This window comes from Nelumbo lutea, chromosome 1, assembly GCF_056320005.1.
Source record: "Nelumbo lutea isolate HS-2025 chromosome 1, American lotus-T2T, whole genome shotgun sequence".
Classification (NCBI taxonomy): domain Eukaryota; kingdom Viridiplantae; phylum Streptophyta; class Magnoliopsida; order Proteales; family Nelumbonaceae; genus Nelumbo; species Nelumbo lutea.
Window position 1 is genome coordinate 148,241,382 of NC_142684.1, and position 72,089 is coordinate 148,313,470.

The 72,089-nt window shown below is 39.8% G+C and overlaps 1 protein-coding gene, 1 long non-coding RNA gene and 1 pseudogene across 5 annotated transcripts; 2 read left to right on the plus strand and 1 right to left on the minus strand.

Annotated features, from left to right (window-relative positions):
• Positions 1-28,326: 28,326 nt before the first annotated feature.
• Positions 28,327-34,896, plus strand: LOC148878270 (autophagy-related protein 8C-like). Of its 3 annotated transcripts, XM_088951772.1 has the most exons (7): positions 28,327-28,528; positions 28,652-28,745; positions 28,878-28,940; positions 31,792-31,847; positions 31,947-31,999; positions 34,389-34,507; positions 34,619-34,896. In XM_088951772.1, exons 3-7 carry the CDS (start codon positions 28,904-28,906, stop codon positions 34,708-34,710), a joined length of 357 nt encoding a protein of 118 aa, XP_088807898.1. In that variant the 5' UTR covers positions 28,327-28,528; positions 28,652-28,745; positions 28,878-28,903; the 3' UTR covers positions 34,711-34,896. The 3 variants fall into 3 exon arrangements, with proteins under 3 accessions (XP_088807898.1, XP_088807904.1, XP_088807889.1); XM_088951778.1 differs by lacking the exon at positions 28,652-28,745; XM_088951763.1 differs by lacking the exons at positions 28,327-28,528; positions 28,652-28,745 and having other exon boundaries at positions 28,835-28,940.
• LOC148878271 (uncharacterized) lies at positions 32,226-33,389 on the plus strand. The gene is made up of 2 exons (XR_016101202.1): positions 32,226-32,277; positions 32,706-33,389. It is a non-coding gene; the product is annotated as an uncharacterized LOC148878271 (long non-coding RNA).
• A 16,407-nt stretch (positions 34,897-51,303) lies between the features above and the next one.
• On the minus strand, positions 51,304-53,151 carry LOC148878272 (tryptamine hydroxycinnamoyltransferase 1 pseudogene; annotated as a pseudogene). Its single transcript, XR_016101212.1, has one exon. The product of XR_016101212.1 is annotated as a tryptamine hydroxycinnamoyltransferase 1 pseudogene (transcript).
• Between the last annotated feature and the right edge of the window lie 18,938 nt (positions 53,152-72,089).

Consider the following 72,089-nt stretch of genomic DNA (forward strand, 5'->3'; position numbering starts at 1 on the left):
AATAATATAATATATAATATAAATATTATAGTATTATATATTATATTATATATATTTATCAGGGCTGGGTTAGGGCAGGAATTGCATTCCCCATCCCCATCCTCGCCCCCGATCGGGGATTCAAGGATAGCCCCATCCCCGACCCCAACCCCGCCAAATACCCCCCCCCCCCCCTAATACACGACCCTGTTAGGTCAGGAAGCCCGAATACCCACAGAGAAAATTGCCACCCCTATGAGTGGCTGCAATTCAAGGCGGATAGAGAGTGGATAGGATAAGTGAATTGGAAATGTGGGCTCATGTATAAGATGGTTTGAGAAGAGAGAGCAAAGATAACTAATAGGTTTGTTGTCAAAATACCAAGCTAAAGGCTTGTCAAGTATATATATATAAACATATATAATTGGGTCTTTACCAAAAGAAAGTATATATAATTAGGATCAATACTAGGTTGGTTCTGGGTCTAATACCATAGACCCTAACCTGGGTTTGCATGCTTTCCTATTATCAGGTCAAGTCTGGATCTACCTTGACCTAGCCCAGAGATGAACCATTGACATGCAGCCCTGGTTGATCAGTTAGGTCAAGAATGCTATTCAATTCCTTCTAAAACAAGAAGTGATGGATTGGACATTAGTTTCCAACTGTATTACCTCTGAGAATGGTAGAAATTAAAATGAAATCTTCTTCGAATGGCTATAATGTATAACACTCAATCATCAGATCTGTTCATTTTGAAAAAAAAAAATCATCATCAGATTTCTTCGCCTGTATGGCTTTAAATGGGTAATTACCAGTTATTTGATATGTAAATAAGAACTCAGCTCACATTATAGTCAATTCTCCAAACAGGCCACATTTGATTAAATTTTGGGTCTAATCAGAGGTTAGAACAGCATCCGAATTTTGTGATTCTAGTGACTTGAAAGTAATGCATCTGCTATTCTTTTTTTCTCTTTGGGTATGAGTTACTGAAATTGCAGACACGCATGATCGAACAACTGTAACAGTTATAAGGTTGGACAGATGCAACCACGTAGAAGTTTCACGTTAAATTTGAGCTTAGAGAGATCGATCGAGAGAGAGAGAGAAAGAGAAATCCATGTGAAAACAAAGACCAAGGAGAGTTTTCTTTGAAGGAAAGTAATAGTAAGATATGGATCTCGATGAGTTGGTCTTGTCAACTCATAATTGGAACAGAAAATAAATCACACCATGAATTCAAGTGGAGTATCACCCGTGCAACCACATTCAAGTCATGATCAGTCCTTCGAAAACAAGGAAAAAGACCCATTTAGCTGGTTAGCCATCTCCATCAAAATAATTGAACGCGCGCGGTATGACTCAACTCCTCACTCAGACGGTCAGACCCTAACCCTTTTCTTCTTGCTTCCATAGACAAAGAAATTTAAACTATAGCTTTTTTTTCTTATTCTCCCCAGTCCCCAGCAGTCCAAAGCTTTACAAAAATACAATAATATAATACATTAAAAAAAAAGAAATAAAACCTAAACCCTTCTCTCCAGACGAGCTAGAGCTAGAGCAGAGCAAGGTCTCCTCTCCCTCTCCCCATCTGGATCTCCTAGCCATCATCAACAGTACCAACCCTCAGCTAGCTAGCACTGTTCTCACGTAAAAACCCTGCCACACAGACCGATCGAGCAAACCAAAATAAAAGCTATGAACAATTAACTACTTATTCCATCACTTTTCGTGACACTTGGGTGACTTGACGTTGACGATATGCAAACTCCTCCTCATATATATATTATATATCTTCATTTCATTGTTGCTGACTTGCTTTGATTCCTTTGCAGATGGAGTCATGTAGCTAGTGCTGACGAGGGTGGTCATCTGGGGTCTGATGTTGAAGCAATTGGAGGTTGTCCTCAACATGGGATAATGAAGAACCGGCCGCTACCTTTCATTAATGCTTCCCGTACTTGTGCCAACACAGTAACATCACCACGCATCTCCTCAGTATGTAGAACCTTGACCTCTGCTCCTTTACCCTGGCCAGACATCTCTTCTTCAAGCTCGAATGCTTCTCCCAGTGGTGCTCTTGCATAGATGGAGCAGAGTAGCACTGACCCATGTTCTGCTGATCCCCGTTGCTTCTATCCTGCACCATTTGTAGGCGACATTCAATTCAGAGAGAAATTAGAAGAGAAGGTCGATCTAGAGAGTGATCAGCTAGGGTATAGGAGGAGTATGCATGTGACTGTGAGCTGATGAAGAGAATCAGGAGATGGCTTTGGGTGAAGCCATGGGAGAAGATTAATACATCTCGAGGGTCGGTCGGAAGGCTCCCCTTAAGCTTGCTTGCGCTAGAACGAGCCACAACGGGCCCACTAAGTCACGCTTAGATTAGTGACCTAACCTGAACCAACCTACCACATTGCGGATGGAGACTGGCTTTGTTATGAAACATCTTTTAACCTGCAGAGGTTGGGCCGGCGGGGAGGGGCTGGTGAGGCGATGACTGGTGAGGAGTCTCTCAACTCTCAACTCTCAATGGAATGGAACCCCGGCCCGAACCCCACATCACCCCAACCGTCCATCCACACTCTTATCTCTCTTTGTTGAATTATTTTGGACAATACTCAGCAAAATATGTCTCTGTTCCTAGCTTTCTATTATTATTTTTTTACTCCCAGAAAAACAGAAAACAACATTCAAAAGTGTTCTTGATCCATGCAAGGAGACAAATATGGATGGGGACCCATATATTTGACACGTACCGCAAGAGAAAATATGAAACCAAACAATGATGGACTGCTGCAGCTGCTAGTGCTAGCTTGATATGCATAGTCGTAAGCTCTACTGCAAATGCAGTAATTGTCTTGATGGTATATATGATATTTACATTCTCGACTAGCTATCAGGTTTGGCTTCTTGGTTGTCATCCCTGTACCACACATATTTCCAAACTGTAATGTTTCCCAGAAGAAAAGAATTACAGAGATGTGATCAGATTTACAACAAAGAAAGAAGAAAGCAAGGTAATCAGGGTGGATATATAGTCTCGCTCTCTCGATCATGTCGAAGAACAGGGATATCTATCTAGCTCTACTATACAGTGGATGCATCTATACTTTAATGGGGGGAGGCAGGCTCCTAGTAAACAGCACAGAGAACTTATTCACTGGGCCAAAATGTCTAATCAACTGAGGAGTAGCGACAAGGCTGAAGGCTGGGTGAAGTGACAACACAGTCTCTCAGTCTCAACTACATCTCTCATCATCTCCAGTATCTAACCCAAAGCCTTCATGCATGCACACAGTCGCAAGCACATGGTTCATGGAATGGCCTTGAATGGTTACATTTGTCGCATGCCAGAATATGGTTTTAACAGCGGATGAAAACATGTTTCCTTTCTCATGGGTTTTGGGTTTTCTTTTTCCTTGGGTTATTCAAATCATTTACCAGCTGCAGAGCTGCTTCACTATCCTGCACACAGCCGTCTGTCAGTTGTTGCCTGCGAATTATGATCAGTGTCTCAATGTCTCACTTACCCGGTTTGAGTTGTTTTTCTAATGGAGTCAAATAGAGAGTTTGATGAGTTTCTCTATTTCTGTCACCTAAACGGGCTGTGCTCAATCCACACCATCCATTGGGTAAGGCATCTTCTAGATTTTTCGATCAATTCTTCATCAGAGGCCATGCACATCAGCTCTATACCCCACTTTGTTTAATTTGCCAACAAAACCAGTCCGGATTTCCTGCTCACTGGACTCTATACACACTCTACCCACAATATACTGCAGCTGCACAACTCACCTAGCTACGATCTCGTCAACGACAACATGCAACACACTGCAGCCATACTCTACCCATAATATAATGCACTGCATTCCTCATGTTTCAGCTAGCTTTACATATCAAAAAAGCTTCAGCTAGTTTTAAGTTCAGCAATCCGGCCCATTTGAATTGTGACCATGTGTGTACTGGCCTTCTAAGGCTGTGTTTGGCTCTTCAAAAATGGAGCCATTTTCTCATTCTCCAACAGAACAAGGAGAGAAGACTGATTATGGCCCCTCAGCAAACTATGGTTCTTACCCATATAGGTGCATGGGTAAAAGTTGGTGTGTTTAGAAAAAATGAGAGATTTTTTGTTTTTTTAATCTCATTATAATCATTAAAAAGAGAGCTGGGGCAAATTCAAAATTTGATGGAATTTATTAGAAAATACCCATATACCCCAAATACCCTTCCACCATTTTTAATGACTGAAATACCCTCTTGCCGTTTTAAAAGAATTCATTAATTTTACCAGTTATTATTACCTGCCCAACGCAAATTATCGATGACTATTTACTTGTCTTTGTCAAAAGATAAGCGATATTGTCATCCACAATTAAAAATGGCATATTTGCTGCGTTTTCTCTCTCTTCTATATATGTTCTTTCTTTTCGTTCTTTTCGTTGGCTTTTGAGGAATGGGGGATTAAAGTTGGGTTAGCCTTCTTAAGATTTTCATACCGGATGAGGAGTGGTCATGACAGAAAAGGTAATGTAATTTGAGATGATATGCATTGATTGACACTTCACATTAATGAAGGGCTCCACCATCTTGAAAAGTTCAAAGAAGGAAACGCGTGATTAATTTATAAGTGAAAAGATAAATTAAAATTAACAAAAATTAAATTACAAGGGAGCATATCTACAAAAAGTTGATTGTGTCAATGATATATAGCTAAGGGGAGATGTATATATCCAATATGGGTTTCCTTTATATTAATACATTAATTTATATATTATCAGACAGCATGATCATCGATCTCATAAGGGCAATATTCTTTGAAATTGGGAACAATCTGATTTCTCTGCTATAAGATAGTTAAGAAAAAATAAATGACACGATGGATCTCTTTAGATATGGGGATGCATTATGCCTCACTATTCTATATATATAGAGATCCTGAATTGCTGATGAAACCCACATCAGGTACTCAATTGTTGGTTTGGTTGAATAAACCAAAATGAAAATTACCCTCAAAGTAGGATAAGGGAAGGAATTCAAATTCAAAATCAACCAAACAAGTGGAGTTAGAAGATAGGCAATGTCTTAGTTGGGATGCATTGATGGTGGGTCTCATCATCATTTCGAGACTAAGGGCCCATTTGGGAGTGCTTCAGTGTTGATGGTTGAGCTGCTTCTAAAAAGTTACCAAAAATAACTTAACTGGAAAGTCAGTTGTTGGGCTCAATTACTTTCCAGATTTTAATATTTTACCAAGCACAGTTTCTTGGCTTTCCATATGGGGCCATCTTCCAATCTTGCAATGCTAGAAGCCGCTGTGTAAACCTGCTTTGCTTTGATTGAGCTACTTTTGAGAAGCTACCTGATGTAGCTTATTTACAGAATTTTTTGCTCTGGATTCTATTCTTCAGCTCATGAAATGAAAGAATGAAGGCACTGCGCGCATCAAAACCCTAGCTAGCCCAAATGGGCACAAAGTACAACATGACAGGTAATGGAGGACCCAGGCCACTATATATTAATCTTATAGTAACACCCTTAGATCTGAGACATTAATAAATGACTAGACGATGGATGATCAGTAACATCATTGTCTCTAACTCCAACCACTCGTAATGAGCTAATAATTATAATATATATTTGAATTTGAAGTTGCCCCAAAATATTTGTCCTCCTCTTAAACAACCAACCTTACTGAGAAAAGAAAATTATAACTGCCCCGGCCAAGTCCGAAAACTCTCATCAGTTGGGTCGGCCGGACTGGACACTTTATCATCGTGATCAGTCAGTCAGGTTCTTATATGTTGATCTCAACCCATATCAGATCCTTTGTCTAATTTTGCCTCCATGTAAGAAAGAAAGAAAGATTTTGGTGCAAAGAAAACATTCAATTCGAAGTCATTTCAGGAGTCTGACATGGGGAATGTCAAGATATTTGTATATGGAAGAAGCTTAGGTTAGGGTATTACTCAAGTATTTATCTCATATCAAAGACAAAAACGTACCGATCCGGTGAATGATCTGACCTTTCGGACTCGTATAAAGGGCTCAAGATTTTATTTAATTTTCTTATACCTGTGATCATATAAGAAATTGTACGTATTCTCACTTTCTGTCTGGTTAGTTAAACTGTAGATTCAGCAATAGTTGTTGAAATTATCTTAGGGTCTTGATGATCAGGAGACACCATCAGACATTCTACAGATGAATGATTCAACCACCAAATAAGAAATGCTTGGAAGCGTGAAGGTTCTGGTGGTGATTATGAAAACATTAATTCCAAGATATCTGATCTTTCGTTTTCTGGATGCATGGATGGAAATGTGTCTAGGAGGGTGGTATGTCACATTTGTTGGAGGGTTTACAATGGACAGTTGAGAGAGTTTGATGATGACTTGGTGGGGTTGGCTGTGTTATGTAGCCTATGAATATAAGGAAAAAGCTTTAAATATAATTAATGGTTTCTTGTGTTAATGCCTGCCTAATGGGACGTTGAGGCAACTCTGGATCTCATGCTCATGAGAATTTTGTCCATCTCTATCCAAAATATACTATCCCCATTAATTGGGAACATCTCCCCCTATATAATCTTATGCAGAGGATGAGATATTCTTCTCCATATGTGATTGCGAGAAATGTGGACAGAAGATCCAAACTCCCTTGAGGCGCCCAAACAGGCAAACATAGTAATTTGCAAAAATAAAATTCCTAATAAACAGTAGATAAATGCTGATGCGTTGCTTCTAAAAGCTGGTGACGTGGCTCCAGTGTTGATCTTGCGTGTCCATGCATGTACCATTGTTCTTGTTAGGTTCTTTCTATTCCTTTTCTACTCTCTCTCTCTCTCAACCATTTTTTTTGTTTAACTTGAAACTATATTTAACATATAACTTTTTAATGAAGACACAATAGGTGACAAATATTTACAGTGAAATATTTGTGAAACTTGAATTGTAGATGACACAGTGACATTGAAGTATTTGTAAATATAACATTTACTAAGATCCAAGGGTGAATTCGCATTTGAGAGTTGGGACCCAATAAAGATGGTGAGGGTTTAGTAATTCAATTTCAGGGGTTATTTGAAAAGAGTGGCTGAACTGAATGACTTACACTGTTTCACTTTTTTTAGGAAAATAATCAAGTAATAAAGTATTGGAGGACATTGTTTTCAATCCAACTTCAGCAGCAATTTACAACATCTTAATTTATTCCCTAGTAAGTTATTCACAAAGGAATAGGGTATTCTGATTTCAACTGTTTGATTGGGTGAAATTGAAATCTCATTCTCATTTCTATTAGAATAGTATTTCCCCATTTGAGGGAATAGCCGTTCCCTACCTTTCTCTTAGAAATAATCTTATTCTTGCAGATTATAACTCTCATCATTCAAATTCCTATCTGAGCTAAACAGACCATGAGAATGGACACTCCGTACCCTAAGCTATATAACCCAGCCATTTCAACTGTTATCAAATGGCCCAAAGTAGGGTTTCTAACAGATCTGCCTTAGGGTAGGATATGGGTTAAAGCAAATTGATATCAAACTGGATTCTTTGACATTCCTATCGAAGGCAAACGTTAAGCTGCCAAAATCTATTACAAAACATCATTTTCTGTTTTTTACTAGCGGGGACCCATGTGATGCATAGGGCTTCTTAAGAAAAGTTAAACAATAAAACACATAAGAGTATACAATTGTTTTATGTTTCTAATTTTTTAAATAATGATTAATTATTTACATTTTATAATACTTTTAATAACTTTTTACAATACAAAAATAATATTAATTAATTTCAACTAAGCTTGTTCATAGAACTGACAAAACCAACCAATTGGACCAATTCGACCTGAATTGCTCAGTTTCTAATATTTCCAGTTGAAATTGGGATCAGTTTCGTTGTGGCCATTTGTAAATTGACCAAAATTAAATGACCCAATATAGATATATATTAATATTTTTATATTTTAAATATAATTTTTAATATGGGAAATTGGGGAAATTCTCATATTTCTTAGTCTCAAATATTTTATATTATAAATTTATTTTTTAATAGTGTTAATGTAATTTTTAAAATTTAAAATTAAGTTTTCAATGTAATTTTTTAAACCAATTGAGAAAACTGAAAATCAACACAAATCAATACAACACGATTTAGTTGGTTTTTACTAATGGCCAGTAGATTTCAAGTAACCAACTCCCCAACCTAACTATGTCAATTTAATTGGCCAAATATCCTATAACCGAACTAAACCAAACTGTGATCAACACTCCTAATTTCATCAAAATTAATATTTTAATCTCTAATAAATAAAATTATATTAATCTCCAATAATTATTAAAAATTTATAGCAAAAATGCACAATAATTGAGAATATATTGAATGAAAATATAAAACTAACTAATAAAAATAAAATAATTATAATAGTTTCAAAAATACTAAAAAATATGTTAAGTTAGTCAATAAATATTGTAATCTCAAATAGTATTATAATCTCTAATAAATATCAATGAATAAAGTACAAAAAAATACAAAAAATACAATAAGTATAATAAATTAAATTCAAAAAGTTAAATAACAGTAGTTTAATATCCAATAAATATTAAAAATTTTCTACTAAATAACACAAGAAATATAGATTTATACATAATTATTGAAAATATATATTTAAAAAACTATAAATAATTGCTGAAAATAAAATAAATATTAATTTCAGTATATTATATATATAATAAATATAGATTAAGATTTTAAAATCATTATTAATGAATATTATTTTTTTCAAAGTTATTTTTCGAGAATTATTAATTGATATAAGTGAAATTGGTTATTTAAAATATTATTTAGTTATTTAAACATTATTCTTATTTAAATTTCATAATTTTAATTATTAATTGAACTTAATAACCTATAAAATTATAATTTATTCTGTTATTACATAATTTCATTATTAATTTTGTAAAAATTTTAAATTATTATTAATTTTAATATTATGTTATGATTTTTTATTTAAAATTTTTTAATGTATTTCATAATTTCGTTATTTTAACTATTTAAAATATAATTTGTTAAATATCTCATTATTTAAAATATTTAGTTATTTAAACATTTAAATAATATATATAATATTGAAAAATATCATTATTTGAATTTAAGAGATTTAGTTACTGAAATATTTAAATAATATTTTACTTTTTTAATGTTAAATTTCTATTAGTTGTATAACATTTAATTTGAATAGTATGAAAAATCATAATTGATATTGTTAGTTCATAATTTCGTGATGAATTTTGTAAAAATATAAAACTGTTAATAATATGAATATTATTAAATCTATTATAATTATTTTTTGTATTCTTAATAAATATTTTGAAGTTTATACTATTATTACTTAATTTCTTTATTAATTTTGTAAAAATATTAAATTATTATTAATTCGAATAATATGTTATGATTTTTATTTTATTTTATTGCATAATTTCATTATTTTAACAATTTAGAATATAGTTATGTTAAATACTTAGTTATTTAAAATACTTTGTTATTTAAGTATTTAAGTAATATATAATATATTCAAATAAACTCATTATTTGAATTCGAGATATTTAGTTATTGAAATATTTAAATAATTAAACCTTTTTCTATGTAATTATTTAGATATTTTTATTATTTATTATTGAAGATATTTAGATATTGAAATATTGAAATATTATTTTATTTTTTTAATGCTAAAATTCTATTATTTGAATAACACTTAATTTGGATAATATGGAAAATCATAATTTATATTCTTAGTACATAATTTCGTGATGAATTTCGTAAAAATATAAAACCATTAATAATATGAATATTATTAAATCTATTATAATTATTTTTTGTGTTTTTAATAATTATTATAAAGTTTATACTATTATTACATAATTTGATTATTAATTTTGTAAAAATACTAAATTATTATTAATTTGAATATTGTGTTATGATTTTTTTATTTTATTTCTTAATTTCATTATTTTAACTATTTAAAATATACTTATGTTATATAGTTTTTTATTTAAAATACTTAATTACTGAAGTATTTAAATAATATATAAAATATTTAAAAATACTCATTATTTAAATTTAAGATATTAGTTATTGAAATATTTAAATAATTAAATATTTTTCTATGTAATTTTAGCTATTTTTAGTATTTTATTATTTAAGATATTTAGTTATTGAAATATTGAAATGATATTTTATTTTTTTAATGTTAAATTTCTATTATTTGAATAACATTTAGTCTCAATAATCTGGAAATGATATTTTAGTATTTTGTTAGTAGATAATTTCCTGATGAATTTTGTAGAAATATAAAACTATTAGTAATATGAATATAATTAAATCTATTATAATTATTTTTTGTATTTTTACTAAATATTTTAAAGTTGTTATATAATTTGTTAAAATATTTAAATAATTTTTAAATTTTTAATTTAAACTTTCTTTAGATAGATATAGATAAAAAGTGGCAAAGAGGATAAATAGGAATTAGAGATAATTTGGAGAGAAATTCTCTAGTAAATTAAAGATAAGTTAGGAGATAAATAGGAATTGGAGATGATTTAGAAGAAAGTGGGGGACGTAATTTAGGATAAATTTTAGGAAAGGAAATTGACGGGAAGGAGAGCATCTCATTGGTTCTTTAAAAAAAATGACATGGAATAAAAAAAAAACAAAAAATTCAAAAAAAAAGGAGAAAACTTTTTGACCGCTTTGTTTTAATATATATATTTCAGAGAAACGTGGTTTAATATAATTGGCCATTGCATTTGCATGAAAAAAAAAAAAAAGAAACTATTTTTGGACATCTGTTCATTTAGAACCTTTAACCATCTAGCAAAGTGTTATATAGATACTTAGATAGAGTTCAAGGTAGATTAAAACAAACACTGATCATACTAAAGGTTTTCATGCATGTTGGACAGTTGGTATTGGAAACCATGTAATCTTGCTCACCTAAAACCTATTTGCCCCTATCATCTATGTGGGCTTATCATGAAATCAAGGATAAGGAAAAACCTGCTAATCAATCGTGGGTATGACTTATGAAAGCTCAGAGCTATCCTTTTAACTTATACAGTCAAAATAAGGGCATGGAAACATAATTATGCTCTCTCTCTCTCTCTCTCTATATATATATTTTTTCAAGGCCTCATGCCTCATATTGGTCTTCGGTTAGATCTTCTCATTTCTCATCTCCCAAGATCAGTTTGGTCTGAAACATATGGCCTAATGATCCATGCAAGGAGGTTGAACTTATGGCATTATTACCAGGCCCATATAAGAAGGATATGAATACAGTAGGCTCCCACTGTTGTGGTGTGGTTCCTAAGCTATATTTAATGCCATTTGGATCGATGAATGTGATTGCAAGGGAGAGCAAGGTTAGTGAAATTTTCAGGATTTTGACTTGATTTAATCTGACCCTTCGTCCGTGAGAATTGAGATCATGGTTGGGCTTTGGGAGACAAATAAATATCTCGACCGCATCAATTTTCCAAACAGGGCCTTTATTCGTTTTCTCTTGATTTTGAATGGGTGGTTTGGCCATGTGGGCCATCCAACCATTAGACAAGGGATGCTTTGAATTTGCAATGTATTTGGATTTCTTGCAAGGATTACACCTTCCAACGTCGACGTGGTTCACTCTTTGTGACAGAGGTATAAAGTGTAAGGTTATGTTTGGTTTGAAGGAAAAGGTAGGGATAGTTAGAAAAACCTAGACAATGTTTGTAAAAGCTTCTTTACCTTTTCCTTCCTTTCCCTATCTTTTTCCTTCAAACCAAACACAACCTAAAACTATAAACATCAAACAATTAGCTAATTAGGCCAGAGGCTTTGACTTAGTTTTAGAGAAAATATAAAGGCACGACCAGTTCTCAAACCACTATTGCACTGAGCCTCAATCTTAGGCGCAAGCCCAGGCAAGGAGAGCTAAGCTGGAATATTTCATTGATGAGAGTGAGACCAGCCAATGGGCACTTCTCCTCTCTTAGGCTGCCAGTAGGACGAATCCTAGGTCACTCGTCCTTATGTAGGAAAATGATTTCAATTTGTCTCTTCAATTTCCTTCTCCTCTCTCTCTCTCTCTCTCTTCAGTTTACCTGTTAATCAGGGTTCTCGATTTGATACTGTTAATTTGTATACATCTTGTTAAACATGAACCAATGAAAAATAAGTAGATTTTAACATGACTGACTCATATTTACATTTCACGTACAACTACTCTATATCTATATAATAAAGTGGAAAGAGAGGAGGCAAGGGTCCTATCACCATATCGCTCACATGTAGACATTGCTTTTCTCAGTTCTTACACGATTGAGTTTTCTATTTTGAAATTACCAAAATGATCCTTTTTGTCGATAAATTACCCCTTCCATTCTTTTGGGCCCCTCTACGGTTCTTATATAAATGTTTATTATTTTCTACTATAAATGTTTAATTGGCTTTGATTCTCTCTCTCTCTCACCCCACTCAACTTCTTTAAATCTCCTAATATCTTTCCTATATACATGTTCTCCTAAATACGTTTACTCCCTAAAAAGTAAACGTATGTTCAATTGCTCTAATTAACCCAACATTTAACCTATTCAGACATTTCTTTCCTATACACACTTTCTCTCTCTTACACACACTCCCTAAAAAATAATGGATGCCCAATTGCTATAGTTAACCCAAGGTTTAATCTATTCAAACCTTTCTTTCCTATACACACTTTCTCTCTCTTACACACACTCCCTAAAAAAAATTGATGCTCAATTGCTATAATTAACCCAAGATTTAATCTATTCAAACCTTTCTTTCCTAAACGCTTTCCTCTTGCACACACTCTCCCTAAGAAGCAACATATGTTCAGTTGCTCTAATTAACCCAAGATTTTATATTTTCATACCTTGTTTCCCTTTGACCTCTTTCATCATCCCAGTTATTTCTAAGCTCTCTCTAATCACCATGAACAATGGAGATTGCACGAAGTGACAATGGTAAGTCCATTTCCTTAGCTGCTGTGTTTTGTATTTGAAATGGTGTTGTAGGCATTATTTGAAATGATTTATGCATGTTATATTATTATTTCATCCTTGATAGCCTTTTCGAAACTAAATATTGGTTTCGGAACTTTTGAAGCATATGAACTTATTAGTTCCTTTATGGTAGATCTTCCAAGACATATAAACTTAAACTCAAAAAACATTGTTCCAGCTATATACTTTTGGAATCATGTACCTATACAATATTCCTAAGATGTCTTCAAATGTTTAAGGGGATCAACTTTGTTGAATCTATAGGTAGAGAGCCATAATTACTACAGTTTTGGCTAATGTATATTGTGTTTTTTGCCCCATGGCCATTTCACCAAATATTTTCATACCCCAGTTTTTATCTCCAAACATTCATCATTTTTCTTGATAGGAAATCAGGAAGGACGAATGGAGAAGATAATAATTTCTGTATATTGTCCCTTATTCAATAAGTTGTAGCTCTATTTATAATAGAGCAAGATACAATCAAGAAACTAGGTCGGCGACCAAAAGTAGAATACAAGAAGGAAAGAAAAAAGAGAGAAGGAGATAAGATAGGTACAGCTAATTATCTCCTAGAAGTAAGGAGATAATGATACAAGTTTTGATGAAATACGCTAGCATCCCCCCTCAAATTCAAGATGGTAATGTATCGGTCATGTGGAGTTTGCCAACAAGAGCACGAAAGTGAAGAGGAGAGTGTGCTTTGGTAAATATATCGGTAGACTGATCCTGGGAAGGGACAGGAATAAGGCAAACAGTATCCGCGAACATATGATGATGAACAAAATGACAATCAGTCTCAATATGCTTAGTGCGTTCATGAAAGACATCATTGTGGGCAATCTGTATGACGCTACGATTGTCATAGTGAAGAGGAGTTGCAGATGAATGAGAAATTCCAATGTCATGGAGTAACCATCATAACCATAACAACTCAGAAGTAGTGTCAGCAAGAGCTCGATATTCAGCTTTAGTACTGGAACGAGAGACAACCGTTTGCTTCTTACTATGCCTGGATATAAGAGAATCTCCAAGAAAGAAGCAATAACCAGTAGTGGAGCGTCTATCAGTAGGATCACCGGCCCAATCAGCATCAGAATATGCGATCAAATGGAGAGAGGAAGAATGGAGTAGTGAAGTCCTTGAAACAAAATGCCCTTGACATAATAGATGATCCGAAGCACATCAGCATAATGAGTAGTGCGAGGGGCAGACATGAACTGACTACAATATGGACAGCATACACAATATCAGGACGAGTAACAGTAAGGTATACAAGACTGCCAACAAGTTGCCGATATAAGGTGCAGTCACTAAGAGGAGTACCATCAGTGGCCGAAAAATGGGCATTAGGCTCAATTGGAGTGTCAACGGTCTTAGTATCAGTGAGTCCTGCATGAGAAACAAGATCAGTGGCATACTTGGCCTGAGACAAATAATATCCCGATTGGTCAGAGGATACCTCAATGCCTAAAAAATAATTTAGTCGACCAAGATCTTTCATGTCAAACTATTTGCTAAGAAAAGTCTTAAGAGCGGAAATGCCTTGCAAATCATTGCCAGTAATGATCATGTCATCCACATAAAGGAGGAGAAGTACACAATCATGAGAGGTCTTCCGGATGAACAAGGCATGATCATAAGTGCTAGATTGGAAGCCAAACTAACAAGCAGTAGAGCTGAATTTGGAGAATTATGCTCGAGGTGCCTGCTTAAGTCCATATAGAGCCTTACGGAGATGACACACCTGATTAGGGAGATGATTATAAGTAGGAGGGGGCTGCATATAGATCTCTTCAGAAAGTTCACAATTGAGAAAAGCATTCTTAACATCCATCTGAAATAGCTGTCAGTGCTTAGCTGCAGCAATTGCAATAAGACTACAAACATAAGTGAGACGGGCTACGGGGGCAAAAGTCTCCTCATAGTCAATGTCATACTCTTGTGTGAATCCTTTAGCTACCAATCTAGCTTTATATCTTTCAACTGAACCATCTGCCCAAGTCTTGATTTTGTAAACCCATTTGCAACCAATAACATATTTATCTGGAGGTCGGTCAACTAAATCCCAAGTATGAGTGCTTGTAAGAGCTTGAATTTCTTCTACCATTGCTTTTTGCCATAGAGGGTCAGTACTAGCCTTGATAGGTACAATGCTCATATAAAGATACAATGGTAGAATAACAATGAAAATCACGAAGAAGAACTGAATGTTTAGTAACCCTACTAGAGTGACAGAGTGAAGTACCAGAATGAGCAGGGTCTAATTCATCAGGGGGAATCAAGGACTCGGAAGATGGTAGAGCTGGAGGATCCATAGCCAAGGTAGATGCATCAGGAGAGGCTGCAAGTAAATCATCAGGAAAAAGCGAGATAGTAGGATTAATAAAAAAATGTGAAGATGTCGTGGTGACCCGAAATTGGGAGAGACTGGAGAACATTTTGTGTTCCCAAAAGGTAACATGATGAGATATGCGAAGTCGTTGGGAAAGAGGATCCCAACACCGATATCCTTTATGTTCAATACCATACCCGAGAAAACAACATAGACGTGCTTTTGGTTCCAATTTGATATGTTCATGAGGTTGTAATAGAACAAAGCAAGCACAACCAAATACACAAAGAGACTGGTATTCAGGGCAATGGCCATACAATCGTTCATAAGGAGAAATGTTACCAAGAATAGGAGAAGGAATGCGATTGATGATATAAACAGCGGTGAGGGCTGCTTCTCCCCCAAAACGTTCAGGACAAGAGGAAGAGATTAAAAGAGCTCGAACAGTATCAAGAATATGCCTATGTTTTTGTTCTGTACACCCATTTTGTTGAGAGGTACCGGGACAAGATCTATGAATGATAGTTCCATTTTGTGAAAGAAATTGTGTAAGGATAGAATCTCTATATTCCATGGCATTATCAGTGCAAAAAATTTTGATGATAGAGGAAAACTGAGTTTTGATCATGGTGGCAAATTGAATATAAATTGTAGGTAATCAGATTTATTACGTATGAGATAAATCCATGTATATCGAGAGAAAACAATAATGAATATCACAAAATAACATGAACCACCCATGGTATTATGAGGCGAAGGGCCCCAAATATCAGAATGGATAAGATCAAAAGGTGCAGAAGAAACATAATCACTTATAGTAAAAGGCAAAGCATGATGTTTTGAAAGAGGACATAAAACACAATCAAAGTGTGTTGTTTTAACAGGATCCAAACATCTATTAGAAATTAAAGATCCTAATCTAGAAGTAGAAATGTGACTAAGGCGTGAATGCCAGACGCTAGAGGTGACAACAACAACAAGAGATGGTAATTGAAGAGATGATAGCTCAAACAGTCTCCCAACCTTGTGACCTGTCCCAGCGATCTTCCCTGTCCGTGGATCCTGCACAGTACAACCATGACTTGAGAAATGTATTTCAAAACCAAGTTCACATATTTGTCCAACAAGTATAAGATTTAGAGATAATTGTAGTACCAAAAAAGTGTTAGGGAGTGATAAGCGAGGTGTTAAAACAGTGCCTACACTTTTGACAGTTAAGGTGGAATTATCGGTAGTATGAACAATTGGTGCAATAGAAGAATGTGACTTGGAAATAAACAGTGATGAATTTGATGTCATATGATTGCAACAGGCAGAATCAAAATACCATGATGAGGTAGTACCTAGAGTGACGGACAAGACTGAATTAGAAGGCATACCAGAATCAGGTTGGAGTTGGTGAAGAAGAGCTTGGAGTTCTCTAAGAGAAAATTTTGGAGAGATGTTATCAAAAGAATTCTCTGTGGCAACAGCTGCAGTAGAACTTGAAGCCTGAGAACCCATGGATGAAAACTTCTGTCCGGATGCCTTTTTGGCTTGCAAGTGGCGGCACTTAGAAATAGCATGACCAGTCTTCTTGCAGTAATTGCAGAAGGTCCATTTGAAGATTTAGTTGAAGGAGCAGCAGATGTACCCGGAGTAGCAAGAACAACATCAGTAGATAATAAGGATCGCTCATCTCGAAGTGTTTTTAGACGAGTTTCTTCATAAAGAAAATCTTTGATCACAACTTCAAGAGAAGGCAATGGGCTATGATGAAGTAGAGTACCACTAATAGGTTCATACTCATCCCTGAGAGTCATCAGAAGATGCCAAACACGTTGGTGATCGTGAAGCTTGGAATAAGTAGTAGCTGCAAAAGTATTATCCCATTCAGATTCACAATGTGCTAACTGATCCTAAAGAACTTGTAATCCAGAGACATAACTGTGGATGGTCTGTTCAGGTTGCTGCTTCATATGGTGAAGATGCCTATAAAGCTGAAATTGATGCACATCATCAGAAATAGAATAACGGCCTTGTAAGAAATCCCATACGTCTTTAGGAGAGTCATATCTATGAAATTCTAACTTGATGCTTGCGATACAAGTATTGCGAAACCAGGTCAATATTTGATGATTTTTCCCATCCCATTTTTCTATTCGTTTAGCAAATTCATTTTCTGTTTCATTAGCAATTTTAGTAGGTTTGGGAATCTCACCAGTCACATATCGCCATAGAAGGCGTCCCTTGAGAAAATTGCACATCTCTTGGGACCATAAATCATAGTTTGAGCCATCGAAAGTAACAGTGATGGGATGAGAGATACGTTGTGCAGCTTCGGATGAATCCATGAGGAGAAACACAGATCTTTGGAGCAACAAGAATTATGGGAAAATACTGACCTTAAAAATAAAACTTCGCAGAGTCCCTAATGTCTTCATCATCGGGGCAGCCTCAATTCCGGTGCACGCAGTCACTGACGAAGGTTCTGTACCTTCAAGCACAACAGGTCTCGTATGCGAATGAGATCACCGCCTTTCCTTGTTTCTCACTTCAAAATCCTTACTTATCAAGAAGTTCGAGCGCTGGAGCTTCAAAGAACTGAGACAGGAGACTAGAAAGTACATCGGGGATACAGGGCTACTGTACCACCTCTTGAAGCATATGGTGGGGAAGGTGGCACCCGGTGGGACCGAGCGGTTCCGTAGGCAACACAACGTAGACAGTGCAATGGAGTACTGGATGGACAACACGGACTTGGTAAACATTCGGAGGGAGGTGGGCATCACTGATCCTTACTGGACATGGTTGGCTGAGAGGTACAAGCGTGGAGAGGAGAAGATGTTGGAGATTGTGAAAGTCAAAGAAGACAGTATCCAGGAGCAGCAAGGCCGGGCTTCAGTTTCCCGTTGGAAGGATCGCCAAGTTTCTGAAAGCTAGTAAATACGCAGAGAGAGTCGGTATTGGTGCTCCAATATGTCTCGCCACCATTCTTGAGTATCTTGCAACATAGGTAGAATTAGTTGGGAACGCAGCGAGCGATAACAAGAAGATGAGGGAACGACGAAGAACTCAGCAAATTGCTTGGTACAATTGCAAACGGTGGTGTGATGCCTATCGTCCACAATTTGTTGTTGCCAAAGAAGACTGGGGAGATCTTCCAAAGGTGTCTCTGCTAGCGGCAAAGCCAATGATGAAGCTTCCGGTGGGAACACGATTGTCTTACATGTCAACTCCGGGGATTTGAGGGAGGCAGCTCCAATGGGAGTAGACGCTCGCCGATGCTCGATTCAGAATGAAGCAAGGCTCCAGTTGGTTGGGCGGATGAGCTTCTGAAGCAAAAGATCTGATACCATGATAGGAAACTAGGAAGGACGAATGGAGAAGATAATAATTTCTATATATTGTCCCTTATTCAATAAGTTGCAGCTCTATTTATAATAGAGTGAGATACAATTAGGAAACTAGGTCGGCAACCAAAAGTAGAATACAAGAAGGAAAGAAAAAAGAGAGAAGGAGATAAGATAGGTACAACTAATTATCTCAAGGAGATAATGATACAAGTTTTGATGAAATACGCTAACATTTCTTATACTTTTACAGGTCTCAAACTCTCAATGAAATTACTCAGATTGGATAGAGGTTGAGGTTGAGGCAAACATAGGTGAAACACCAATCCTAGCATGAGATTTCTAAGTTAAAACTATGTGAGTGAAGGTTGTATTATTGTTTTACTTTTCTTTTAAAGGTGTCAGTATACCCAGCATTCAATTTGTAAAGTTGCTTAGCATTTTCCATTTCCACTATTTGTCTATTAACCTTGTATTTCTAATTTATCTTCATTAGGGAATTTCTTTTCAAAAGCTCAACCAAATGGTTTTTATTAAGGTTCTCTTCTTTATTGTGGGAGAAATGGAAAGTCAGGACAGAAAAAAAAAGGTCCACTGCTATAGGGTGGAAGTGGAGGAAAAGCATACTTTAGCTTTTCTTTCTATTAAGCATGTAACCAAGTAAAGCAAGTTTTATTCAAGAAATAGCTACAACATTAATTGAAGTTTTTTGTTAATAGTGGCTTACTTTGACTACATTGATAAGTGACCGCTTGCTCTGGTTGGGATGTACTCACTACCATCCACACCTTGTTGGGAGAGAATTCCTCTCCTCCTTTTCAAGTCCAAACCTTGGTAGCCAATTGTAATGAAGGTGTTAATTGAATTTATACCCCCTGCTCTCTTAAGTTTGTACAATGTTCTTGTAATAGAGCTGCACATATCTTAGCTAGGCATGCTCTTTTTCTGTCTCACCACTACACCTGGTCTCGTCTTATGCACTTTTTTTCATTCTAAAAGCTTTACAAGTTGATCTTGCTTTGAGTGGTTAATGAATTTTGATTTTTAGTTAAAAAAAATAATAGTTTTATATCTTTCCCATTTTTAAAAGGACAAGCATTATATTTGAGGTTATTCATATTAACAAACCTATAAATATATGTTGTAATAGAATATATGTTAGAAAATGATGATAGAAGTGGATAGTTGAACCACCAACCCACCACTACGATGGAAAAACCATGTTTTCTTTTTTAGTTGATTTTAAACCATGTATTGCATTTTTATCATCAATAAAAGCAATTCTTATTTCCACATTTATTTTTGCATGTGGTAATAATCAGTAACTAAAGGACCTTATTAGTTGAACCATTAACCTATTTAACCAGGAAAATGGGCTATGATTAAGATATTAATTATTATTTTTTTGTATTTTAGCCATTTCTATATTTACTAAAAATAATTCTCATTTTTCAAACATATTTTTGTTTAATATGATGAATATATAATATTAATGTATGTTCAATTTTTTTTACAAAATTTATAAAAAATTCTATATTTTTATTTTTTATTATTTAATTTATGAGATAATAAAAATTACTTGTTTACTAAGAGGAAAGAAATTCCAATATATTGTTTGAACATTGGTTTTTAATATTGTGGTCAAATAAATTATTTATATATAGTATATATCTTATTTGTATATAATATATATGCTATTTGTTATTTATTTATAAATATGTTATTTATATTGAATTTTTTTAATTTTTTATATGATGGAAATAGTTGAAATTATACTTGTATTTTTTGTTTTTTATTTCAAATTTTATATTTGTATTTCTCTTTTAATAATTTATTACTTTAAAAAAAATAGATTGGATCATATCATATTCGAATATCTAACATCTTGGTTGGATTTGGATTCGGATTCAAATCAATATTTATGAGATCCAATCGAATCTTTGGATCAAATAATATTTGAATATACCCTAATTCAAATCTGATATGATCTATTTGCATCCTTACCGAACCACTTGCTTATGATGACCTAACTAATTAAATTATTGAACCGTTTAACATGGTTAATGGGGTCATGTGTTAGACATTAATGCTTTTTATTTTTTTATCCTAATTTTTATCCTATTTTTATCATTAATGAAAATAATTCTCATTATTCACACTTTTTTATATGATGAATATATAATATTCTATAATTAATGTACCCAAAATTACCGAAAAAAGTCTACATTTTATAGAAGTTTATGCATTTTATTATTTAATAATAACATCCATTTGACATGGATAGTTTAACCACTAACCCATCACTTGGATGGAAAAAAATTTTGCTTTTTGGGTTGATTTTAAATCATGTATTCCATTTTTATCATTGATAAAAGTAATTCTTATTTTTACATTTATTTTTGTTTAATATGGTGAATATATAACAATAGAATTGTATTAAAATGTTTTATACAATGCTTATATTTTTCTTTGAGTTTATGTATGTATGTATGTATGTATGTATGCATATATATTTTTAATATTCGTTACTTAGTTATGACATCATAGATAGACCCAATTACCTAGAATGTTAGATCATTGACCTACCTACTATCTAGATATGAAAATGGTTTTAAATATTGCATTTCATTTATATCATTGATAAAATAATTATTATTTATCATACTTATTTTTGTTTATATTATTAGCATATAATATTATAGATGTGCCCAAAATTGTTTCATTTTTTTTGTACTATTTTATTTAAAAATTTTATTTTTAATTGTACGTCATGGATTAACATATTTGACCTACAAAGTTAAACCACTAGCCCACTCCCTAGATAGGAAGATGGTTTAATTTCCCATCGGTTTTAAGTTGTATACTTGATGTCCATCATTAATAAAATTATGTCTATTTTATCATAGTTATTTTTTAATACGCCAAATATATAATAATAGAAATGTTTCCATTTTTTTTCAAAATTTTTTCTATATTTTTTTGTATTTCTTATATTTCTAAATTTCTTTTATTTATTTATGACATCATGAAATTACTCATTTTACCCAAATGGTTGAAGTACTTACCCCCAACTTAGATGGAAAATATGATTTCTTTTCTAGGTTTATTTTAGAAATATAAAATTTTATTCTATTAATAATTATTGTTTATAGATTTATTAGTGGAATTTAATAATGATAAGCAAAAGTATTTTTTATATTTTTAAATTTGTATTATTTATTTATGACATCATTAAATTATCCATCTGACCCAAATGGTTGAACTATGGCTTAACCACCACCTAGATGAAAAATATGATTTAATTTCAATGTTTATTTTAAAAATATAAAATTCTATTAATGTGATTTATTTAATGACTTAAATGTGAGACATAATGAAAGGTGATTGAATGTACTTGATGGTATTCTTTTAATTACATTTTTTGTCATTTCAATGGAGATGAACTAAATTCAAGAAGAGTGATATTTCAGTAAAGAAAATTTCAAGAAGTCAATACCTCCTCATTCACACTTTTATGAGTAGTATAGATAGATTAAAAAAACATTAGAAACAATTCCAATCAGATATTTTGTTTTTTTTTTTCAGTAGGTATGTCCCTAAAACTTATCATGATAGAAGAAAAATCAGCTCACTATATAAAATTAATATTTGATAATAATCTCACCATTTTTTGTTGTTTAATATTTTTAATTAATTTAGAGCCAAAATTTTGCCAGATGAGTTGCGAAGGAATCAACATGTACAATATCACTACATTTAATAAGCCTAAGCTAAGACAATATATACCTCCACCTTCCCTATCAAACTCTCTTTTTTAGGCACATTTTAATCAATACAACTCATCATCTTCTAATCTTTGTCTCAACTATATGGTGTTGGCTACATGAATCCTGTTTTGCCATTCCACCCTATTTATTGCCATATCCATTATATTTGGACTAACACAAATATTGAAGGGAGGAAAAAAAATCCAAGTAAAAGACATATATGCGAGAGGGATTTTGTTTAGTTATTATAGATTATTTGTTATAAGCTCTGTTTTTTTTTTTTTTGTGGAGAAATATATCTTCATCTTTTACAGCCTTACTTTGTACTACAAGAACTATGCTATCATTCAAAGAGTTAATTAGTTTTTTTGGCTCAGTCAAAAAACAATAGAAATTCAAGAAATTGTTATAATAAAGGATGAAGAACAGCACAACTCAATGAGAGCATACCAACTTGAGTGCAGGGCTGAGAAGAATGTGTGTAGAAAAATGATAGAAAATGATTTTATTTCTCCTTTTTATTATTTTATTATTTATTTTTTCAGTTGCAAGAACAAAGTGCATAAAAAGAAGGTTGTCTCTTGAACTCCTTTCATTCTTTTACAACATTGTCAAGAAAATAAAAGCTGCAATCCCTAATATTTTTTAGCAATTTTCTTTTGTTTCACACGGCCCAAAGCTCAAAAGCTTATCCAAACAGAGCTTTAGTCTTTTGCAGCGAATTCATTTTGCTTTTACTTTGAGCAGTGGGCTATATTATTTATTTATTATTTATTTTGAGTATGTTATATCATGTAACTGGTTTTACATCATAACATATGCATAAAGCATAAAGCGAAATGGTATGTTCCTTATATGAAAATTGTCCAAGCAACGGTGCATGTTTTTTTTTTTTTTTCTTTTGTAATGGGGCTTCTGCATTTTTTTTTTTTTTTGCATCTCAGAAACAGATTTAAAATCAGTACCACCTTCCTCCTACCTCAATTTTTTTTTCTTGTATAAAGTGGAGATAACATTATCTTGCATCCTTCTTGCCTCCTCACTCACATACAAATAATCCTCCTATCTACATTCCATTTTATATAAAGCAGCAACCACATTATTATTTCCTAATTTACTTTGTACAAACAAATAATAGTCAAATCTGAAGCAAAAGTAACCAGGGGTGCAAATCGGATTGACCTGAGTTAGCATTTTACACTGTTTCAGATTCGTTCAAATTTTGACAAAAGCACAATCGAGCCTGCCTAAGTTGCACCCCTAGATTTTATACGAAGGCTCAGTCCGGAAGGAGTATAAATATAAATATGTAGAGTGTAAATCCTTATATTTTATATTATTTTATATGCATTTATACTGTACATAGTTGTATTTGCACTCCTTCCAATAAAGCTGTGGTTGGTTTGAGGGAAAAGGTAGGAAACAAAAGGTAGAAAATCTGTACAAATATTGTATAGATTTCTCTACCTTTTTCCTTTAAACCAAACACAGCCTAAGATTTGCCTTATCTGTGCTGCAAAATTTGCATGTTTTGCATGTAAAAATTGCAACTCCTTCATTTTACCACAAATTTTCTCTCATATATAATGGGAGGTGGGAACCACTTTATCTTGTTTCCTACCATACATACAAATAACCCTGTTCCTATCTCCATTCTCTTGAATATAAGAAGGAAGCAAAAGTAAATCATACTTTACACTCCATTATCATGCATTTACTCCAATCCACATGAAATTTGCACAGCAAACAAATTGATCCTAAGAATAATTGGCCTAATTATCTGTACGAACTATTTATTGATCAATTGGGAGATGGAGGAAGTTTCCTCGGAACAGACAAGACTCGAGAGATGGGACACATGATCCTTGGCAAATTATGGGGGCCTAGCGCCTAGGCCCACATTCAGATCCTCCGCCAAGACCCAAGACATTTTATACTAACAAGTGATGGAACCAAGTTTGTTTTCTGAAAGTTTTATTAGAAATAGTGAGGCTTCCTAGTTTGGATCCACTGACCACACCCATCTACTTCTAGTCTTCCTAGTTTGGATCAGTTCCATTGGCTGGGACTTGGGAGGACCCTTTGGCTTTTGGCTTTGAATTTACCAAAAAGTTTCACTCTTCTTGCCGTTACAACACCGTCTCCACTCCCCTCCCCTCCACCTTGTTCTGAGTTTTCTTACTTTATACGAACTGTACTCAAATTTTCAATCTTTTAACTTTCGAAATCATTTTGTCTGAGCTGAAATATGTCAAAGAGCAGTGGCAAACATCCGTGACCTTCTTTGGTTTCACATGGAAGATTCCTATATTGTCTCCATTCCTTCACCACATGCCTAAGTAAATAAGCAATTTGATCCCACTTGTAAAATGTATGAAAAATTAGAGGCCTATCCATCTTAATTTTAGATTGGCTAATAGGAGTGTCAATTGTATTGGATTTGGTTCAATCTGATCCAGTCCAATGTGAATCCATTACAAATGGACCATGTCCAACCCAATCTAATGATATTTTGGACCATTTTGAGTCGGTCCAATTCAATATCTGGACTGTCTAATCTGTTCAATTTTGTTTTAATTTAGATTATTTCTAACCCAAACCTTGTCCATTGACACCTATTATTCCTATCTTTTATTAATGGACCAGATATTGGTTCAATCCAACCCAATCCAATATAAATTTATTATGAATTGAACCAGGTCCAATTCAAAATTGGTCCATTGAAACCCTTATATGTATGCATTTTTGTATGTATGTATGTATGTATGGATGGATGGATGGATGGATGGATGGATATGTGTATAGTGTTTTGGTTGATGTGGAAGCATTTTTTCTTATAAACAAAATCACACATATTGGAAGCAAAAGAAAATAAAAACATATTACACATATTAATGATGAACCAGATGGTTTCATTAACTCAAACCGGTCTATTAGTGTTAATTTGCAAACTGGCCAGCCTATTACTTGTGAAGGTAGTGTGTAAATTAGGGGTGATAATTTTCTAGCCTCGTCTCGACATTTTCGAGCTTCGGCCTAGGTTTTGTGGCCCACAATTTATTTTATATATATTGGTTCGGCTATGATATTGTAAACACGTGATACTAGAAAGACCATCAACCAATATCATAAATGTGGACGAGCGGTAAACAATCAGGTAGGTTTAAATCAAAATTCAAGGACTTTGATTGATCAAAGCCTTTCCAATATCATGTATATATTACTAGCATTCCCTTGTGCAATGCATGAAATTGGACTTAAAACTTGTTGTTCTATAGAGTTACACAACTTGGGGGTAGGGATGGCAATTTTCTCTATCCCCACCAAGTACCTGACCTCCTTGATCAGGCGGGGATGGAATGAAGATTGACAGCAGGGACCAAAGTTCAGAGTATCGACATGTATTAGCCCGTATCAGTTGATACCTATCATTTTGAGAGCTCCCCAATACACCCATACTGAGGGTGTATCAGGGTTCTGACTGGTTCAGGGGATGAAAGTGCCTTAAACTGGCTCCCTGAACTAGTTTTGGAAAAAATAAAAAAAGTAAAAATAAAAACAATATTGATATAGCCTGACACGCCCTTATTGACGTATCAAGCGTATCGATATTTTGAGTCTTGGCAGGGACAAAGTAGGGATGGGATTAATAGGAATACCTGATTGGGGATGGGGAGTGAAGTCCACACCCTTCCCCAACCCCGATTATATATACTAAATATGCATGCGCATATATTATATTATGTATATAATATTATTTATATTGTCTATATATATCAAAATATATTTAAATTGTTATTTGCATTTTAAATAAATACCTTTCTAAAAATAAACATTTAATTAAAAAATTCAGGGATTTAGGTCCCCAATGGGGGAAGCCCTCTCTATCGAGGACCGGGGATGCATGCTAAGATTTTTTATAAGGATTAATTTAAAACCCTAAGGTTGGGATGGGGAGTATGATCCTTGCCCTAAACCTGCCCATTGCCATTCCTACCTTGAGGGTCTTCCCCTAAATCCATGATACCCCCAAACCCATAAATATAGTTCCATTAATCATGCTAATTAAACATGTAGTATCCAATACTTATGGAGATTATTAAAAATTTTCAATTATTTATTTGAAAAAAATGAATGTTTTGTAATTTAACTTTCACCAAATTAACAAAATCACTAATTATTGCTAAAAAATTATAATAAATTTCAAAATTACTGAAAATATAAATAATAAATTTATATTTATTGAAAATAAATTTCCACTAAAAAATTTTAATTATTATTTGATAATCTCATTAAATAATAATAAATTGACCAAAATTATTGAAAATATCAATAACTACTTATTGCTAAAAATTACTGAGAATTTTTAATTATTAAATTTGTATTTATTAATATTTTAATTAATTATTGATTTCAATAATTAATTTTATTTTTTTTTGAAATTAAATGACCAAAATCAGTAATTTTCATAAAGTAATTCTTAGTAATTAAAATTTTCAATTTATCAAAATTATGAAAAATTATAGTTTAGGTGTTGATATCTACTAAATATATTCAATTATATCAATAATTATTGAAAATATAAAAAATTGACAAATTAATTTAATTAATTAATTTAACCACGTTTTTGGTTTTTAGATGGTTTATAATATAGATTAAGATGTGTTTTAGGAGGAATTTTAAATGGGAGAGATTGTTGTGGAGAAATTTTATAAGGGGGTTGACATGAGAGAGAGAGAGAGAGAGAGAGAGAGAGAGAGAAAGAGAGTTGGAGTTGAAATGTAGTGAAGAAGATAGAGGTGCCACGTGGCAATATAGATTAAGAGGTGTTTTAGGAAGAATTTTGGTGGGAGAGATAATTTATTAGAAATTTTATGAAGGGGTTGGCTAAGTGATTGGGGACATGAGAGAGAAAATTTTGGAGTGGGGCTCTAGTGTTAAAGAGAGGGATGCCATGTGGCTATATGGAAGGATTAGAAACCGATAAGGAAGAAAGTAGAGAGGTTTAAGGAGAAAAGAGAGAAGGGGGAATAATAAAAAGAAAGAGCTGCTGCTGACATGGGACTTAACGACTTTATAATATAGTATAGATTGTATATTATATAAAGTATAACATAATTTTTAATATATATACCCAAAGACCAGATGGGCCGGGCCCAGCCTTGACTACCCCTAAAAATGTTCTATTCAATGGCGGTTCAATGTACCAAGTGTGCTTTATTATTATTATTATTTTAATTTTGAACCTTTTTTTAAGTGTTGCATCACAATTATTGTCATTTGTGTGAACCAGTAAAATATAACCAGTCACAGTCAAAGTTCTAAATATCGATACTCCCAATGTATGCCGGTAAGGGCATATCGGGCAGTATCGATACTTTTTTATTTTTTTTTCAAAATCAGTTAAGAGAGCTAGTTTAAGGTTCCTTCACCCTAACCAGTTAGAACTCCGATACACCCTCTATAGGGTATATCGTGCTCCCGATACATGTTGATTTTTTGAACCTTGATCACAACCTTGGTTCGTTGGTCAGTCCAGATTGGTTCAGCTGAACAAAATAAATATTGCCTGAACTTTGGATATTTTTATATTCTTTTTTTCTTGTCTTGTCCTTTGCCTTTTATATTTTCATTGATCCCAGCCAAAATTTTCAAAAAGAAAAAAACACCATTTTTTTTAACAAAAAAATGTTCTAATCCAAAAAAAGAAAAATATTCCAATCAGACGGCGCAAACTGTATAAGAAAATCTTATAAAATTCTAATCCAAAAGTAACCAGGGCATGAGCAGTAGATTGGGTCCCACTCCCACTACTTTGGTTAGTGTTCCCTGTTCACTGATTTCACTCTATACGTACATCATCCTTCCCTCCGTGACACGATTCCAGTGTTCGGTAGATGTTATATAAACGCTTTATCAGTTTATCGTTTGAAGCTTATTACCGCTTCTTTTATTATTTTGAGGAGGAAGAAATTCAGCGAAGAAGAAGAGAAGGAAGGGAGGGAGAGGAACCACCCTCCGCTTGCTTCTTTAGCAGGCAATTAAGGTACCGTTTGCTGTTGCTTTCGGTTTCGTTTTGGCATCGGAAACCCTAATTTCTCCCCTAAGTCCTTCCCTTTACATCAACACCACCACGTTTCCTAATTTCTCCTCTTTTTGATTTTGACAGCCGAGATTTTTCTTTTCTCACATCATTCTTCTGCTCCATTTCAAATCCTAAAGTCGCACGCCAGTCCTTCTTTCCCGTCTTCGTCTTCGTCTTGGTAGGATTAAGATTTAATTTTTTTCCTCTTTCAACAAGCCTTGGTTTGACTGTTTCATTATCATTTCATGTGTTTATGACTATCTTTTGGTTGATCCGTCTGTTATGTTCTTTCGATGTTTGAAATTCGCAGAGAACAGTCGCACCAGCAGTCTTGCCATGGCCAAAAGCTCCTTCAAGTTGGAACATCCTCTGGGTTTGTGCTTTTTCTAGTTTTGAGTTTCTTCAGTTTTTCTTACCTTTTTCCTTGTTGGGCTTTGTTCTTGAATTCTAGTTGTTTCTAAAGCAACCGCGCAATATGAGTACCATTAATTAGAGAGGGCTTTGTTTCTGTTCTTTCTTTTCGATTTTTTCTTTTCGTTCAGAATTTTGCACCGCTCACCCTTTTTTTTCCTAAATAATTGGGTGGACGGCTAAATGTTTCTTGGATCCTAGTATATCCACGGCTATTGTGATAAATTTGTTCTGAGTATCTCAATATTTCGCCTTTTGCATGTGCATACCTATGACACCGAGTTGCATTTCTTACTTCAGCAGATTACTCCTATCCATATGTAAAATTTGAGTGGTGGATTTTTACTTCGTTGTACCTTAGGGGAGGAACTTAACACACCCCCAATCTTGAAAAATCATGGAGCATTTCTTAAATATATTGGGAAATTTTTAATTTTTTAAGAAGTTGGAAAATGCATATGGATTTGTTCTTGGTTTAGCCGGGGGGGAGTGCGATCTGCAGGAACTTTCATCTGTTAATCTTCTTTTCCCCTTTTCGTTATTCCAATATCAATCTTGCTGAATTCTATCAATATATTCACATTAAATGGAAGAAATCATGATATGGTTAACTGGCATTTTTGAAGTGACACTTTTCATGTTTTCTGTTTACTAAATAAGTTAGGAGGTATGATAAACTATGTTGTTGAACTGCCGGGGGGAGTGCGATCTGCAGGAACTTTCATCTGTTAATCTTCTTTTCCCTTTTTCGTTATTCCAATATCAATCTTGCTGAATTCTATCAATATATTCACATTAAATGGAAGAAATCATGATATGGTTAACTGGCATTTTTGAAGTGACACTTTTCATGTTTTCTGTTTACTAAATAAGTTAGGAGGTATGATAAACTATGTTGTTGAACTGCTGGGTAGCTCTTTGTTAACCAAAAGAGAATACAAACTGACCGACAACAAGGATGAAATTTTCATCCTTCTACCAAAAAAAAAAAGAATAAGATATTGGGTAGCTCTAAGGTGAAATATACATTGTAGGAAATATGATCAGTTTCCGGGAATTTCATTATTAGAACGAAGTATTATAAAAATGCATAACTTGAAATATATATTGGGAAATTAGAAGTCAATATGAAGCTTACGAGTACATTCCAAGTCACTCATATTTCCTATATATCAATTAGCTCTTCAAACTATGAACTTCACTTAAGGATTGGTGTTTATCCTCTCGTCACCACAACTTGATCTAGGATATAAGAGAATGAAATATGGAAAACTTATTAACTATGACAAGGAGGCAACTCATTTTAATTTGTTTTATTTTGTTGAAAACAGAAATAATTCCTTTGACTGGAGGGGTTGCCTGAGGAATCTACTTCTCATCAGTAATGTTGTCAAAATCTTACGATTCACGATTCAAATCATGAACCCCAAGGGTCTTGGTTTCAATCTTATGTCTGAATCCTTTTCTGCAAAAACCTTACGATTTTTGTTTGAATCCTATGATTTGATTCATAATCTTACGATTTATATATGATTCACTACTATTCAATAAACTCAATTAAGAATTAGTTCTCTACTTTGTTTTTTTTTTTTTTTTTGTTTATATTTAGTTTTCTCAAGGGAGACTTTTTTAAAGCCCTTACTAGAAAACTATTTATTTTGTTATAGATAAAATAGCATATTTCCATTAAATCAGAAAGAAGTTATATAATCATTCCCTTGGGAATGCGCGAGATGCTGCATCTCCAAACATGATGCACATAAAATCTTAAAGAACAGAATTTAAAACAAAATGTACATGTGTACTAATACAAAATTACAACTTAGCCTAAAATAGTGTCTCCCGAGTTGTGCCCTGTTTTATGTTATTTAAGACAAGAAATTGAGTTTATTTTCCATATATGTAGGTTAAAGAGCCGTTATATGTAGATTTGCTTGATTTTCAAGTCCAATTTGATTATGTCATCTTAGGCTTCTATTGTATATGTGGTAAATTCTATTGTTTTAGGTACATATATGGTAGATGTAGATTAAAGACAGAGTAATATCATTTTCCTATATATATTTAGCCTTTTAGCATATCTATATTTTATTTTTTGACAAGTTTGTAAAAAATAGAAATAATCTTATGATTTACGATACGGTTCGATTTGATTAAACTTTCTCCACAATTTATGATGCAATTACGATTTTCAAAACATTGCTCATCACCTCTCTTGAAATTAGTTTATTATTTTGATTGAATAAAACAACACTCAAAGATGTAACCATGATGTTTGGGGGCAGAGCCCGGGGGAGCCATCCCCCATGCCCCAAAATCCCCACTTATATTATGCCCCCATCCATGTATGTTCCCTCTCCTCCCCTGGTTGCCCCCTGGCCCCATCCATGCTTATTTTCCTCCACCTCCCCAATCTATGCATGTTAGGTTTTGGCCCACTCAAATAAAAAATCCTACCCTTACCCCTGATGCTGTTATGTAATTTGGAGGGGATTGACCAGTATATTGACCAGTGTTGCATGAGCATGAGCTTGGGTGTCTATTGCCTGGAGTTGCATCTCTGTGTTCTGAAACACGGGAAATTTGGGTAAGATGGACCAAACATCTTAGTTTCTTTTCTTTTTCTTTTTTTTTTTTAAATCCTGGAATAAGATTTAAATTTTCTGACCACCTACCAGCTGCTTATACCTCAATGCACAAGCAAGAAAACAATAATATGTCAATGTGTAACTCGCCTTGCCCTTTTCTTGTTTCCTAGTTAACATGCTTTGAAGTTATGTATGTTTTGAAGTTTATGTGCTTCTACATGCCAGAGAGGAGGCAAGCGGAAGCTGCTCGTATCAGAGAGAAGTATCCTGATAGAATACCAGTAAAAACCTAACTACTTACTGATCAAGAATTTTTTTTAATCTCTTACTTTTCCTGATTTTGTGTAGTTTGATATCTTACCTTTGATCTTACTATGTAGGTAATTGTGGAGAAGGCTGAAAGGAGTGACATTCCTGACATAGATAAGAAAAAGTTAGTAGTATCTTTTGCCTTGGGTTTCATATGTAATATATTTGAATTGTTTATGTCTTATATTCTCTTTCATTGCTATTCTTTTCCCTACTTACACTACTTCCATTTCAACATATTGACTTTGCATTATTTTTGTTCTGAACTTCTGATGGCTACATATTTGAAAAGTAGTATAAGTATATTAATATTATATACCTTTTAGTTTCTCCTTAATTCCAATTAATAGCTATTCGGTGCCACTAGATACATTTTAAGAGGCCAATACTTGTATTTGAAAGGTAATAACAGTATATTACCTTTTAGTTTCTCCTTCAATGCAATTAATGACCATGGAAGAAATCAAGTTTCTTCAAATTCCTGTCCAAGCTTGAGGTCAAAACGTGTATTTATTTTGGTGTCATTAGCCATGGTCTTAATTACGATCAAATTAGATTAAGATCTTTCAAATTTGTTGCCAGCACGGCAGCATCAAATTATCTACAATGACAAATTTGACAAGTGGATATCTTACTGTTTTCGACCTGTTCATGGGCTGGGCTCGGGCTTGGCTTTTGTCAAAATTCTAATGGGCCCGGCCCGAAGCCCAGCCCATGAACAGGTCTATACTGTTTATTGTTTCTTATTGTTGAAGATTGCTTCTTTGCGTTACTTGATTTCTCTCTCTCGCATGCACGTGCACATATATGCATGCTTGTATACTGCACAGTCAGAGATACATCCAGGATTAGGCAGAAGAGGCAAGCTGTATTGGAGATTGGTATCTCAAGCTGTTATGTGGGGCGTGTGGGAAGAAAGAAACAACAGGGTTTTTGAGAACAAAAGCTGGAACAGTAGATCTGGTCTCCTCTATTATTTTCCTTTGCAATCTTTGGGCTGTAAATTCTGGAGAGTTTGCTGGGTTCTCTTTGAATGATTTACAAAAAAACTTGGTGGAAATCCTTTTCTGTTCCCCAAGTCAGGCTGCTCTTATCAACTGCTGTCAATGGGAGGAAGGAATGATGAGAATTAAGTTTTGATGGGAGCGTCCAAGGGTCTTCCAGTCTAGCAGGGGATTGGAGGTATAATCCAGGATAGAGATTGGAAATGCTAACTCTACAAAGGCAGAAATAGTGGCGGCCCTCATGGGGCTTTGCTATGCTAAATTGTTAGGTATTTCCTTTCTAGCTGTTGAGGGTGATTCTGCTAATATTATAAGATGGCTAAAGGAAAAAAGACAGTGGGCCTTGGATCTCCAGGGAACTGGATGGGTTAGCTGAATCTGGTGCTCATAGAGAATTTTTATTTAGTGATAATGCTCTTCCTTTGTAATCTTTGTTTCTTTTTGCTCCTTGATGTACATCTTCTTGTGTATCTCTTACTTTTAATATAATCTCAGTTACTCTTTGCTCGAGAGAGAGAGAGAGAGAGAGGGAGAGAGAGAGAGAGAACTGAGTAGCTCCAATAGGTGATAAGATGATAGAAAATTGACTAAGATGGTATGGTCACATGCATGGAAGACCACCAAATGCACCTAGAAGAATAGATTTGTTGCAAGTTATTGGGACTAGAAGGGCTAGGGGTAGACAAAAAAGGACTGGGTTGAAGTAGTTAGAAATGATTTAAGTGCCCATAATTTAACAGTGGATATGGCATTAAACAAAATGGGATGGTGCAACCGGATTCATGTTGTCAACTCCATTTAGTTGGGATAAGGCTTGGATGATGATGATGATGATGATGAATGATAAAAGATAGATCCTGATCAATAGGTAAAATAATAGGAGGGAACTTAAACGGCTGATATAAAATACACAACCAATGTACAGAACAGCATATGGCTGAACATACAATAACTTATCCTCTGGGCCTGGGGCCGTATTAAAGGTTCAATGATGTTGCACCTCTCTACCAAGTGGGATAGCTAAACCTGAACGATCTGTTCATAGAGATAAGAAATGATATTGCACCTCTCAGTTACAAATCCAAGAGACCAAAGATCTTTTGCATCTGAAGACCTCCAACCAACCAATGAATTATCAATCCAGGTTCCAGTCTACTCTAACCTGAAGGTAGGCTGTATAGGGCTTGTGAAAGAGCTTGTGCTGTGCAAAATACATTCACCAATAGGGTCCAGAATGCTTGGTAAGACGTTGCCGTGATGATCTCTAAAAGTTCCCCCACCATCGAAGGCCCAGGGGTGCTTGAATTAAAACCATGAAAATAAGTTTTTTTTTTTTTAATATTGCAATAAGCAGATAATATTATGTGTATACAATGCGGTAAACGAAACATATGTTTGTTTGGTCAAGGTTTGATTCTACATGTTTCCCTCATTTGGCTAGACTAAAATCTGTAATTTTTTTTTGTTGTTTTTGCTAATATGTATACCCCCTTCTGGTTGTGAATGCAGGTATCTTGTTCCTGCTGATTTGACAGTTGGGCAGTTTGTTTATGTTGTCCGGAAGAGGATAAAGCTTAGTGCTGAGAAGGCCATATTCATCTTTGTCAAGAATATTTTACCGCCCACTGGTGAGACAGATGCCATATTATCTTCACGGTTATGTTTCTAATTTGAATGCCTTGTATATATATGGGTAATTAGCATTAGTAATGTAAAAACCAATCGCTCGTGTCTTGCAGCTGCAATGATGTCTGCGATCTATGAGGAGAACAAGGATGAAGATGGTTTCCTCTACATGACCTACAGTGGTGAGAACACTTTTGGGTTCTGACCCCGGATTCAGTTAAATATATAATATGTAAATAAAGACTGAAGGAAAAGAACGTAAAACCGGTGTAAATTCTCAGCTATAATCCCTTTTTCGAGAGAAACGCTTCCCAGACTGCTTGTCTCCTTGGTTTGGAGCAACGATTATGAATATCAATCTTAATCCAAGTAAGTTGAATGCTTATGGTTATTGGGATGTTAGATGGGTATAAGCACTGATTAAAACCCTGCATTAATTTATTCCTCGGTTCTCCTTTAGATGTTTTTAAAACCCTGCATGAGTTAGATGTTTATGTGGTGTGTGGGTGGTGATTCTACTAGTCAGTAGTACTAGACATTTATGTAGTGCCGCATGCTTATGATTGGAGAAAAGGTTATCTACGTGTACCCAGATGATGAGCGAATAATAAGAGTAAATGGAGCAGTGGGTCTAAAAGAATTGGGAAGAAGAGTTTGGTTCATGGTTATTGCTTGTAATAGTAATTTAAAAAATGGAAGATAAACTGAGTTGATGCTCGTGATTGTGTGCCTTATATTCTTGGTAGTTCCACATTTCCATGTGGAATCCAAATAATGGTTTTAATGGAGGTCCAAGTATTATTGTTCATATCAACATTGTCGATTTCCTCCCATCATTTACTCACAATTTATTGTTCAATGATTTCTGGAGAGATGCTCAGAACTGATAACAAGACCAGAAGGAAAGTGATTATGGATTTTAACGGGTTGTGAACATGATTGTGAGAACTGAAGAAAAGGTTGAAGACTCAAGATGCCTGCCTCTTTAGGAATTAGTGGAGAGAGATGTCACGGTTTCTAAAAGTCCTGTTCCTCTTTTCTTTTTGGGGTGGTGAGAAATTTGTTAGGAGGGCTTTTGAAAGAGGAAACAAAGAGGGAAAGGTTGAATGGGAGTCCAAGAAGGTGGATTGAGGAAACGATTTTTGCAACGTGTACGAGTTATTGTTCAGGCATCTCATGGATCTCTCGGTTCTGGTCTCTTATGGCTGCTGTTCTTTTCGGTATTGTAATGGGGGTCCAGTTGCTGTAGCCTGTAGGATGGATGGGTCCTGTGATGGTATCTCTCTTTTTCCTTCAAGATTGAAGTTGCAGTTGGAATCAGGACTACACTCCCCCTCCCCTCGTAATTTTGATTTGAACTGCAGACCTACAACAATTCAAATTTATATGCAGTTCCACTTGACACCCATGCCCGTCCATGAATTGGCATCAATTTCGAGCTGGCACCTACCCTAAACCATACAGTTGAACTATGATTTCTGAGGTGGACTGAATGGTAAAAACCCCCAAAAATTAAAGGGTGACAAGGTGCCCCCAAATGGTGATAAGTTGCGACGAAGGAAACCGTGAGGCACACTCTTAACAAGAAAATAAAACACATGCACGCACCATCACTTCATAAGCTGAAGGGAATTTTAGGTGGAGACGAAGCAGCTATCTGTTTCATATCTTCTTGAATTTTTTATCAGTTGCATTTTATTTTAAAAATTTGAGAAATAGTGAACAAATTTGACATTTCATTATTTTTCCATTAGCACTTTACATCGATGTCAATTGTTAGAAATAGTACAGGTAGTGCAACTGAGCAAGACAATAATTAAAGAATAAGAGTAGAGTTAGTCAATTAGCTAAATCATAAGGGTAGTTTAGAAAATTTGTCCTTTAAGTAATTGTTTCTTATTTTCTTTTGATAACAATGAAAGACATGGGCGTGAGCCTAAAATCCCTCTCAAAGCCTATGTTCTTGGCCTTGGCCCATTTACGCCGTTAAACTTACTGTCACGAGACTTTAAAAGTTAAGGCTCCATTTGTTTCCGATACAAATGCCGAACCGGAGTATTTATGTATCCCGGTTTGCAATTGCAAGCATTTGGTTGCCATACAAAAACGTAATGATTAAGATGTCAAAAATGTTTTTTCTAACATCTTTGTACTGTGAGCAATGTTCAAAGTATTAACACTGGCCGATATGTTTTATGTCAGTAGTTTTTTTAGTTTTACTTTTTTTTTTGAAATCGGTTCAGATGGGCCAGTTTAAGGCCCACCTACCCTTTGAGCCAGTAGCTGACCCGATACAACCCCTGTAGGGGCGTATCGGAAAGCCACCGGCACAATATGTATCGGTCGATACGTATCGATACTTTAAACCTTGATTGTGAGAAGAGCACATGTACTCATTTTTTTGATGCAAACTTGTGCTCTTCTGATAAAGTGTACTTGACAAAAAAAAGACATTTAGTGATAGAACCCACGTTTTATGCCAATTTCAAACAAACATGAAGAATACAAAAAATGGGTTACACTTTGCATTCATGAATCTAAAAGAGAGTAAAGATACAGGGTACATATTTGCATCTACGTTGCAACCAAACGCAGCCTAAGTCTCAAAATTTAGCCAAAACAATTAGATTTTTAGAAATTTTCAAAATCTTGGTGATACCTTCATCCTTCCTTTCTTTTTGTATTTCCACGAGTGTCCTAATAACCAATTCTTGAAATTAACGCGATGCAACGTTGAGGTTTTGCGGTTTTTGCCAAACCCAAAAAGCTTAGAAGCTCCAATTGAACCAACCCAAATCTGACGAAACTTTAATTGAAGCCAAGGTTTTAAAAATGGAACCGTTTTGGGGAATATTTCTCGGGTTGAATGATTTGATTGTCCAGTTTGAATAGATGGCTCGTTCTAATTAAAAAAAATATATACAAAATAATAAAAAACTGTTATCTGAATTGACAGTCCCATTGCCCAGGTTAATGGTTTATTGACCAAATCAATAATTTTTGGCCCAGGAGCAATTTTAGGATGAAACAGAATCGGTTGCCTGACCGGTTCTGAATCAACCCATCCGATCCGGTTTCCAAAACCAAGACTGAAGCATCTGACATTTTCAGCTCCCAACATTCAGCAGAATAAAATGAAGAGAAGGTTAATAACACAAATGCCAAACCTGACATAAAAAACCAAAAGCCTAAATTAAACAAAAATGCTGAAAAACCTATTTGGCTTTTGGGCCCTGAAAGCTCAGTTTTTGGATTAAATACTCTTAACCAACTTCCATGTAAATTTTGATCGGAATTAAAATACAACTTAAAACAATAGGCACCAATCGGACCCATAAGAAAATTGAATCAGTTATGGTCAGTTGAAGATCCAATACTAACTACGTAATCAAATCTGCCAAAAATCCCACCTTCGTTTTGTAGTCTAACTAAAGGCATAATATGTCGAACACCTTTAAACTATTGAGTAAAGATGAAAAACAAAACATGTTGATTGTTATTTGGTAACTTCTCTATGATATCACATATAATATTCTTGCCTACCAAACTTCTATGTCAAAAGATTAATTTTATAAAAGATTCGTTCATTTGCGTTGCGTAACTTACAAACAGAACAATAGAAAAATACATTCATTCGAACATGTGTTTATAAGAAATGCAGGCAAATTAAAGCGTTGGTTGATGTAATTGAGCAACTCTCTGTATCTTTTGACCGGTAGCCCTGAACCGGTGTTTTTTTTCTTGATTGTTGCACAGCTGCATATGCTGAATTCTTGCTGGTTCAAAATGCTTCCTCCTCTTCCCCGTCGAACAGGTGATTCCATTGATGCTCCGTTTGTTCGCATACAAAGGTCGAATCGGGGTAGTTATCTATTGTGGTTTGTGTTTGTAAGACTTTGTTTGATACGATTATTAAATAAAAATGTGTTTTCTGACATTTTTGTATTTTAATATCTATTTTTTTATACAATTTTGAATTCTTTTGATAATCAATTTTTTAATTGAAGTTAATACATTGGAGAATAAGGTAGTTGAAGCATTTAATGAAGTGGTCCACACTTGGCACCAGTTTCAAACAAACAATATGAGTGCAAAAACGATTTAAAATCTGAATCATATTTGCATTCATGAACCAAAAAGAGGATAAATATGTAATGTACATATTTGAGTTTGCATTGCAACCAAACGCAGCCTAAATTAAGGACGCGTGTGTTGTTTATGAATTTGTTACATCACCAAATAATTAAAAAAATATATATATTCTTGAACCGTGATTTTGTTATTTAGGCTCAGTTTGGAAAGAGTATAGATGCAAATAAGTTCAGTTTGGAAGTGATGGTGCGCAATCCGGCCGGTCTTAGTTGTCAACGATTTCGCCTTTGACTGGAGCAACGGGGAGCCTGAAACGGAGAAGATGAGGGAACTCCGAGGGGAATCCGATGAGATGACTCTGAAGCTCAAGTTAGTATTCTCTCAAAGGCAAAGTGAAGACCAGATGGCGCAAAGTTCACATACCTTCTTGTTGGGGGTAGGGGGCCTTTTATAACCACTTCGCGCACTCACTCCGAGACCTCTGTCAGGTCGGGTATGATTACCTCTGTTTCTGCCAGTTCAGGTGTCATCCTTTCTGTTGGGACAGAACCGCCACTGCTCCTTGTCGGAGCTGTCTCTGTAACTAGAGATGGCGGTGTTAGGTGGCGGTGGCAGGTGGCCGTTTGAAGTGCGGCCGTCAAGCGTCAGATCCCAAGTCAGTCAGGTGCGCCGCCCTGGGTACGAACTTCCTCGGTGTCAGGCATGGTACGGTTTGTTCAGCTTGGCGTCCTGGAGGCGAAGTGCTAGAGTGGTGAGCGAGGTGATGTCTTGAGTTCGGAGGTATGTCCTGTACTGCCATAGTGCAGGCCAGTTCAGTGAGATGAGCCCCGAACTGCTATAAGGCAGGCCAGTTCGACGAGGTGTGTCCTGAACTGCTATAAGGCAGGCCAGTTCGGTGAGGTGTGTCCCGAACTGCTATAAGGCAGGCCAGTTCAGGTTACTGCCCTTTGAGTGGTTTGGGGCCTAAGGGAGAGTTTGGTCCGCTGGTTCCTCCCCTTGGTGCTCGCGCCTTAGGCGTGCTTTTGTGTCGAGCTGTTGCCTTTGCCATGTGTTGCGTAACTATGAGGTCAGGCCAAATCTTCCTTCATCAATTGCTCCCCACTCCTCGTGCCAAGGGTCTTGCTCTGGCTTAGGGAGTTTGCAAGGTGGTAGGTGGATTTGTCCCGTTCTTCAAATCCTGATAGCGCGAGGTGCTTTGTCAGGGTTCTTCGGTTTTCTGGAGTGTCCAAAAAGGCGGGAGACTTGCCTACCTGCTTACAAATGCTGACAGACGTGGCAGTGCGCGTTTATTTCAAATTTCAAATAAGCGCACCGCTGTGAGACGTGACAACGGGTCTTTTGATTTTGAAAAAAGCGCGCCACTACTGTTTTGAGGAGACGTGCGCTGGCAGTTGTCAGTTACAGAAAGATGTGCATGGTGCATTGCCAGTTTCAGAAAGACATGCGCCGGCGCATCGTCAGTTTCAGAAAGACGTGCGCTGATGTTTTGTCAATTTCAGGGGGATGTGCGCCAATCACGTCTCGGTCTCTAAAGACGTGCGGTCAACGCGAATGCGGGCCGTCGGGTTGGCTTTGATCTACACTGTCGGGTTGGCTTGGACGCGAGCTCAAGAAGCAAATCGTAGAAGTGACAAATCGACTGGGGTCCCTACTATTTATAGACATAGTAACCCAGACGATTCTTCAAGTAGGTCTGATGTAGGTTCTACGAACCGAGTCTCATCCCCTGATGGCCTTAGTGATCCTGAGGTGGAACTTGAGGACGACTTCGAACCCGTAGGCCGAGCCACTTCAGGCAATTTGGCATCTACCTCTCGTCGAGGTTGGATGCTAGATAGGTTTGGTCCTTCGACCATGACGCCCGATGAGCTCCAATCTCTTATTATTTCTTACAATTTGTATGGCGGGTACGCCTATTTCATTCCTTCGGGTAGCTTTCCTTGGGAACATAGTCCTGATTAGATCATGATATTTCGGGAGCAGCTCGCTGCGGGGCTGTGATTGCCTTTCCACCCCCTTCTCGTCGAGGTCATAAACCACTTCAGCGTTACCGTTGGCTAGCTTTATCCGAACTCTATTTTGAATTTGGTGGGGACAACCTCCCTTTTTTTGCGAATATGGCTTCCCTTTAGACTTGGAGATATTCTCCTCCATTTTAATGCTCAAGAAACAAGCGGGTTCTCTTCCCGGGGGAAGGCGAGCGTATTACCTGTCTCCTTGCCCGGGTTTTAAGCTTCTGCACGAACTTCCCAACAAGGTCCCAGCATGGAAGCGGGACTACTTCGGGGTGCGAAGTGCACAAGGGTGGCCTTTTTAGACCGGGTGGGGGGAGGCCGCTCCTGATTCTGGTGTCACTCTCGATAAAGAGACGGTGAAGGGCCTCCAACAATGGGCACGACAGGGGTTAAAATTCCATCAGTACCTAACGGAGGCCAAGCTTATTGCGGCTGGCCTGAGTTTGGGTAGGTTCCTTGCTCAGAGGTTTCTTGTTTGCTTTGTTCCTTCGTTTTTTCTAATGTTGAACTCTTTTCTGTAGGTGTGATGGACTCAGAGAGGACTCGTGGGGGGCGCTTGTTCCAAGGCATGAAGAGGAGGAAGCGGGTCGCCAAGCAAACTTGTACCGAGCTGCCCTAGGATGAGGAGCCTCAAGTTCCAGACCACACATCGGAGGATCTGCCCAGGGAGCCCGAGGTGGCTCCTTCAATGCAGGAAGTGATAGGGGCCCCTTACGTCGAGACCACTCACACGGGTGCTCCTGCCTACTCTAGTGCTTCTGCTTACTCTAGGTTCGCTCATATGCGAGCTGGGCCCTCGGGCTCGGGAGTTCAGGAGCGTGTTGTCGCCAAACTACGCTCTTCAGAAGAGTAGGGAGGTCACTTTCCCCGAGGAGATCGCGGCGTGGACCGATCTTCCCGTGAACCAGGTCACCTGTCGTGCCGTAACTCATGCTATGGTGGTGAGTCAAATTTCGTCTGCCCTCTTTGTTTTCTATCCTTCTTGCTGTCGTTAATCACTTGTTTCTTTTGGTAGGTGAACTCTTCTATTCACTCTTTAGCGGCCCAGGTGGAGAGGAGCTCGAGGTAGGCGCGAGCTGCCGAAGAGGCTTTTCATGCCGCCGAGGCGAATACCCGAGCTGCTGAGGTGGCCGCTCATGCTGCCGAAGAGGCTGCTCGCGTTGCTATGGCCAGGCAGGCGATATCTCAGCGGGATGCCGAGGCCATGGGGGCAGTCATGAAGCATATGGCATACCTGAGGTTGGACCTGCAGCATCAGGTTGAATATCTTCAGGAGGACATCAGGGAGAAAACGCATATCTTTTCCCAAGGTATCGAAGATGCCAAGAAGAAGGCCGTTGAGGACTACATCACCTCGCCGCGTTTTGACAACTTGATGGTGGATTCTTATAGAAGGGGATTCAAACTGAGCCAGTGGATGATCTGGAACACGTACCCCAACCTCGATATTAGTGCCATATCCACTTTGCACATAACTCAAGAGATGGCCAACACTGCTGATGGTGAGCCGGATTCCAAAGGCGAGGCAGGGCCTTCGGGTGTCGTTGAAGTGCCTTCTGATGGGGAAGAAGTAGCTTCGGGCTTGTAATTTTTTTTCCTTTTTTTAATGTACTCTTCATTTTCTTGCAATGAAATAGACAATCTTTTCGGTTAAGTGTTGTTTTTTTTTCCGAACTGATATTATGCTCGATCTATTTCTTGCCCGGGTTATTGCACTCGCGTGACATGTTTCGGTGTTTAATACTTAGTCTCTGCTTCGCTTTAGTCTTGTCTGATATTTTTCCGAACTGATAGTATGCCCGACTTTTCTTTGCTTGCCTATGCCGAGGTTCCTCTTGTTAGCTCGGCATCCTGATCCTTTGTAGCGATTTTGTCCACTTCGCTTGGCGGTCTATAGGTAGTATCACTTTAAGTTAACGATGTTCCACACTCGAGGTACTTGTTTACCTTCTAAGGTTTCGAGCTCGTATGCCCCCCGGAGTGCTCTCTTTACTCTATAGGGCCCTTCCCAATTTGGTCCAAGTTTGCCCACGCTGGGTTCGGACACCATAATCTTACGAAGAACCAGGTCGCCGACTCGGAAGCTTCGTTTCTTTACTCTGGCGTTGTAGTACCGAGCTACCTGCTGTTGATAGGCCGCTGTCCGGATGTGCGCGAGGTCTCTTACCTCGTCCAGTAGGTCGAGGTTGGTACGTAACTCGTCTCAATTCATCTAATCGTCATATGTTTCTAGTCGCAATGTAGGTACTTCGATTTCCGTTGGGATTACCGCTTCGGTGCCGTAGGCGAGGTTGGGCGAGTGCTCTGCCCCCTAGGTGTCTGCTGCATAGACCTTCATGAGTGTCGCGGAGTATGAGCTCGGCTTCAGCAGGTCACAAGCAACGCAAGTAGGGGAGCGTGTAGGACCGTCGGTACAACCGTTCATCTATTATGACGTATTTGGCTGCTTGGTGCTGCACCGTCTTGGCTGCATTGCGGTCCGTAGGGAGGGTTCCATCTAGCAAGAAGCTCGCGAGTGGGCCAATCCAGCTCGGCTCTGCTTCAAGGACGGGAGCGACCTCCTCTATCCCACCGAGAATGCTAGGCTAAGGTAAGTCCTCTATGTACACGGTTCTCATGGTGTTGTGACTCGTACTGGCTAATCGGGACAGAGCGTCGGCCTCAGTGTTCTCTGACCTCGGGATTTGCCTGATGAAGTGTGACTGGAAGTTGAGCAGGGCCTCTTTTACTTTCACTAAGTATACGATCATGGAGAGCTCGCTTGCTTCGTACTCGCCCGTAACCTGGTTGACCACGAGCTGGGAATCACTGCAGATGACTATGTGCTTTGCTCTTACCTTTTGCGCTAGGTTCAGCCCGGCTATCAGTGCTTCGTACTCTGCCTCGTTGTTGGATGCCATAAACTCAAAGTGTAGTGCGTATTCCAATTTTGTGCCACCCGGGCCGCATAAGACTATTCCAGCCCCACTGCCCTACTGGTTCGAGGAGCCATCTACGTGAAGGATCCAGGGCTCCTCATCCCAGTTCGCACTTGGCTTGACCAGGAGAGATGCCACACTGGCTGCTACTTCACGGGGTTCAGACTCTATTGGCTTGGGAGCTCCGGGTTCACCCGAACTGGGGATCTTGGGCTCAATCGATCTAGGGGATTCGAGGCTAAATTTGCACTCGACGATGAAATCTACTAAGGCTTGGGCCTTAATGGCAGTCCGTGGCTTGTACTAGAGGTCATACTCACTGAGTTCGATGGCCCACTTCGTTAGCCGATCGGAGACCTCGGGCTTGAGCAAGACTTGTCTCAGAGGTTTGTTAGTTAGGACGACGACAGTGTGAGCTTGGAAGTACGGGCAAAGTTTTCGAGCTGAAGTCACCAGTGCGTACGCTATTTTTTCTATCTGCGGGTATCTCGTCTCTGCTCCCTACAGAATTTTACTAACATAATAGACGGGCCGCTGAGCCCGATCTACTTCTTTTATTAGTACCGAACTGACCACCTCGTCGCTCACCGAGAGGTACAGTTCTAAGACCTCACCCTCCTTGGGTCTGGCTAAGGTTGGCATAGTGGTGAGGTAGGTTTTTAGCTCGTCGAACGTGAGCTGGAAATCTCGGATCCATTCAAACCCTTTGCCTTTGATTGCCTTAAAGAAAGGTAGGTAGCGGTCTGCCGATTTGGGCATGAAGCGGCTCAGAGCGGCTATGCGGCCGTTTAGCCTCTGAACCTCTTTTACTTTTCGGGGTGGTCTCATATCTAGGATGACCTTTATCTTGTCCAGGTTGGCCTCAATACTGCGCCGGTTGACAATGTACCCTAGAAACTTACCCGAGGTGACACCGAAGACACACTTGTTTGGGTTCAGTCTCATTCTATATTGACACAGAATTCGGAAGATAGAATCTAAGTCTTTTATTAATTTTTGTGAGAACTGTGTTTTGACGACCATGTCGTCTACAAAACATTCTATTTTCGTGCCAATTAAGGGCCGAAAAAGCTTATTTACAAGTTTTTGGAAGGTCGCCCCAGCATTCTTTAGTCTGAAGGGCATGACCTTGTAACAGTATAGGCCAAACTCGGTTATGAAGCTGGTTTTTTCCTCATCGGACTAATCCATTTTGATTTGGTTGTAACCTGAGTAGGTGTCCAGGAAGCTTAGCAGTTCATGTCCCGAGGTCGCGTCCACTAGGCGGTCAATTCGGGGCAGGTCACGTCCACATGCACCACTTGCCGTTTGCTTTTTTCACCAACACTGGGTTGGCTACCCAGCTCGGGTAATGAACTTCCCTTATGAAGTTTGCTGCGAGGAGCTTTTCGACTTCTTCGTCGACCGCCCTCCAGCCCTCTGGGGCTAAGTTGCGTTTCTTCAGTCTAATGGGTCTGACTACAGGGTCAGTGTTGAGTTTGTGAGTTATAAGGCTAGGGTCAATACCGGGCATATCCGTCGTGGACCATGCAAAAATATCTAAATTCTGAAGTAAGAAACTCACCAGTTCAGTTCATAGAGGCTCCTTGACAGAAGCACCGATCTGTAGCATTTGTGTCGGATCTGTAGCCGAGGTCGGGGCCGCTATTGTTTCCTGAGTGGGCAAAGCTCGTTCCTCACCCTGCTCCGTAGGCCGCTCCAGTTCGAGGTCATCGACTGCCTTGGTTTTTCCCTTTAGGGTGACAACATAGCATTTGCGAGACTCAAGCTGGTCGCCCCGTACTACCCCCACGTCGAAGTCCGTGGGGAACTTCATTGCCAGATAGTAGGTGGAGACCACTACCCGTAGAATATGCATAATTGGCCGCCCTATTATGCATTGTATGGGGAGGGGGTCGCGACCACTAGGAAATCGTGATTGCGTCTTACCACGCAAGGCATTGTGCCGACTTCCACAGGTACTGTTATCTTCCCCAGGGGATAGTGAACACCGAACTGCCTGAGTCCTCAAGTACGCGCCGGACTTCAAAGTCGCTGATCCTTAGTTTTATGACGAGCACGTCATCGTGGGGATAGTGAACACCTTGCACGTCGTCTTCAATGAAAAAGATCGGTTCTTCCGTCTTTGGCATCTTTGGAGGGTTCTGCTCCTCTCGGGCCGCCTCGCGAACTAGCATCCGTGCTGCTGTCGAAGTGCAACCTGCTACCACCGAACCGCCCACTATCACGTGGATGGTTCCCCGAGCTGGCCTCTCTTCTGGGGGAGGTCGCTGTAAGGCTTCGGTCGGTCTGCTACTGGACTCAGGGGCATCCTTACCGTGCTCCCCTTGCCGGCTTGCTTTATTATTATTGTCATTATGTACAAAATTTCTCAAGTATCCGCGACTAATGAGTCCCTTTATCTCGTCCCGGAGATTATTACATTGTTCGGTACTATGACCGTGATCTTTATGAAAACTACAGTATAGATTTTTATTTTTCTCGTTTGGATTACTCTTTAGGTGAGGTGGCCATTTTATGTAGGGGCTTCCTTGATCGTCATCAAGATCTCGGTCCTCCTTGTGTTCAACGGCGTGTAATCCGTTCGAAGTGCTAAGGGAGCTCGGGACGGCTGGCTTGGCTTCACCTCTCGGGCCTGGCTCCTTCTGTTGCCTGGGTTGGAGGGCTCGCCTTCTCTTTTTCTTTTCTCGACCCTGCCTTCAGTTCTTTGGTTGATTTCTTCCTCTATTCTCATGAACTTGTCCGCGAACTATACCGCAGGGTCTAACCGTGGTATCTGCAAGCATGCTTCATTGAACCGCTTGATGTAGCTCCAGATGGATTCTCCTTCCCTCTGGATTACCTTGAAGATACTTTCCTCGGTTCTGGGGCACCGCTTGCTGGTAACAAAGTGTGCGGTGAAGATTTACACGAACTGGGCCCAACTTCTTATTGACCCGGGAGCTAGGTTCCGGTGCCAGGTGCGGGCCACCCCCCTAAAAGTGGTGGTGAAGGCCACGCACATGCATGACTCACTGGTCCTAGCAAGGTGCATTTGTGACTGGAATGCGTCGACGTGGTCGTTGGGGTCAAATGACCCATCATACTTGTCCAGAGATGGAAGTTTGATGTATCTGGGCATGGGGACTGCCAGAAGTTCTGATGAAACGGGGGAAGGAACTGAGAAAATTGGGATAGTTTTTACCTCGTCCGAGCTCGTCTCTTCCTTGCCTCTGAGCTCGGGTAGGACATGGGTAGCAGTTCGGTGACTTCGCCAGCGCCTTCTTTGAGCGGGCCTAGTGCTGGCGCTGCTGGCCTCCGTGTTGCCAAGCTTGATGGGCTCGAAATTTTGGTCTGCTGCTAGGCGCTGAACCGGTTCTCCGTGAGTGGGAACTCGAGCTTGGAGCGCCGAGGTGACTTTGTGGGCAAGGTTCCTGACCCGCCTGCGAGCTACAAGGCGGGGGTAATTTTTCTTTGCTTTCGGCCTAGGGATGAGGCCTGACTATTAGGGGGGTTCTGGGGTTGGGAAGATTCTCCTCGGTGAGGTCGTCCACCTTGAGGGAAAGCCTTAACCGGCTTCGAAACGGGGTGTCGGGGGGAAGCAATGACTGGTTTAGGGGTAGCTGAGGGAATTGCTGCTGATAATGGTGTTGGGAGAGGTGGTGTAGTACCTGGTGTTGCTGGAGTTGGTGCTGCTAGAATTGTTGCATTTGGGCTTGCATTGCCCGCATGCATTGCATTAGGTCGTCCAGCTGGTTCTGGCGGGTCGCTAATGGGACAACAGTTGGTTCAACGAAGTTTGTTTCAATAGGGAGTGGAAGAGGGGTGTTCGAAAAGGGAGGTTCAGGGGTGCCACTGCTTGTGGCACATTTAAACTGGGGATCCCATCCACTGAAAGAGGGATGGTGAACTGCCCAATGCACACTATGGGAACTTGGAGCTACTCTCCGGTGGTGGTCATTTTTGTGCCACGTCCGGCATTGTTGGAGGAAGCCATGGGTGTTGGAGTTTTTTGGAAGAAGAGTGGTAAGAGAGGTAAGAGAGATTTAGAGGGAGGCTTTTAGAAGCTTTCCCACAGACGACGCCAATTGATGGTGCGCAATCTGGCCGGTCTTAGTTGTCAACGATTTCGCCTCTGACTGGAGCAACCGGGAGCCTGAAACGGAGAAGATGAGGGAACTCCGGGGGGAACCCGGTGAGATAACTCCGAAGCTCAAGTTAGTATTCTCTCAAAGGCAAAGTAAAGACCAGATGGCGCAAAGTTCACATACCTTGTTGTTGGGGGTAGGGGGGCTTTTATAACCACTTCGGACAGTCACTTCGAGGCCTCTGTCAGGTCGGGTATGATTACCTCTATTTTTGCCAGTTTGGGTGTCATCCTTTCTGCTGGGACAGAACCGCCACTGCTCCTTGTCGGAGCCGTCTCTGTAACTAGAGATGGCGGTGTCAGGTGGTGGTGGCAGGTGGCCGTTTGAAGTGCGGCCGTCAAGCATCAGATCCCAAGTTAGTCAGGTGCGCCGCCCCTGGGTATGAACTTCCTCGGTGTCAGGCATGGTACGGTTTGTTCAGCTTGACATCTGATGAACTTACAATTTATCTATAATTTTTGAGGACTTTAGCATGGATTTTTATGCCGGTTTTATTAATTTTTGCCTTAATTTAGCTTAATGCTAAGAATAGGTTCAGGGATAATCAATCCAAGAAAAGGAAGGAAAAAGGCAAGAAAAGAAGGTTCAAAAAGACCAATTTCAGTCCAGCCTGGTCGTGGAAGCAAGAGAGAGCACTTCGGCCCCAAAAGAGCAAGTGAATTCCTTGAGAAAACCCAAGAAAATAAAGCCTAGCTATGAGGAGAATTCGGCCCAGCAAGGAAGGCCCATTTTTAGCCCAAATAACAGCCTAGAGTGTAGCCCACATGAGCTCAAAAGCAAGCTAAGTTGTAGCCCAAATAGCAGCCCAAAGGGAGCTAGGGGCGGCAACTTCTAGGAGTTTCTTGAAGAGAAGGAGGGAGCACTCTAGAAGGTTCATGAGGGGTGTAATACACCCCATTCTAGAGGCTTCAAGAAGGGGCAAGAGCCCCCTTGAAAAACTATAAAAGGAGGCCTCTAGGAGGGGAGAAAATTGTTCAATTGCTTGAGAGAAAGGCTCTCCCACTCTTAGAGGTTCGGCCACCTTGAGAGAAGAGAAGAGAAGAAGGCTAGGCGCAAGGAAGAAGAAGAAGAAGAAGAAGGTGAGTTCGAATTGAGGGATTGTGATTCAAAGATTTTTTGTAATAAATCATTTGTAGTTTCATTCTCTTTTGATTTGAATTCAGTTTCTTAGTTATATGTTCTTTCTTCTTTCTCCTTGTTTCCATTCTTCCTTGATGTATTTCAGCTTGTAAAATTTCAGTTCAGCAATCTAATTCTTTTTGATTCATTCAAATGGTCATGCATTGTACTTGAAGTTTCTTGAATAAGGGTGTGATTGCAGATCAATTCGGCCAACTAACCTTCAAAACTCAAATCTGAATTCTCAGATCTGAGATTGCAAGATCTGAATTGCTTGAAAGAGAATTCAGATCTGCAAATTTCAGATTGGGTGAATTAATCTACAGCTTGGAATTCCTAGAGTGCTTGAGAGAGACTCTAAGAATTCAGATCTACTATTCAAGAACTGAATTGAGTGCAAGGTTAGAGATAACTTGCACAATTCAGTTGGTGATCAATTCAGATTTGAATTGATGCCTTAGAAGTGTTTGAAGAAATGCATGCATGGGGATTAGTTTCTTGCTAGAGATAGAAGAACCGTCACTCATGCATAGGATGAACATGCGCTTGAGAGAGGCTGTTCATGACCTTGGGGTTTCACCAAACCAAGGCTCAATCATGATTCATTCGAATGATCCAAATTGATAGATTGCTGAATTCTGAGATTGACATTTACTGCTTACTCTTCTAACCTGAATTGAAGGCAATTGGGCCAATGATTTAGATAGATTTTAATTTAGGATTTCTTAGCTTTCATTAGAGTTTTGATTTATTTGTTGATCAGATAAGAAGTGCTCAATTTAGTATTGGCAATCGTTTCCTAAATCCTCGTGGGAACGATACTTCACTCACTACTTTATTACTTGAACGGCTAGTGCACTTGCTAGTGTCACAATGAGCCACACATCAACATCCTAGAGGCGAAGTGCTGGAGTGGTGAGCGAGGTGAAGTCTTGAGTTCGGAGGTATGTCCTGTACTGCCATAGTGCAGGCCAGTTCGGTGAGGTGAGCCCTGAACTGTTATAAGGCAGGCCAGTTCGGTGAGTGTGTCCCGAACTGCTATAAGGTAGGACAGTTCGGTGAGGTGTGTCCCGAACTGCTATAAGGCAAGCCAGTTCGGGTTACTGTCCTTTGAGTGGCTTGGGGCCTAAGGGAGAGTTCGGGCTCCTAGTAGACAGTTCAGACTGTTGGTAGGGGAGTTCGGTCCACTGGTTCCTCCCCTTGGTGCTCGCGCCTTAGGCGTGCTTTTGGCTGAAGTGTTGTCTTTGCCACGTTTTGCGTAACTATGAAGTCGGGCCAAATCTTCCTTCATCAGGAAGGATTACAAATACAAATATATGTAGAATGTAAAACATTGTATTTTTCATGCATTTGCACTGTACATATTTGCATTTGTATTCTTTCCAATGACTCAGTTTGGTAAGGGTGCAAATACAAATATGTGCACTGCAAAACCTTGCATAGTGTATTGTAAAATTTATATTTGTAGTGGACATATTTGTATTTATACTCTTCTCAAACTGAGTTACTAGCCATACATACAAAAAAAAAAAAGAACTATGTTTTTGTTTTCTTCTTGTGAAAAGCAAGTTGGTTTTAAGTTTTTGAAACCAACAAAGTGATATTTTTAAAATAAAATATCATATCATTCATGATGAGTTAGATGATGAGGTATATTGTATAATTTAAAATAGGGTAAATTGTTGAAACCTCCCCTGAAATTTTAGGTTATTGCTAAAATCTTCCTTGAAGCTTATTAATTGTAATCACCTTTCCTGAACTTTCTCACATAGTTGCAAGTAGATTCCTTCCATCAGAAACCTCTAAAAGGAGGTAGGAAAATGTTCAAAATATACTTTGACCAAAATGTTTATTTTTCAAATTCTCAAATCCTTCCGATCTCTTTTTTGAAATTGATTTATTTTTCAAATTTATCCTTCATTTCATTCACTCAAAGGTAAAGATGCAATTTTAAAATCCCTTTTCTTTTATTTTAATAAAGTTTGCATTTTTTTCTATAGAACCAGCTCAATAATAACTGTATAAATAGAGGAGTCTACTTGCAATTATGAAACTTTAGGAAAGGTTTCAATAATTTACATTTTTGTTTCCGTAATAAGAGCATTACAGAGGAAACCCAATTCCTTAGCCATATGGACAAAGCAACAGTGTAGCATCCTGACTAGGAGTGTTAGAAGCAAAGAAACATTTCGCCAGAATTCCATCATCTTGTTTTAATTAAGATCGCTTCTCAACAGTCACCTCGGGCGAAAGGAGGGCTGGAGGAGGAAGAGATACGGCAGTTTGTTGTAGTGGCGGTGAAGAAAAAAAGAAAGGAGGAATTCATTAAAATTGAGCGGGCTAATAAGATTTAAGATGATTTTTGGAGTCCCGACAGCCGTGACTCACTTAAATTTGAGTTTCAAATAAATAGTTGCCGTGGCAGTATTTCATTGGATAGGACTAGTGGACAGAGAGACGATGTGAGCTCGCAGCCGACGGTAAGTGTGGTTCGTTTTTTTCTTTTTCTTGAAATTAAAGTCTGATATATTATAACTATGTATAATTCATAATTAATCATATTTCTTAAATTTATTGTGACCATACATATATAGTAATAGATAATACAGTACCCATGTGATGATCGAGTACATAGACTATAACGCATGAAGAAATAAATAATAATTCACATATCTTACACTCAAAAGAAGAAAAAGAGGAAGTAAAAAGAAAAAGAAAAAAACTTTAGATATCTTGGCTTAAAGGTAGTTCTTCGATCCTTTGCTGCAGCTTAGCTTCAATCCAAAGAGTAGCAGATTTCTTTGAAGTACTGGACATGGTGGTGTAAAAGAGCAAGGAAGACATCAACCCCACCTTTCTCCTTGCAGGAAGGAACGAGAATTAGTAAGCCTTCAACTGGCAAGTCTGGAGGGATGAAAGCACAAGGCCCTCCGCCACCGAAGTCCAGATCATGAAACTGGAACCTCAACCAGCTATCCACCTCCAAGTTGGGACACAGCGCGTTCCCGACTTCAGGCGCCGTCGCGACCAACTCTTTTTCTTCTTCTTCTCCCTTCGATAGCTCTCCGAAATCGATAAATGACTGGAAATACTGATTATCCACCCGAGCCACTGCATCGTGGATTGCTTTGGCGATGTATGCATGGCTCTCGTTTAATAACTCCTTTGCCTTCAGCTTTGGGTACGCCCAGAGCACCAGGTTTCCAAAATACTCCATGGGCACCGGTGGCTTCATTCGGGCTCGACCATTCACCGCCACCCTCACTTGGCTGAGCTCTTCCGGTGGGAGGCCTCGAGCCTGTGTAATCTTCTTCCACATGTGAGAGAGAAGGCACTCGAAAGTGCTGTATCGTTGGTTTCCCTGGCTCACTTTTTGTTTGAGCTTGGTTATGAAACCGGGCGACAGATGAAGGGCCAAGTTCACGATAGAGGATAGGAACTCGTTGTTGTTTGAGGCCGCGGTCTTTCTGAATTCGATAGAACGGTGGTCGAATTCAGTTCTGGGTGGGTTTCTTGGGACGGAAACAGCAGCTCGGTCGTGATAAGGAAGTGATTCGAGGTTGAGTCCACGCACCAACTTAGCCCATGAGATGAAGAAGGAGCTCATGGACTGACCATCGCAGACATGGTGGTGTGCAGTTTGGCCTATCACTAGGCCACCACAGGCATAGCGGTTGAGTTGAATTTGGAGCAACGGTTCGACACCTTCTAGGGGTGGGAGGAGGTGGCTCATCTCAGAAGAAGGGGTAAAGGGGAGCTGCTCAGCCAGGGCGGTTGGCACGTAAGTCTCAATAACCCGGACGCCGGCGTTGTTTAGAATGATACAAGGGCGGCCGTGCTCGTCGGTGGTGAACCTACCGGCCAGGTGGGGATAGTGAACGAGGGCTTTGGCGAGGCCATCTTTCATGACTTCATTAGAAGGCATGGGTGGCCGGAAGGCGTACAGGACGGCGACATGGAGATCGAAGGCGGCTTTGTCAAAGATGGTAAGAGGTACCAGAGTGTTGGAGGCGGGGCAATCTATATCTGATACAGGAGAAGCTTTCAGGATAGTATTGTTGATTAACCCAATAGCCATTTCTGCTGAGAGACACTGTAAACGACTCTAGATCTTACTTGGTTTGCCAAGAAATATGTTGGTTGCTCTTCCAAACCAACTGATGCCGCTATGCTATTTATAGACTAATCTGGAGCTAGCTGAGTCTGGGATGGAGAGAAGCTTTTTCTTTTCTTTTTATCTATATGCCTTTTTCTTGTTTCCACGTCCCTAGGCCATGTATCTTCTTGGTTGCCGCAGAAAGACCGCGCCACATAGTCCACTACGTTATTTGTTCATTTACTTATTCATAGATGGAATTTAAAAGTGAGGACTGAACCTTTGAAAACTGGAGCTGCCGTGGACCAGTTCTCAATCTACATCTACAAGTATACCTCTTCAATCTCCTAACTCTTATCTTCTATATGAGAAAAGGTACAAGAGACAGTTTATTGACCAAAGTATCCCTGTTGTGGTGTACTTTTCCTAGGTAAATTATTGGCGAAAGAGAAAACTAGTCATGTTGGAAATGAAAAGAGCTTAGGATGTTGGGTAGGAGCAACCGGTTCAGGGAAGAAGAAATAGAATATTGGTTTAGGAGAAATTAACTAAGAATGATATACAGCCTCGAGCTTACTTTGTCAAAGAATGGTCAACTGTAGGTATATAATCAATTAATTTGTATATATAAAAACTTACACCACCACCCGTCACTACCTGTGGATAAGGCTACTTCAATTATATATGCTGTCCGATTCTTTTGGACGAAAACCAAGTCTACTGTATATAGTCTAAAGTCTGGGTACATATTGTTTATGGAGTTGGTGGAACGCGTCAGAAAATCTCCACTTAATTAATTAATTACCAGGTCTTCCTCACCACCTCCCCCTTAATTAATTATATATACAGTCCAAATACATATCAAACAATACAAAATACAAGGTTTTCGACTGTACATATTTATATGTAAACTGAGCATTAATTACAGCTTAAAATATTGCTTATGTTGAAGCTCAGCTAGTGTAATTAGCTTTATAAATTGGTTATCATAGAAAGTTACCTCCTGGTTAATAGTTACTTTAATCGATCATTCGGGAATCAGGATAGTTTTTATTGAATCTTCTGCTTTTTAACTTGTTTGAATTCAATTCAGGCATTTACTCTCGTGGACGTGGGGAGTCTTCAACAACATAATCATCAATTAAATGATCATAACAAATTGATGAGGGGTAATTTTGTCCTACAATCACATCATAACACATAACATCGTAAAATAGTTGGGTGACACTTTGGCACCACGTAAATAGATCATTTCGGACACTCTGCCACTGCATCGGTGAGTTTGGCACCGCGCTAATGGGCCAAACTGTAAGAGGCGACTTACTTCCACTGAATTGCCTTAGCCCCGGTTGGTGACCTGCCTGACGTGCTGAGTGACATCCCCCTTAAGTGGTCAATCGCCTCCAAATTCCTCGAAATCACGACACCACGTTAGAAGATATGGTTATCACTTCACTCGTTTCGCATGAGATTAGATAGACATTATCTGCTTAAGCGAAGTTCACCTCCGAGCCGGATGAACTAAAGATCTCGGATGCATTTCGTAAGGGTCACAACAAATCACCTATATAAGGGCCTTACCTCCAACCTCATGAGGTATGTGCTATTTAGCACTCAAGCTCTTTAACTCTATTTTTTTTGCTTTCTCTCTCAAAAACTTCAACTTGCTGACTTGAATATTAAAGTACCCACACAGGATAAAAGTAACTTGAATACTTTAATATTCTCTCTTTCCTTTGCAACTCAACCAAACACCTACATGGTCCCACGTCCACACTGTCTTCTAACAAGGAACTACCAAATCATGCACCATGACAACTCACACGACTTGTACTAGACAAGCGAAGTCCACACCCTATGAAAGATGAGTAAGAGAGGAGGGGTTTAATTTAGCATTAACTAGTTAGAAAACAACCGTGCAGTCATGACGTACGTATTGTATAGATTCATTGATAAGACAATAATCTTCTAACAATTACTGAATTCATGCATGGAGAGAGAGAGAGAGAGAGAGCTGCCTGTTAATCCTTTGAAATGGTAAACTTTCTTCTCTTTTTTACTCCTACTGTTGTTGGTTCTAGAATAGATGTTTCATCCCAACTTTGATTGAAAGTGAGGCGCAAAATTGAATAAACCGTGATAGGCCTAACTTCCAAAAACCCCAACACCGAAAGGTGGTGGTTGGTGGCCTACCATCTTGTCTATGTATACGTGTTAGTTTAAATAAATGTATTTCTTCTTTTCTTTTTTAAACTTTAAATGAAGAAGCAAAGAAAGAGTCTACAGTGGTTACCAAGAAAGAAAGAAAGAGAAGCTTATTCGGTTTGGAGGATTGGACTAGTGAGATTGTGAGGTGCCAATTATAATTAATTAATGTTGGACGGAGTCATATACCCCTTTTCCTAGATTTTGAGTTTATTTTGATATAAATAGTATAAACGGGTGAATCTACGATGTCGGAAGTGTACAATAATGTGTGGTCCATCGTGTGAATTTTAATAAATAGGTAATTAGTTACCACATTTATTAGATTAACCGAAAAGAATATTGTATACACAGGGCCGGACGCTATGAATGGTTATAATTTATCGGGGTTTTTAGTGACTAGTGTTAGTTCCATCTTACAATTGGGTAGCTGTCAGTTGGAAATTGATGCTAATACAGGGATTGATATTAGTGTTTAAATGAAAATGAATGTGTTTAAAATTTATAATTATTATAGATTTATTCAAAATTCTGATGCGTAAAAACCAATCAACCACCCACCGCACCACCTCATCACATCACCGATTCACCATCACCAGTTCCTGGTCCATATATCTTGGCACGCGCGCGTCCCGTGGGTCCTAGAGTCGTGGACGATTTTATATCATCCAAAGCTCCAAACGCCAATGCAGACGGCAGAACGCATTAAGGTGGAAGTAGCTAGAGCTCAGAGGTCTGTTTAGTTTAATCTTATCTGGTTAGTTGATTATGGATATAAGCTAAGCAGTGGGTCCCGGTTAGAAGATCTTGATTGGTCTCACCAACCCCCTCTGTATATTATAAAAAAAATTACAATAAAGCTTAATATATAATGGGAGAGTGGTAGGTCCACGCTAGGATTCGGGGTTGGGAGGAAAACAAGATGTATGGTCTAAGGTCTATCCCATATTCCCATCCCACCAACCCCCACCTCCCTGTATATGCAACTTGCGAATACGTTCAGATTAAGCGTTTTAAACTACTTTAATTGGGTTTTTTATTAAAGTAAATGTATTATAAATATGACGACATAGAATGGACTACTTTTGCATGCATATCGTGTTTTCTTTAATGCTAAAACTATGCCTAACAAAGTATTTTCTTTATTTTCTCAATGAAAATACTTTGAGACTGTTTGGGAGCTTCTTCCAACGACGACAACCATGGAAGTAGCAGTGGCAATATTGGAGGTAGGTACATGGGAATATATATACTTGATTCCATTTTAGTCGGACAAACTTTTTGTGTCAAAGCGGGCAAAAGAAGACTATTTGATAGAGAACTCCAGTTGAAATTGGTGTTCGAACTTTGAACAGATTTGATTACTTTGTGCTTGCCTAAATAACTATGGATGGAATACAATACAATGGTTTAGTGTCAGTGTAATAGTAATTGATATTTACAATTGTAATTTCATTTCTGCCAATTTCCTCATTTTCATTGCAAAGAAAACGAAAGAAATAAAATAGTTCATTTACACTAAACTGTATAAAGTGACTAACAATATTATAACAATTCAACAACTTTTTTGAGCGGCAACTATACATAAAAAATTCAAGCTGATAACTTCCTTTTAATAGTGGTGGTAGTTAAGCTGTTGAATTAGGTTTCGAGGTTTCTTTTATTTTCTTTTTTACTTCACCAGAAAGTAAAATTAACTCAATTCACGTCCCTTTCAAAATTCATCTATACCTATCCAAGTCAACATAGTCTGAATAATCGAACCTAGACGGGAATGAGAATTTTCAAACCCCAACTGGCAAATCCAGATTTGGATTCAGTTCTTACATCCTATTCAGTTCTTACATAGTCTGAATAATGGAACCTAGACGGGAATGAGAATATGTCTCCATGAATAAAAAATATATAAGCATAGAAATGTTCTCCATGTATAGCTGTGAGTAGAGATTTGTGAGGATTGAATTTAAATTAGACAAATCTAACCTATTCAGGGTCCGCTTGGAATCAGAATTGGAATGGTTCATTCCCATAAGCTGTTTGATTTAGACAGAAATGAGAATGAAAATGAGAGTTAACAGTCCCAAGGGAGGGGCAGGAAATGACCATTCCCTCAAATGAAATAATGTCATTCCACCCAACCAAATAATTAGAATGAGAATAGCCCATTCTGATTCCGATTCTAGGCCCTTATTCCCATGAAACAAACGTGACCTCAATTGATTCAGAAACGGTTCATATTCAAAAGCGACACTTTGAAGTCTGGGCCTGGCTACTGATATTGGTAATTGATGGGTGACAATCTTGACCCGATTCCGAATTGTCCGGTCGGAACAGAACCTCTCCAGACATGAAAACGGGGAAGCACTAGTCAATGCTTCCAACTTAGATGAATTGTTCCATATGGTCCATTTCAGAGTCTGAGCTCTGAAGTCTGAAGGATCGATGATGGGCTGAGTTGTTTCTTGTCTTCGTTGGCCGTACGTCCCTGGAAAATGTCCCATGAAGCGTAGGTGGCTCTTGGAGTCTTGGGTCTGTAAACTTTCGGTTCAAAAAGTTGAAAGAGCCCCATTTCAAAGCCGATTGGCTTCAAATTCAAACTAAACTTTCAGTTGACTCTTTGTACATTTCTTCTTTCTTCTTCTCATTTGGCTCGAATCGATCGATCAAGGAATTAATTAATCTTAACAATTATCAATCATGAATTAGAGCTTGTTTGGCGGCAACTCGTGAATTTGGGTAATTAATTAAACTGGGAATGAGATTGTCCGACTTTCTTCTTAGAGTACTACTCCACCTGATTGCCTCTGCAAAACGCACTATTGTGCCAGAAGACTATATTCTCATCAACAGATTAACACTGCCACGTTCCCTTATTTTCTTTCATAAGCCAGAGTGCTGAACTTGGACCAAACTTTGGGTAAAACTTGCATTTTCAAGGCAGCGAAACCTTTTGGTTTCTAATAATATACAAGTAGCCTGAATGGGTCCTCCTTTGCTACATACATGCATGCGTGGTTTTTAAAATCGATCCGGTGACCGAACCGGTGAAGGGTCCGGTTACCGGTTTGAACAGTCCAACCATTTGACTCAAACGGTCGGCCCATTCTGATAAAAAAAATTAAAAAAAATTAAAAATTTAAAAAATGGTCAAAACCGTTCGAATGGTTAACCGGCCGGTTCAGCGGCTTGCTGACCAAAATCAATTGTTTTGGAGGAAAAATCGGTTTTAGAGAAAAACGAAACCGATCAAGTGATCAGTTCCTGGTTTTTCCAATCCGACTGTCCGGTCTGGTCCGGTTTTAAAAACCATGCATTTATGCATGGAGCTATAAAGGGGGTAGCCTGTCCTCAAAGGATCAAACCCATTGCCCCAAAGGCCCCATTTCCCCAACTCTAGTGACAGGGTTTGATCCCACATCTCAAGTATAAATAGCTAGAGAATTTCCCAATAAATCTATACTACCTATAAAAGAGCAAATTCCCCTTTGTTCTGGAATTTTTTTGGACATTTCTACCCCTTTTGTCTAAGCATACAGTGGCCATAAAGAGGGCATATATGTCCTTTACTCTCACTTCAGAAACTGCCCACTCATAAGTCATAACTATTCAGAAACTACCCACTTATAAGTTATAACAGTTCAGAAATTATCCATGAATTATAAATAGTTTTGTCCTAGAGATACTACCATGTGCAAATGCACGTACACGTTTACTAGTTGCTTAAAAAAGAAGAATGCATTGTAAATTACCAACTAGTTGGTTGGTAAGCTCTCCTACTGGCTATAGTAGAGACTTGGGATCGAATCCTGCCTGCACCTTGGTTGGGGGGATGGGCTATTCCCGTTGTATAGCCCTTCATAAGAAATAAGGCCTCATTTGATTTGTGCGAATGGGCTATTCCGATTCCAACTATTTGGTTGAGTAGTGATGTAGCGCGATCTGGTCACTCCTAACTGGCACTCACGCGACTCCTTAGGGGTACCTGAGACTAGAAGGAAGAAGAACTCCAGGGGGGTTTGCCTGGCGGGAACACTCCGATGATTAAGTCAGTATTCTATGTGAGAAGCAAAGGGAAAACGAAGGCTAAGAGTGCAGATTGCGTAGATGGTTCAAAGAACATACCTTGTTCCTTGAGAATCAACTTCTTATAACAGAATCCCGTTGCTTCAGGCCCTCTGGCTTCTAACAGGGTAGGTATAATCACCACTGTCAGTTTGCCACAGCCGTTACAGGCAAGGCTGAGGTGGCACGTGCGGGGCCATTGTAGGGTACATGCCTGTCAAGTGCGAAACACCTTCTAAAGGTGACAGACGCAATGCTATCTGACGAGGGACATGGCTGCTGTCCCTAGATTTTTCGGGTACGGTGGTCGAGAAGGAGGCCTTCCTGTGGTATACCGAACTATCCTTCCACGGATTACCTTGCGTCGGGCACTCATGAGTGACGAGCTGCCTATAGCAAGTTATGCCGAGCTGGCTGACCTGAGGTGTCTATGCCTCGGGGTGTTCAGAGATGGATCGGTGCGTTCCTGTTTGGGAGTGGCCCGAAGTCCATTGGGAGGAGCTCAGGCTTCGATAGAGGTCAAGGTGCCCCGAACTCGGTGCGCCCCGAAGTGCCTTGACCCGAGGAGGAGGTGCAGGTAAGGCGGCTTCCGGCGAGTAGCTTATTTGCCCAATTGCCGAGCTGAACTCGGTGGGACCTTTCCTTCGAGTTGTCGTCATGTCTGTTGCGCTGTCATGCTGAGTCACTGTTTGAGCAAGGTCACGCCTACGTGTACCTGTGCTGTGAGGTCGGGCCAAATCACCCTCCATCAATTGCCCCCCACTCCCTGCGCTGGCGGCTATGACCCAGTGCGGGGAGGTCGTGACGCGCCGGGTAGATTTGGTGTCGGTATTTATGCCGCTTTGTCGCACGCTCTATCCAGCTGTACCGGTCTAGCGCCCAGTTCGATCAAAAAGAGACTCGAGTCGTGTCTAGATTACGCGTGGACTTCACTCGATGAACCCGTAGTTGTGGCTATAAATAGGGGGTCCCTTGGCCATTTTCTTCGCCACAAAGCTTTCGTCGTTAGTGTTTGAGCTCGCGCCAGGGGTCTCTTAGCTCGGGTTCTCTAGTTCGTTCTATTCTCCCAATCTGGTTGCGTTTCTTTGGTGAGTCCTCCCGAGCTTCCTTTTCCCTCATAGTTTGTTTCTTTCCCTTCGGTCTGGTATGTCATCTAGCGTAGACAGCCTTATCGACGAGCCCGAGGTGGGTACCTCGTATCGGGGTGGCTCCTCTACTGCTCAGCCATCCGAAGTACAGGTGGCTTCGGGTCATCTGGCATCCACCTCCCACCGAGGTCGGGAGCCAGATCAGTTCGACCCTTCTATAATGACTTCAGAGAGGCTTCAAGACCTCATACAGAGGTTCCACCTCCCTAAGGAATACTCATATAGCCTTCCCACCGACAACTTTCCATGGGAGCACGGTCCTGATGAGATTATGATCTTTAAGGAGCATCTGATAGCCGGGCTCCGACTTCCTCTTCACCTTTTGATCATCGAGGTGTTGGTGCACTTTAACATCACCCTGGGCCAACTCCACCCAAACTCCATACGGAATGTGGTGGGGTCCATTTCTCTTTGCTTTGACCATTCTCTCTCCATAGATTTAGATATTCTTAACACAATTTTGGCCATAAAGAAGAGTGCTTCGGGTGCTCTCCCCGGGAACAGGCGGTCCTACTACCTATCCCCCCGCTCAGGTTTCAAACTCATGCACAAGCTTCCGAGTAAAGTCCCAGCTTGGAAGCGGGATTACTTCGTAGTTCGAAGCAGCACGGGGTGGCCCTTCCCCACTGATTGGAGGATGGCCGTTCAAGACTCCGATGTCATCCTAGATGGGAAGACCAAGAAGGCGCTCCAGTCACTGGCTCAGCTCGGGTTGAATTATAAAGACTTCACATCTGAGGAGAAGCTCATCTAGGCCCGCTTGAGCCTGGGTAGGTTTTCCTTCATTTCGGCTTTCTGTCTATATGTTTACTTCGGGTTGCTGATGTCGCATTTTGCTACAGATCTCATGGAGGCGGAGAGAATAGATAACTAGAAGCTCTTTCGCCAGATGAAGAGGAAGAAACGCATAGCCAAGAAGGCGCGTGTTGAGTCCCCGCGAGCTTCAGCCGAGCCCCAACCTCTGCAGACTTCAGCCTTAGGGCCCGAGGTGGTAGCGGAGCCTGTCATCGATTTGGAAGAAGGGGTTGTGCCTCAGGGGCCCGAGATGGTAGCGGAGCCTGCTGTTAGGCTCACCAAACCTGCTGCCAAACCCGCCGGTCCTGCTGGCGAGAGCGTTGCTGAGGCTAGTGCTGCAGGTGCTACTACTGGGGCTCATCCTGCCGAAGCTGCCGCCGAGGCCTCTGAGAGTTCCACTCGTGATGTGGAGATGACGACATCCAACTCGGAGGGTCAGGGGAGCCAAATCGTCTTGAACCCCCAATGCAGCTTGAAGAAGAGCAAGCTGGCTGCGTACTCGAGGGAGATCAGCGAGTGGGCTAAACTCACTTCTGGGTAGCTCGGTGCCCGCGCTGTCACTCACACTATGGTGGTGAGTCTCCCTTCTCTTTTCTTCTCTTCCTTTCTCTTCTTTTTTTTTCTTTTTTTTGACCGGTTTCCCTTTTGCAGGTGAACTCCGCCATTCGCGCCTTGACCCTTCAATCATACCGGCACCAGAGGCGGGCTCTGGAGGATGAGAAGTCATCTCGCACAGCCCATACTGAGTTGAGGGCAGCTCGCTATCAGATCCACCACCTGGAGAGTGACGCCTCGGCTCAGAAGAGCTTCATCGAGGTGTTAATGTCAGAGAAGGGGGAGGTGGCCCGAGACAAAGATAAGCTGAGGGCCGAGGTAAACGGGCTCAAGGTCGGTCAGGAGGCCTTAGGGCTCGAGGTGAACAGCCTCAAGGCTGAGCGGGATGCCCTAAAGCTCAAGGTGCAAGGCCTCAAGGAGGCAAAGGGGAAGCTGGAGCACGAAGTGGGGTACCTCTAGGAAGATATAAGAGAGAAGATCGTGATCTTCGAGGGTGCTCTCAAGGAGGCCAAGACTCAGGCCGTTATCGACTACGTCCATTCTTCAAGGTTTGATGACATGATGATGGAGGCCTACCGTAAGGGCTTCAGGCTCAATCGATGGCTAATCAGGCACCTCTACCCTGATTTGGATACAAGCGCCATCACTACTTCGCGAATTACTGACGACATCGTGCGTTAGTCTAAAGATGACCCCGATTTTGAAGATGTGGGCGCCGAAGATGAGGCAGAGGATGCTGGTGCAGCTACTACCCCCAAGGAGGTCCCTGACAGAGGCGATGAGCTCCCGAAGTAGTTTGCTCTTTGTATTCGTAAACTGAATCTTCTCCCCTTTTCTTTCTTGTAGTTAAGACATTCTCAATGGAATTTATGTACTGAACTTCCTATAATGAAGAGATTTTTTCTTTCTTTTTGCCAAGAGTTTGTGCAGTTTATTTTGTCAAAGTGGTCATTCACCCCAAGCTGTTAACCTATCGTACTGAACTTCCGAAGTGGGTGTTCCTTAACGGCCATCGTGGCCCCGAACTATTTTGTAGGGAGAGCCTTGCGTATGTTGGGGTGAGGGACATAGTAGGGCGCATGCCCGACCTGTCTGCACCCGATGTAGTTTGCCGTCAGTTGTCCTTACGGGTTCAACTCTTCGCACGCCAGAGTGGGCTATTTGTTGTAAGGTTTGTGCCTGAGCCGCCTGCACCTCAGGCGCTACAAGTACTTAGTTCACGCTGATGGGGTAACTTAGTTTTGTATGCTGCCGAGGTTTTTTCACTAGCTCAGTGTTTCAGCCCTTAGGCTGGAGGAGTGGCTCGTGGCCCACTTCCGGAGTCTACCCATGCCATGGAGGCGACTGGGTCCTGTTGTGCCGAGGTCATATTAGCTCGACATTCTGGCCCTTAGGCTTTGGGAGTGGCTCATGGCCTACTCAATTCTTACAGATAGTATTGTCTTAGGTTGACAATATTCCATGCCCGAGGTACTTGTTTCCCTTCGAGGGTCTTGAGGTCATACGTTCCTTCCCCAAGCACTCGCTTCACTCTGTAGGGACCTTCCCAGTTGGACCAAGGCTTGCTAGCGCCGGGCTCAGGTACCATAACTTTGCGAAGGACCAGGTTGCCAACGCGGAGGTTCCTCCTCTTGACCCTGGTGTTATAGTACCGAGCTACTCTCTGTTGGTAGGTTGCGGTTCTGATGTACGTGAGGTCCCTTACTTCATCGAGTAGATCGAGTTTGGTACGTAGCTCATCTTCGTTTGTCTGATCACTGTATGCTTCTAGATGCTGTGTAGGTACTTTGATCTCAGCAGGGATCATTGCTTCGGTGACGTAGGTGAGATTGAAGGGTGTTTCTCCCGTGGCGGTCTTCTCCATGGTCTGGTATGCCCATAGAACGCTAGGCAGCTCATCTGCCCACAACCCTTTAGCTCGGTCCAGCCGTGCCTTCAGTCCGCGGACAATGGCTCTATTCGTGACTTCTGCTTGACCGTTTGCTTGAGGGTGTGCGACTGAAGTAAAATTATGTCGGATTCCCATGTATTAGCACCAGTCTTGGAATTCGATGTCCTCAAACTGCTTGCCGTTGTCAGAAATCAATACTCAAGGTAACCCGAAATGACACACGATGTTCTTCTAAAAGAAGTTTTGGACGTTCCGGGCTGTGATCGTTGCAAGGGGTTCAGCTTCTACCCACTTGGTGAAGCAGTCCACTGCTACTACTAGGAACTTCCTCCCACCCGTTGCTGGCGGGAATGGCCCGAGTAGATCGATGCCCCATTGTGCAAAGGGCCACGGGCTGGTGAGATACTTGAGGTTGGCAGCGGGTTGGTGGTGAATATTGGCATGCCTTTCATTGTTGGCCAATAATACCCCTATCGAAGTGCCTTTTGGGCGAGGGCTCTGCCCCCCAAGTGTCCACCGCACAATCCCTCATGATTGTCGTGGAGTACGAGCTTGGCTTCGGTGGGTCACAAGCAACGCAGGTAGGGGAGTGTGTAACATCTCCGATATAGCCGTTCATCTATCATGACGTATTTGGCTGCCTAGCGTTGTACCCTTCTGGTTACATTGCGATCTGCAAGGAGGGTCCCGTGTAGCAAGAAGCTCGAGAGCGGGTCAATCCAGCTCGGCTCTACTTGACCGACGGGAGCGACCTCCTTTGCCCCCCCGAGAATGCTAGACCGAGGCAAGTGTTAGACAGTTTTGTATGCCCTTAGCTTCAATCCAAATGATGTACTTTATGAATTTAATGTAAATGAATAAAAGTGCATATTTGATTCATGTTCCCTTGGTATGTTTCTATGTAATACCCTTAAACTGGACACTTAATGAAACTCGTGTTAGTTTAGAATGTTCACAGCCAGTGGGTTGGTCTGGGGAGACCTATCTTGACAAGGCTGACATTGTGGTGCCACTAAGTCGGTTGGGGTGGCTTGTCTCAGCTACCAGGGTGAGACCCTAGGCACATACAGTGTGGGATTAATTGAATTGGACCAGATTTTCAGTATTGCCCTGGACCTTGGAGATTGATGGGCAAAACTAGAAAGTTACACCCGACCTCTAGACTCGATTATGATACTGCACTAGGTGTCGGATTGGGCTGTCTTTGATGTACCAATCAGTGAGATCCTTAGCGCGGGTCAAAACCTGGGTATGTTGGGACAGTCTAAGAATTCATCTGAGTGTGTGATCATAGTGACAGGATCAGCCCCTTTGTCGGACAAAGATAATGGTCGGGGATGCACTCTCACTGATGGAAACCATGACTGCCGACAGCCGATTTCGATCATTGAGATTTGTTTTGCAAAATATATTTTATATGAGATATAAAAGTATATATATATATATATATATATATATTATGGTTTCGAAATGATTTGCAAAAGGTTTTAATTCCCGGGATCCATACTTGAGAGAATGCAACACTGTTCCTTGCAGCCGAGGGAGAGGTCCTCTCTTGTCGGGCAGTGTATGATCATTATGGGCTGAGAGGTTAAGTGTAAGGCCATTGAGAATAATACTTGATGGGCTAATCTTGCATCTGCCCACAGTCCCTGGGTGTTACAAGGTGGCTTGGCCCAGGGACCACTTAGGGTAAGTGTTGGGCCCATAGAGCCCATCTGATGGGTTTCAAGGGGTGTACTATCCATAGCACTGTATTCGGCCAGGCCTTGTAACAAAGGCTGGGCTTCTGAGGCCCGAAGGAGAGACTATTTGGAATGGGAGGAGAAAAACTCCCTAGCCCAGTGTTACATCATCGCCTCTTTGGACAACCTAATATAGAGGCAGTTCGATCAGATCGAACTTGCCAAGGACATATTGGATAGCCTGAGGATGATGTATGAAGAGCAGAATCGTTCTACTCGACAAAAGGTCTTGAAGCAGTTCATGACCACTCAAATGTCCAAGGGCCAACAAGTTCATGACCATTGTCTTCGGATGATCGGTTACATCAACGAACTGGAGGCTCTTGGATCCGGGGTGGACCTCGCAACCCAGATATATGCTATCCTTAATTCTTTGCCTCCTTCCTTTAATCCGTTCATCATGAACTATAACATGAACAAGCTGAATGTCAGCTTGCAAGAGCTCAACAATATGTTGCAAAGAGCTAAAGAACTGATTAAAAAGGATGAGCATGTAGCTATGCTTGTTGAAGCTAGCAAAACAGGCAAGAGAAAGAGGAAGGCAAAGAAGCCTCAGAAGAAAGCCATCAAGGGAAAAAGGCAGAAGAAAGACAAAGCATCGGATGCATGTCACTTCTGCAAAAAGACCGACCATTGGAAACGGAATTGTCCTGCCTACCTGGAATCCAAGAAAGGTAATTTCGAAACTTGTGTTATAGAAACCAATTTATTGGTAGCTTCTGTGCCCTGGTGTATTGACTCCAGGGCTTCAACTCATGCGTGTAACTCACTGTAGGGGTTCAAGGTAAGTAGAAGGTTGAGTGAAGGAGAAGTCACTCTCTACTTGGGGACTACTGCAACTGTTGCAGCCGCGGCAATAGGAACCGTGGAGTTAATTTTTAGAGAAGAAAAAATTGTACTCAAATATTGTCTTTATGTACAAAACTTAAGAAGAAATTTGATTTCTGTTTCAAAACTGTGTGCAGATGGTTATTCTTTCTTTAGTAATACGATTACTATTAAAAGAAATAACAGATTCATCGCATACGGGGAACTAGAGAATGGTCTCTATGTTCTACATCCTTCTCTAGAAACTAACATAACTGAAACTACGTCGGCTGAAATCCCCAAAAAGAGAGCCCATGATACAGTTAATCCCATGTGTCTGTGGCATTACCGACTTAGCCACATCGGTGTTGACCGAATCACAAGGTTTGTAAAGGATGGTCCTTTGAATTTTCTAACTGTAGAAGATCTTCCCACCTGTGAGCCTTGCCTACAAGGCAAGATGACGAAATGGCCATTTAACGGTAAGCCTGAAAGATGTATAGGCACACTTGAGCTAATACATACTGATGTATGTGGTCCCCTGAGTGTTAGGACGCGGAATTAACACGTGTATTTCATCACCTTCACAGATGATTTCTCACGATATGGTTACGTGTACCTAATTAGACACAAGTCTGAATCCTTTGAAAAGTTCAAAGAGTTTAGACAAGAGGTCGAGAAACAGTTGGGGAGAGAAATTAAAGCCCTTCGATCTGATCGAGGTGGCAAGTATCTCTCTGACAAGTTCAAGGACTACTTAAAGGACAATGGGGTAGTATCACAATTAGCTCCTCCTACTACACCACAACTTAATGGTGTTTCAGAGAAGAGGAATAGGACCTTATTGGATATGGTCTGGTCACTTCTCATACACTCAGAGTTACCCACATCCTTTTGGGGTTACGCATTAGAGACTGCGATTTACGTGCTGAATCAGGTTCCAACCAAATCGGTTCCGAATACTTCATATGAACTTTGGACCAGAAAGAAACAAAGTGTCAGACACTTGAAGATTTTGGGTTGTCTAGCACACGTTAAAAGAACGAGTGCATACAAATTGGAATCTAAGACCAGTCGTTGCCTATTTGTAGGCTACCCAAAAGGCTCTGTAGGTTATCTTTTCTATGACCCAAGTGATTAGAAAGTGTTCTGTAGTCGAAATGCCCAGTTCTTGGAGACCGATTACATCCTAGACATCCATCGTCAGGAAATTGTTCTTGATGAGGAGAGTTCAGGAGCAGTGGGAGATGTCCCACAAGTTTCAGGTAGTGACCAACCTAGAAGATCCACTCGGGTATCCAGGCCACCAATCCGTTATGGTTATGACCAGGATAGTTACCTGGTGAAAACCTTGACTAGTGAGGAGGATCCTGTGACTTACGCGGAAGCTATGTTGGACATAGATTCCCAGAAGTGGGTGGAGGCCATGTGAGCAGAGGTGGAATCAATGGAGACCAATGGAGTCTGGACTCTAGTAGATCCGCCCTCCGGGGTAAAAGCAATCGGTTGCAAATGGATTTACAAGATGAAAAAGGGCCCCGATGGTAGGGTTGAGACCTTCAAAGCTCGTTTGGTGGTGAAAGGGTACAATCAAAAAGAGGGCATCGATTATTCGAAAACCTGTTCGCCTGTGGCCATGCTTAAATCCATTAGGATCCTGTTAACTGTAGCAGCATACCATGATTATGAGATTTGGCAAATGGATGTCAAAACTGCATTCCTGAATGGAGATCTTACGGAAGATATCTATATGCACCAGCCGCAAGGCTTCATAGCTGCGGGTCAGGAAAACATGGTATGTAAACTTAATAGATCCATTTATGGACTTAAGCAAGCTTCTAGAAGTTGGAACATCCGTTTTGACTCTGCCGTCAAATCGTTTGACTTTGAGCAGAATCCGGATGAACCCTGTGTTTACAGGAAGTACATTGGAGATAAGGTTACCTTCTTGGTTCTGTATGTAGATGACATTCTACTTATTGGGAATGATGTAGGAATGTTGACTACGGTGAAAGTATGGCTTTCACAGCAATTCTCCATGAAAGATCTTGGAGAGGCCTCATATATACTGGGTCTTTGACTCTATAGAGATAGATCGAAGCGGATAATAGGATTATCCCAATCTGACTATATTGACAAAATAGTCAAAAGATATAGCATGGAAAACTCCAAGAAAGGAAATGTTCCTTTCAGGCACGGAGTCACTCTCTCCAAGAAGATGTCTCCCAAGACTTCTGAGGAGATTGATGGCATGAAAGACGTTCCCTATGCCTCTGCCGTAGGGAGCATCATGTATGCCATGCTGTGCACTCGCCCTGACATTGCTCAAGCAGTGAGTGTAGTAAGCAGATTTCAGGCCAACCCTGGGCAGGAGCATTGGACTGCTGTAAAAAACATACTTAAGTACCTTCGAAGGACAAAAGAGTTTTTTCTAGTATTCGATGGTAGCTCACTACAGATTCAAGGGTATATAGATGCCGATTTCTAGTTGGATTCAGATGATAGAAAGTCTACATCTGGATATGTTTTCACGACAGGATCGTGTGTTGTTTCCTGAATGTCAGCAAACAGGGGTCCTAAGCAGCAAAATAATAGTCCACAACCCAAGCCGAATGCATTGTCGTAAGTGAGGCTGCCTTTTGAATGAAGGTGTTCATTCCTGAATTTGGAATTCAGCACATCCCCCCTTCCACTGTTGTATGACAACACTGGACCTATGAGAGGATGATGTTAAGAGGTAGCATCAGCGGAGAATGTGGTAGACCCATTGACTAAGCCACTATCACAGAAAGTGTTTGAGAAACACGTGGAAAGCATAGGAGTCCGGCTAGTACCTGATTGGACCTAAGTGCAAGTGGGAGTTGTTAGACGGTTTTGATTCATGTTCCCTTGGTATGTTTCTGTGTAATACCCTTAAACTGGACACTTAATGAGACTCGTGTTAGTTTAGAATGTTCACAGCCAGTGGGTCGGTCTGGGGAGACCTATCCTGACAAGGCTGACACTATGGTGCCACCAATTCGGTTGGGGTGGCTTGTCTCAGCTACCAGGGTGAGACCTAGGCACATACAGTGTGGGATTAATTGAATCTTTGAACTGGACCAGATTTCCAGTATTGCCTTGGACCTTGGAGAATGATGGGTAAAACTGGAAAGTTACACCCGACCCCTAGACTCGATTATGATACTGCACTAGGTGTCAGATTAGGCTGTCTTTGATGTACCAATCAGTGAGATCCTTAGCGGGGGTCAAAACCTGGGTATGTTGGGACAGTTTGAGAATTCATCTGAGTGGGTGATCATAGTGACAGGATCAGCCCCTTTGTCGGACAAAGGTAATGATCGGGGATGCACTCTCACTGATGGAAACCAAGATTGCCGACAACTGATTTCAATCGTTGAGATTTGTTTTGCAAAATAAATCTTATATGAGATATAAAAGTATATATATATATATATATTATGGTTTCGAAATGATTTGCAAAAGGTTTTAATTCCCGGGATCCATACTTGAGAGAGTGCAACACTGTTCCTTGCAGCCGAGGGAGAGGTCCTCTCTTGTCGGGCAGTGTATGATCATTATGGGCTGAGAGGTTAAGTGTAAGGCCATTGGGGATAATACCTGATGGGCTAATCTTGCATCTGCCCACAGTCCCTGGGTGTTACAAGGTGGCTTGGCCCAGCGACCACTTAGGGTAAGTGTTGGGCCCATAGAGCCCATCTGATGGGTTTCAGGGGGTGCACTGTCCATAACAGTGTATTCGGCCAGGCCTTGTAATAAAGGCTGGGCTGAACCCATGTGGCTGATGTGTAGATCAATGTTTGGGTCCCACGCCATACAAGGAAGTCCAACTGGGCAGTAGTTTGGAAGGCTTAATGAATACATAACCCTAAATGGTCCTTAAGCCCATTTCGAACTGGGCTAATTTGATTAGTCTTTAAGGGGCAAATTTTGAGATAAGATAAGCTAATAGGATTGGGCCCACACCCTATCCACTCAGAGAATCCAAGATCTAAATGAGATTTAGATTTGGAAATTTCCTAATTAGATTAGTATCTAGCTGATCTAATCTACAGATAAAATAAGGATTATCCATTATCTTAAAGGGACTTCTAATCCATATATGATTTGGGTTAGCAGCTCCTAATGGGATTAGGAGCTGATCGCTTTAAGTCTATAAAAGGAAGAGGGGGTGGCAGCCTTTAGACACCCAATACAATCACCAACAACAGTCTTGTCTTCAGAGCTGAGATCACAGAAGAGAGAATTCTGCACTCTGCAAATTCTCTTTAGCCGCCTCCTTCCTACAACCGCCGCCTATAGCAGTTCGATCTCCATTCCTTGGGAGAAATCAAGATTGGATTTTGATTCCAATCTTTTGGAGAAAAGATTGGTAGGAGTTGTATTCACAAGTTGTCCAGGTGATTCTTGGGAAGAATCAGATTCTTAGGAAGGACAGTGCTGATTCTGCTCCACCTTGCACTGCGCCATCTTCAGTGGGAGCATATTTTGGTTTCTACCTTGGGCGTGAACACCTCCATTGAGAGATATTATTTCTTTGTATTAGGTATTATCTCTCTCTCCTCCTTTTGGTTCAGATCTGGTTGAGTTTATGGTTCAAGAATGATCCTTGAAAATATGATTTTCTAAATAGGGAATTCGATTCCCAGTTGAAGGGAAAGAAAAAACTTTTGAAATTTGCCCCCTTTATTTCACAATCTTGGGCATCCATATGATGGATTTCCTATCCCTTCAGCAAGTCCTCTATGTACATGGTTCTCATGGTGATGCCACTGGCGCTGGCTAATCTGGACAGGGCGTCGACCTCAGTGTTCTCTGACATTGGGATTTGCCTGATAAAGTGTGATTGGAAGTTGAGTAGGCCTCTCTGACTTTGGCTAAGTAGGCGATCATGGTCGGCTCGCAAGGTTCGTACTCGTCGGTGACCTGGTTGACCACAAACTGGGAGTCGCTGTAGATAACGATGTGCTTGGCTTTTACTTCTCTAGCTAGAGCTAGTCGTGCTATCAACGCCTCGTACTCCGCTTCATTGTTAGATCCTGCGAACTCGAAGCATAGCGCTTACTCCAGTTTCGTGCCACTTGGGCCGTGCAAAACTATTCCGGCTCTGCTGCCCTGCTGGTTCGAGGAGCCATCTAAGTGAAGGATCCAGGGCTCCTCATCCCAGCTCAAGCTTGACCGAACTAGGAGAGATGCCACACTAGTTGCTATCTCACAGGGCTCAGACTCTCCAGCCTGGGAGCTTCGGGCTCACCCGAGTTGGGAGCCTCGTGCTCAACCGGCCTGGGGGCTTCAGAGCTGAATGTGCACTTGGCGATGAAATCTGCTAAGGCTTGGGCCTTAATGGAAGTTCACAGCTTGTGCTGGAGATTGTACTCGCTGTACTCAACGGCCCACTTCGTCAACTGACCAGAGACCTCAAGCTTAAGTAAGACTTGCCTCAGAGGTTTGTCGGTGAGAACGAATGTGAGCCTAGAAGTACGGGCAGAGCTTCCAAGCTGTAATTACCAGTGTGTATGCTAGCTTTTCTATCTCTGGGTATCTTGTCTCTGCTCCCTACAATACTTTACTAACATAATAGATGGGTCGTTGAACCCGATCTACCTCTTTTATTAGTACCGAACTGACCACTTCGTCGCTTGCCGAGAGGTACAGTCCTAAAACATCGCCCTCCTCGGGCCGGGTTAAGATCGCCACACTAGCGAGGTATTTCTTGAGCTCGACAAACGCGAGATGACAATCTTGGGTTCACTCATACCCTTTGCTCTTGATTGCCTTGAAGAATGGCAGACAGCGGTCCACCGATTTGGACATGAAGCGGCTTAGGGCGGCTATGCGGCCATTCAACCTCTGAATTCAACTTACGGGGTGGTCTCATATCTAAGATGGCCTTAACCTTATCTGAGTTGGCTTCAATGCCGTGCCGGTTAACGATGTATCCTAGGAACTTACCCGAGTTCACACCGAATACACATTTGTTTGGGTTCA

Coding starts and splice junctions, on each gene's coding strand:
- LOC148878270 (XM_088951763.1), top strand. CDS start 28,850: ATGTTCTTTCGATGTTTGAAATTCGCAGAGAACAGTCGCACCAGCAGT. Junction 31,848..31,946: donor AGTATCCTGATAGAATACCA/GTAAAAACCTAA, acceptor CTTACTATGTAG/GTAATTGTGGAGAAGGCTGA. Junction 34,508..34,618: donor GAATATTTTACCGCCCACTG/GTGAGACAGATG, acceptor CGTGTCTTGCAG/CTGCAATGATGTCTGCGATC.